Raw genomic sequence first — 72,089 nt, 5'->3', positions numbered from 1 at the left:
TATACTTCCATGGTCGCTAGCATCGTCTCCAGCGATTGCTATTGTTCTTCTTGAATATGATTTAATGTTTGTATACAAATTTGGATGTGTAGGTTGCGTTTAGTTAGCATTCATTTTGGGATTAAAAGTTATATTTGGGTGAATTTTGTTTGTGAAATGTATTCATAGATGTTGTTGTGGATTTGAATGGTATGATTGAGTTGAATGAAGAGTGTGAAGACATGATGTTGGGTATGTGGTGCGCTTAAAATTCCATTGTTTTGGTTAGTATGTTGAATCTAATACTATGTGAGTGTAATTTTCTAAAACTAATAATAATGCAATACAACTAGATTTACTAATTGATTTCCTAATATCCATACAAACATGATTCCATGTGGTTACTACCACAAAATACCAGCTAGCCTATTGAGAATATCAACCATCCATATTGTAATCGCAAGATCCTACGGTCCAAAATACTTTCGCACCATGTTGGACCTATCTACCTTGCACACATTAGAAGGCATCTAAGAACATAATTATTTTATGGAGAGTACTAAGGTCATATTTTTCTAAACATATTCCTACAAATATATTCTTTTTTATTGGTTGACAAGACGAGAGAGAAATGATCAATTTAATTAAATACAAATTATTATAATATCCTTAAATTGAAGTTACTTAAAATAGAGTGTGAGTACACTAGCAATTTTTTATTTACGCATAATTTTAAAAATGTTATTAATTAAAATATTAATAATATATAATTATTATTCGAATAATTATTTTAACAAAATATTTGAATAATAATTAGAATTTTTAAAACCTTATATATTTCTTTTAGATAAGTAGATACATAAATAAAATGTAATTTTATATATTATAGTTAAAAATATATTTTTTAAATAAATTTTGATAATTCATAAAAATTAAAATATAAAATTAAAAGATACTTTTATATGTAATAAAAAAATTATCATTTGAGAACAACTTACATCTTATCATATTATTATCCAGTTTTTATCAAATAAAAAACAAGATAATACAATAATGTTATTTGATGATCATATGTACTCCTAATATTAAATAAATTAAAATGTATATTACTCTTATCTCTTCATTCATGTTCTTATTTTGTTATTATATGTCTTATCTTATCATATACAAACTATCAAAGAGGCTCTCGAGCTTATGAGACAAAAATTTAAAAAAATGCAATTAATATTTTAGGTTTAATAAAAATAATTATGTAATTTGCTTTTTAAAAATTATGTAATTATTAATATATCTCATGTTTTTCATGTTAATTACATTCTCTCGTGTATACTTCTATTTTATTTTCTTGCTAATAAATTATTAAGGGATATAAAAAAATTAATTAATACTGTTTAATTGGTATTACAAAGTGAAATTTGGGCTTTTTAGCCCAATCTTTTTATGGCACGGGTTAAGCCCACAAAATTGAGCTTTTACAAGGCTTAGGTTTTTTATTTTTTTAGGCTTCAATTAAATTTAGACATTTTTTACCTGACCAATTATAACTCGCGAACCGCATTGGGCCAACCCACAATGGGCCAACTAGCCCGATTTGCCACCTTTACAAAATAAGAATAAAAAAAGGGGTATTTTTCCCTTGCTAAAACATCAAACAAAATTGGAGTTAGGAAATATGCATTCTAGTGTTGAAGTTAATGTGTAAAAAGTAATAGAAATTTTCATTTTTATATTTTCCTCTTCCCCCAACATTACTCTTACATGGTATGAAACAAATCAACTTTGTGAATCTTGAATGAATTACACAACAATTACTTGTTGATATGAAAAGAATGAGAAAGGAAGATCATCACATTGACATCAACGAATGGATACTAGCCATTTATACATAAATTATTTCTCAAAATATACATATTTAGCTATGAATGGCATAAAAAATATCAACTATAGGAATTCTTTATCTTAGGAAACAAGTAGGCAATCCTATAAAAAAAACCATTACCCATCTCAAAGAAACCCAAAACAAACTAATAAAGGAATTGAAGTAAAAATATGACAAAATTAATGAAAAATACAATCAAGTAATGAAGAATCTTGAGACATGAATGGTATTCAAGAAACTATATAAGTGCAAGAAACAACACTAAAAATTAGACAAATCAAGGAGCTTTCCTTGACTCATGACGATTGGCCCAACGAAGGAACTTCAGAACACTCTCATGAAACGAAACCCATGGTTGTTTTTGTATCCTTCTTTGGTTATTCTCTTCTTCAAAGACATTTTTTCTTCCTTCTTCTCGAAGGTTCTTAAGGGGTTATACATCACTAGGCATCTTTGTCGGTACAATGCATATTCTTGATGTCGATCCACTGATGAAGATTGAAGAGGACCAACATCACTAGCATCGTTGTCTTGTTTCATGAATGTTAGGTTTCTCAAGAAAGTTGTGTCTTTTGTCACTTGTAGATAAAGTTTTGCATGTTGAGATTCTTGGTGAACAACTTCTAAGCCTTTGAAGTCTTCATTGATGGAAGAGTGAGCCATCTTTCTGATTAATTGTAAGTTTAAACCTTGTTTTGGATTCATTGTGTTGGAATTGGACACACTCTCCTATTTATAGTGGGAGAGACAACATAGGAAGTTAGAAACCACTCATTATTAATTGATTTTGATAATAGTAAATCTAATTTTGAATCGAATAACATTATATCTTTTCACAATATTTTAAAAATGTATAAAATATTTAACACTTCAATCTTTTTTTAATGGGTAGCACTTCAATCTTAAGTGGAAAAGATGACAGAAAGATATTATATGATTATTGAGAATAACTTTTTAAGTATATTAAACCTACTGTTCATTCAAACTCGAATATTTATCATTATCCAATCCTTTTAATGATAATATTGATAATTATACCTAGTGAAATCCATTGATCTCGATAAATACATTAATGTTTATTTTTTAAGTCGAAGCAAAAGTGATGTAGTTGAGTTAGAGCTACAATTTTGATAGTTCATGATAGCATGACTACTCCCCTTAACAAATAAGAAAAAATGACAAATATATATTAATGTTTGTTTTTAAGTCAAACCATGACAAATGTTGGGGATAAATATAATGACTTATGGAAAATAACTAAGAGGAGTGAATGGTTTTCATTTTTTTTTCAAAAAATGCAATCACACTTTTTGCAAGATTCTCTTCAATCTTAATCCCTTGTTGATTTAGAAACTAAAATGCTTTTTAAAATCACCTTATGTGCTCAAATTCAATCTTAAGGTTCAATTATAAGATTAAAAAACAAATTACTCTTTTAAACACAAAGAACCATATGCAAGAAAGTAAAAAGATGAAGGACTTATAGAAATTTACTAAAGAATTTATATTGATTCGATTTCCAATGAAACATACATCCAATTTGATCCAAAGCAACACAAACTTGGATCTTTCACTAACAATTTAGAATTTTACATACGAACTCATATGCATACGAAACTACATATCTAACCCCTCTTGAAAACTTATCAAGAAGAAACTAATCACATGTAGAAATCTACTACATGCGTCTAATCCTAAGAAACCTACTCAAGATCCAACTATAATGCAAAGTTTATGGAAAAAAGTCACTTGATTGTGAAAGATGTAACAATGATTAACTTCCTAATGCAATTTTATCTTTTCTTCATAATTCCATGATAAAGATCCAATGATTCTTAAGATAGAAAAAGGTTTTGTGACAATGAATCAAAAGGGTGATGACACTCAAGATTTTGGGATGCTCTTTCAGTGAAAACTTGAAGTGAGATATGAAATATGTGTCACACACAAGAGCCTTTGAAAAGTTTGTTTATTTAGACTTAGGACAAAAATAATTGATTATATGTTAGAGATAATCAATTAAAAATTGTTCTTGCCATTACTTGGATTTCTTGAAGAATAGATAATCGATTATATACGCACATAATCAATTAAATGTGCAACAATATTTTTCTTCAAATCAAAATAATCGATTAAATGCTTACGATGCTCGATTATCTGTGAGCCTTTGTCATTCCTAAGAAACAGAGACTTCGAGATAATCAATTGTATTGTTATATAATCATTTAATTTGATCTAGGATTGAAAACTTAAGAATTTTTAAAGCATGTCTCGAACAAATTCAATCCGCAAATAAACCCAACCATGGATCTTCACTATGATATCAATATGAGATGACTAAAATTCATATACTAGCCTAAGATGCATGAGTCACACACATTCAAGCATATATAAAGCTATAACAGACACATCCTAAGATAGACTAGCGTTCATACAAATAAGGAGCATATTACATGATATTACTAAATAACTCATCATCAAAATATAAAAGATATGGTACATGGGGTCTTCACAAGTCTTCACATTCAACAAAAAATATACCCTTGATATTTACACCCTTATTTTTGCTAAGTACATCCCTAATCCCCCTTTTATATTTTAATTATTCGTTATACCCTTTTTTCCTTATAGTGATACATCCCTTGGAACCCCCTTTTTCTCTTTCAGAAATTTATTTATGTAATAATATATACCTATTCTTGAAATGTATTTTTGAAACTATGATACATAGTTCCGAAAATACATTTTTGGAATTAGTATACATGATTTTGGAAAGACATTTCCACTAGTAATAAAACATACCTTAATCAACTCACTTAAGAGTCACTATAGCCTACAATCATTAAAGTTGTAAACCTATATTAGAAAATGAACGCTTACTTGAAACATAATTTCACATGAAGGAAAACACCCCATGTTTGTTAGTATTATTTTCATCCTATCATTGTTGTTCTTTAAACTTTATCTAAAATTTTATTTTAATTTTGTCTTTATTGTTCTTTATACCTAATTTTGAACCTTATCTTCACCCATATTCATTATATTATACTACATACATTACATGTAACATTTTGTGTTTTCCTTCATGTGGTTCATGTGGTACTGTGTTTCAAGGTACATACATCACTAATTTCACCTATTATACACCTTTTTGACAATGGGCTTTCTCTTTTAGGTGCATTCAAATAAGCATGCATTTTTTAATCTAGGTTTACAATGTCAATGATTATAGGCCAAAGTGGCTCTTAAGTGAGTTGATTAAGGTATGTTTTATTACCACTAGAAATATCTTTCTAGAATAACATATACCAATTCCAGAAATATATTTTTGGAACTATGTGTCATAGTTTTAGAAAAATATTTCTGGAATAGGCATATGTTATTTTGGAAAAATATTTCTAGAAGAGAAAAAGGGGTTCCAAAGGGTGTAACCTTTAAGGAAATAGGGTATAATAAGTAATTAAAGGGGGATGGAGTGTACTTGGCAAAAAATGAGGGTGTAAATAGAAACAACCAAAATATATATGTTGAAGGCACATTCATGTTATCAATTTTAGTTTTAAAAATATTATTTTTTTATTTTATTATCATATTTATTAATTTGACAATGTTCTTGATTAAAATTTATTACATGCTATCATGATAGAAATTATGATAATGAAACATTTTTTTTATATTTTTAATATAAATTGTTCTTGATCATATATAGGATTATTAAGAATATGACATTAATATTTTGAATAAATCAATATGTGTGTGTGTATGTGTAGAAGATGCACATATGTAGATGTGATCATTGAACCAACTAAAATTAAAATTTTTAAAAGTTAACATTACCTTAAATTGTTAATAAAAAATTGTAAAAAATAAATATAATAGTTTCCTTTACTCTTAATAATGAGTCTCTAATAAAATTAAGACCTGAATCATGGTAATTAAATGAATAAAGAAAAAAATTTCTTAAATTATTCACTGAATAAATATAATTTAGGTTAACTTAATTAGAGTTGATGGAGATTGTGAGTTGAACTGGTAGAAGGTGAGGAGGATAAATGGGTGTTAAAGAAAGAAACATATGTCCAATACACTGTTAAACCAGTTTACCAAGAAATTATTGCAAAAAGAAGAGGAGTTAAACATAATTTCTTTGAGAAAATATGAAAAAAGACATACGCCTAAAAGTTAAATTCTTTTTTGGGACTATATCTCAAGATAGAATATCTTTTCTTCAAAATCTAGTTCATAGGAAGAGAGTTGATACAAATGAGATGCATTGTAAGATATGTGTGGATTGAAGGTAAAAAATACAAAACATATAACTTTTGGATGAAAAAACTTATGTTATGTATGGAATATAAACTTGTGTTGGTTGGAAATTAGAGCACAATTTTGCACAATGAGATTTGACAGGATTTTCTTTACTTCAAAAGGCTTTTGAATCTAGGAGGAGCAAAACAATATGAGATGGATTACAACGTGGCTTGCAGTGGTCTAGGTAATTTGGTTGGTCCAAATTACTTTCAAGTTCTCATAAATAAGAAAATATATTTTAAATTAGTTGCTTGAAAAGGTACAAATATTCTCTTAGGAGTGGAACAAAGCTATCAAGTTATATGTTAAATCCCAAGGGTTGCCTAAAAAAATTGTAATAGGAGAAGGGGATGAGTTGACATGAAGCGAATAGAGGAAATATAAGGATGTTTGGGTGGGAAGCTGGAGAAACTTTATGCTTATGGCACTTGTGTAGGGAGTAGTCAACAAGACAACAAAGGAAGTTTAATATTCTTGGAGTTCTTGGAGAAAGTGTTCGAACAAAACACCTTCTAAAGTAAAAGATTTGATGACAAAATAAAAATAAAAATAAAAAAGTAAATTCTAAGTCTTCTAGAATTGAGTAATTAATGATTTACTTTGTGCGACACTCGAAAATCATTTTCCTTGTATTTATGTACATATGCTATTAACTAAATATTATATTTTAACTTTTTAAAAATAAAATAAGTGTTGTGAAAATGTTTAGTTAAATAAGTGATATTTTGAGTAATCAAAATGGGATTTATGTAGTGGACAAGAAATAAAGAGTTATATGAGCCAAGAGTTGGGCCATAGTTGTAGCCCATGAGCATTTTATTTATAACTTTTAATTCTATCATATGCCCACAAAAGAAAAGTGTCTCCTTTTTTTAAAGTTTAAATTCTAAATCTCTTTCTCCTCTCTTTTCTCCTCTCTTTTTGGTTTGTTCATGTAATTTGGGTCAAATTTAGTTGTAGTATTTGTAGTTTAAATTAATCAATTTGGTAATTATACTTTAAATAATAGGCGAATTTAGTCCTTAGTCTTTAATTTAAAACTATTTGAACAAAAGTCAAATTTAATAGTGTATAAAAATTAAAAATATATTTTATCTTCATTTTTAAAATAAATAGAACACTCTTTATTCCTTATCGTTGAATAGTAACAATAAGAAGCCTATTTGATATCATATTTAGCACGTCCGAGCGATCTTCAACGCATTTCATTAGCCTTTGTTCAATTTCAGTATTTGACATTTTTTTTGAATGACTAAGTTTTTATTGCCACGAATGTTTCAATTCATGCCTTAGCCTTTATTCAATCAGAACTTGGCATTCTTTTTTCGAGTCTTATCAAAATTTCTCCCAACAGCTATACATAAATGTAATATGATGTAGATGACGTTGAAGTATATCAAAGAGAAGCTATACGGTAGAAGACAAAAAATCAAAGAGAAGCTATACGGTAGAAGACAAAAGTCAAAGAGAAAACCACAAACTCATTGCGTAGGGTCCACTCGTTGAGGTCCGATGCTTGTGGGCACCCCATTTACTAGGCATGTTACATGTAGAACCTTAACTATTTTAAAAATAATGAGATTAACCAAGGTTTAGCATAACTGAATTTTTAAACATGCTATCAAAAATTTGATTATTTCTTGATCATATGTATTAAAAAGACTTTGTTGCAAGAAATAAAATCCACTTTAGCAATCTCTATGCTTCAAGCATTAATCTCATGGCTTCCGAATATGAAAATATTTTATTTTCAGAAAAAAAAGATAAGTTTGAATGATATAATTTTTGTAAAAAAAAAATAATGCTATATTACAATACTAAAGTAAAATATAAACGCAACAAACTTATATTAATTTCATATTAAATATAATATAATATTAGTCTTATTAATTATAAAAAAAGAAAGAAATTCATAGTAAAAATTAAGAAGTTCGTTTTGACAGCACAACCTTGGAGAAACAATTAAACAAGACATATGTCATTGACTCATTGTCGTGTTGGATTCCTAGCTAGTGGACAAACTTAAAATAGTGCAGCAGGTTTAGCGTCTGGTAAATGATTGGTGTTTTCCTCGAAATGGATTTTGGCAGAAGGTATATGAATATAATATGTGGCAATGGAGTTTTTGTTTTACTTTTTAATTAAAATTAACTTCTTCTTTTTTAATTGCTCTTGGTAACGGTAATACGTAAGTTTTCAAAGTCCAATTTCAGTAATATGCATGCGCATAATTCGGGTCACTAGAGACAAATGCATTAACATCAACGTATATATACTTCATTTTCATGGGATCTGTAAGATTTGATTTTTACTTTTAACAGATGAAGAAGGTGACATGGCAGTGACAGTTTTGTTGGTATTCTATGTGTGACGATTAAGCAGCTAACTAAAGCCATGGCCATCCACTAGATAAAAGGCCCAATGTCAAAAGTCTAAAGATCTTTAATTTCCGTTGATTACACCGGAAAGTAATCAAATTTGTTTGAAAATGAGTTATATTATTTATAATATTGCAATACTCTTTTTAGCATTATCTGTTCTTTTGTCATATTAATTATTTTATTTAACATTAGTTACTTTTATTTTTATTCTTGAGACTAGATTAAGGGTGTTTAAAATCGAATTAAATCATTTGTAAACTATTAGATTGAATAAAAAAAATTAAAAAAATCGCTTAAACCAAAAATATCAAAAATCACATATTTTTTTAGTTTGGTTCGATTTTTGGATTTTATTATATAAAACCAAACCAAAGCAACAAATTATATATTATAATTATATTAATTTTTGTTGTGGTAATTAATAATAAGTATTAAATAATTTATTATTTTTTCTTTGTTTATAACTAAGATGTATATTTTACTTTCATATGTTGAAAATATATATTAATATTATTAAAAAAATAGTATTAGATATCAAGTAATACACAAATTACTATTATGTTAAAAAAATTGATAATATCATTTTATTTTAATGCTAAACAGAAGTAAAAATAATAGTTTTAAACTGAAGTATGTTAAACACAATTTAATAAAAGTAAACTTTATTTTTAAAATAATATAGTATAAGAATAATGAAAGTTTAGTTCATGTATTTTAAATTATGATAATGAATTAAAAATTAAAAAAAACCACTAAATTGACTCAAATCAAACCAAAGAAATACTGATTTGATTTAGTTTGAATTTAATGTTATATTTAAATCAAATCAAACTAAGTAGTATCTTTAGTCTATGTTTAATTCCAATAACTTTTATCTAAAAATTAAAAGAAGATAAAAGATACATTTCAAAAGCATTTAGTGTGAAGCTAATCTAATAATCTATCCTCCTCTAATTCAATGTCCACCGTCTAGTTCATATAGTATTCTAATGGAAATTGGTTTTTCTACTGTTTTTTTTTGAAGTTATCCCCATCATTTTGAAGTTCATCGTTTTAAAAAGGACAACACAGATGTAATTTAAAGAAGGATAACAGAAAAGTTAGGTCTAACAATTGGAGTTAAAAATTGTGTTTTAAGATCATTGAAATGTTTAGTGGATTACTTCTGTCGAGCTTACGGCCCCCTCTCAAAGTGAACATCCGACCAAGCCTGTTCCAAAGTATATATAATTTTGTGATTTCGAGTGCATATGTACCAAGAAATTAAAATAATAGCGTCGGTTGTCTTAAGTCCGATGACAAGAGCCGATGGGATACAATTTCTGTTTATAGTTTTTTATTGTAAAGAATTAAATAAAAGCAATTTTTCTTTACGAATTATTGCACTTTATCCCCACTTGTATATTCGCTCTCAGATGGGTTTATTGGCTACAACGTCATCAAAACTCAAATGCAAATCAATTTGCAGAATGTACGCTTTAATTTCTGTATAAAAACAAATATAATATAACCGACATCAGAAGCAAACACGTACCCGCCATCTTTTGGCCATTGTGGATCAAAACAATTGCATAATCTAGTATAACGGGGTGCTCAATCTCTCTCTCTCTCTTTTTTTTTTCCTTTCAAATTCAATGAATCTATGCCATTTTTCTTTTATTTTCTGTTGTTGAATATCATGAAATCCATTGAAGCACGAGACACGTAAGAATAAAGTTGATAATATAAGATAAATTGGATGATTAAAAAAAAAGAAAAAAGAAAAAGAGCGAATTTAATTCCTCTTACTAATAAAACTAACATATGACAATCAAAAGAAAAAAGTAAAAAGAAAGTTGTGCAATCAAGAAAATCCAACGTATACAATCAGCAAATACTCACTTGGTCCTTATTATAAAATGCTTTGGACATCTATCGCACATACTAATAAAGTAATTGATTCAGTTGAGTTTATTGATTTTTTTAAAAAAATATTAGTAATATACCAATTACGTTCTTATTAATAATCATTAATTTATTAGTTATAAAAAATAATTATTAATTTTTTATGAATGATATAAAAACATTAAAATTTAAGAATATTATGTATCACTATTAATAAAAAAAACATATAAATACTTAGAGTATTTAATAAGTACAACTAATGGAAAAAAAATAAATATTTTATCGGAAATAATTTTTTTTCCTAAATAATGTTTTATAATAAGGACCATAGAGTAGATGATATCAAAATTTTTTTATTAAGATAAATCAAATTGACTTAAACAATCTTTATACTACAGAGTCGATTATAGGATATATCTATAATTAATGCATAAAAAAGATTGAATTCATGGAATAGAACATGGCATTGAATACGTTAGTAAATGGTCGGTCTAGAATGTTTCGGTTTCTTTGAAAAAAATGACGCGTGTTCCTTTCCTTCTCTCTCTGCGTTGCACCCACGAGAGAAAGTAACAGCTTTGCGCTTAACACCAAAATTTGTAAAATAGACTAGTCACCTTCCAATAACTAGCAGAAGTGACTGATCACCTGCCAGAGTAGCTTAACCCACAACTGAAACCAGAGCAGCTTGTTAATAAGGAGCCCTCTCTTTCCAGTCACAGTGTCACTCAATTTAATTTCCAACATAGTCATAAATTTTGGGTGGATTATTGATATCGATGATCATTATTGTTTGTTTGATGGTTCAGAAAAAAAAGAGAATAATAAAACTTGAATAGATGACAAATCAACCATATTAATTGAAAATGGATCAGGTTTTATCAAATTCAAAACACTAATGAGTGCCTTAAAAAAACAGTGTTTGATGTTAAGTTTTACAGTTTCTAAAAACTAAAGTAATTTTCAATTTTATAATTTTAATTTAACTTTAATTTTTTTTTAATTTTTAACAAAAAAATTGATTTTAAATCATATAAACTATGATTTGTTTGAAAGCTATAACGCCTTAAAAATTACAACTCAAATTATAAAATATAATTGATGTTAAAATTAATTACAATAAAAATTATCTCAATTAACATATCAATTATATACATGTTATTTTATGTGGTTTGGTGCGGAAGTTTTAAAAAGTGAAACGCATTTTTATGTGTTTTGAAGAATTTTTTTGAAAACACAGAAATTTTAAATAATATTAAAAAGTCCTTAATAGAAAATTGAGGTGTTACAAAGGTGATAGGGTTGATTTGAGTGGCAAACCTATATGTGAGTTAGGATGTGTACTTGCAACCCCTCATTTTTTAAAATTCATCAAATTTGTAAATAAAATATTATATTTTTATATTTTATTTCATTTATATTTATATAATTGAACTCACTAATTTTATTTTTTTATAATTTGCACCCACTGATTTTGGATCTTAGATCCGCTACTGGTTGATTTGCAACATAGTGGATTATTAGTAATGATCCTGATGATTATAAGGTCGATTGGATAGATCGGGTGACAACAAGGTGGTGGTAATTGATTAATAGTGGATGTGATAATAACAATAACAATAATGATTGTCAGTGACAATTGAGGGCTGATAATGGTTAGAGTTGAGTCTGTTTGTGCCCAACTCGCATTGACCTACAAATTTAACAAGTTAGATTAACTTAGTTTGCATTGAAAATGGACTTTGTTATTCTTTTTTCTTTCACATTCACTTTGCATAAACCACAATCAAATTGGTAAGACTATATAGACAACAATAATAAAAATATAAAATATAAATTTAACTAATAACCAAAAAAACTTGGGCCTACATTTCATGGGACGGGATAATGCAAGACTTGATACTAGTTATACTAAAAAGTCTAGATTTAATTTGGGCTTTTAAAATGAAACTCAAGCCCAATGAATGCATGAATAGATCAATATGAATCGGGTCACTCTAGTTGCAAGCTCAATGTAAATTGTAAAAAAAACTTAAATAGATCAATTTGAGACTCTAAAATGAGGTTCCCAGTTTGTGAATTTAGTTTGCACAAACTTTTTTTACAGGCTATGATCTAGCCTAGATCAGGCTAAAAAAAAGGCCCAAACTTAATTTATGATCAAAATTTAAAATTTAAGTCTAATATTTCTTCAAACGAAGTCGAGTAATATTATTTATGGACTCAACGTGGTGAGTTGCAAGCTACAACAAACCAAGCAAAAACAATAGCCTAGATTTTATTCAAGGTTCTAAAATGTGGCCCAAGCTCATTGAAAGCTTGATTTGTACAAGCTTATTCAAGCTAAGACCAAATTGGTGCATGATTAGATTGGACTAAAAAAGACTAAATATAATTTGTGCTCAAATCTAAAGCAAAATTATTACATTTAATTGATGTATAGGTTGGGCTGGACTGGTCGCAAGCTTGATGTTGGTCATGAGCTATAGTAGGTTGAGTTAAAATATCTAAATTCAATGTGTACCTTTAAAATGATGTTTGAGCCTAAAGAAGGTCCATTTTGTAGGGATTAATTGTGTGGGATATATGTCTACTATAAGTCCAAAATTACTTGGTGCTCAATTTAAAATTTAAACCCTATATTTCATTGAGTAGGTTTTGGTTCCAACCCATTTTGCCTACTCAAAGAAGAATGATAAAAAGGTAAAGAAGATTTGATAGGAAGTAAAGAAAGATGAATAAAGGTGTCAAAAGGGACAAAAACAACTTCTATAAACTTAAAACTAAAACTAGAAAAATCATTTCAAAAGTTAAAATAATTTTAAATTTATTTAGAAACCATTTCAACCTCTTTTTATCTAAACATGTTTTTTTTTTTCAAATTTAAGTTTGGAAATAAAAAAAATTAAAACTTACAACCACCTAAAACAAAACCCGTCAAATTAAATAATTGATATTTAAATGGTTGACACAAATTGATTAAACATAGTTATAAAACTATAAGTTACAAAAAAAATCATCTTGGATGATAAATTATTGATTTATCATTAATTATAATAATTAACAATTAAAGAGTGATGTGTTAACTTAATAGGATTGGTCTATTGGTAGGGAGTTTGAGAAATTTGTACAAGATTCTAGATGCAAACTTTGTTATCGCCATTATACACAAAAAAATAGTGATATGTTAGTATATAATTTATTATTCACCCAACTCCTAATATATATACCTCCAAACATAAAGTTGGCTAGTTTAACTAGCGGTCAGTTTAAATTTTGGATATACAATTGTCTTAAAGAGTGCTGCTATTTAGCACAAACATCCTATGCACCAATCGCACAAAAGTAGCATTCAACAGTTGGATTTTAAAAAAATATATTAATTGAATAATAAATAAAATGAAAAAACAGGATTTCACATGATGCACAGTACGTGTGTGTTTTGACGAAAAATATTTTCCTAACATTTTCCTTGTCTTAAATACTTGAAGGAAGAACATAATTTGTTGTCCAAGTGATCATATGAAGAATACTAGCGGTAATTTAAAAAGAATCTCATATATACATTGTCTATGTCAAATAAGTAATAACCAATAATTACAAGGAGAAAGTGTGAAATTGTTTTGATTTTAATTATAATTTTTATTTAGCTTTCTTCCTTTTTTTTAGTTTAATTTCTATGCACAATATATAAAAGTTTTATAATATCAAGTGTCAATCAATTAAAAATTATGTTGGGCATATTACTTGTAAGGCAGTTAATATACTCTCTTTTTCTTTTCCTTTTGGTCTAAACTTAAATTTATGGATCATGATACAAAAATACATCCTTATCATAAAATACTCATTTAACGCTTCCTATGTCTCTATTTCTTTTTTTTTTTTTTACGAATCCTATTTATCCATCAATTGGAAATTAAGGACTAATCCCTTAAGGTGTCGAGGTTTATTAATTAAATGAGTTGACATTTTTCAATAGATATTTTTTCATACGCATAAATCTGAAATTGAATCATTTGTCACATGTTTAATACTTATTATATCTTTATTTCTTTCTTTTTATTGCTTCATTTTTTATTATACTTATAATTTTTTCTTCTATTTCTTTATCTCTCTGGATATTAATAGGCACATAAAGGTCCCCAAACATTATCCGAAAATTATCTACTCTTACAATGAGCACATCTAACCCAATCATATAAACATGCAAAGTGTGTGAGAGAGAATCTTGTTTTCTTTTATTTGTTAATTTTAAACTAATAACTAAATTTTAGCCACACATTTTTAACCAGAATTAGCTAAATATTTGAATTTATATGTATATATATATATATATTCAGCGACATATAATATGTGACTGATATATTTTTCCCTCAAAATTTGTTATACATATGAAATTTTGATTTTAGTATATTTAATATAAAAATATCAATTAAACAATTTCTCAATGAGATGTCTAATTTTGTGTAAGATGTTCCGCATTTTATAACGGACCAACTGACAAATGTTATAATTAAACATCTGTAGTCTGTTACCTCATGATGTATGGTTGTATCTGCATAAATTATTGTTGCGGGGACAAGCAAATCAAAATTCAGTCATTTGACGTGGTTATCTTTCATTCAGCACTTTAAAGTTTAGATGTCACTTTCATTTATACAGGAAGTTGCATCGTGCATGTGCATTGCAAAGTTCAATAGCTGTCTAAATTAGATAAACAAAAAGTAGTCAACCCCAAAATCAATTATAGATTAATTAGGTTCCAAAAATATGCGAATTAAGTATTCATTTCTTTTGTCGTCCTTCTCAAATTAATTAATGGTAATATCATAATTTTAAAACTTCCGAATGTCTGATGTAACTCATTTACAACTAGTTTTTTCTTCATTATTTTTCAATTTAAGAAACAATAAGGAAAAAAAAGAAATTTATGTATTCAAGTTCTACAAATTAGACACGATATATTTTAATGACAAACTCAATTTACACTTCAAATCATCCTTAACCGATCTAGTCCCTTAAATATATTTCTTAAATTTGAATTTTCTTTTGATAGTTGAGTACTAATTAATAATAATAATAATATATTATATTGATATTATTTGTTTCAAAATATATATTATAAAACATAGGTACAAATTGTTCCTTTAGTCTTCTTTATCTTCTCTTCCAATTTTAATTTATTCTCTTATCTTTATTTTGTACTGAGTAATTTATGTTTACAATGTTTGCGAAATTACCAACTCCATCTTACATGCTAACGTGTCCATTAAATGCCTTCTTTGATTTCGTGGCACATACATGTCACATATTAATAATGAGCTATTTTTAATTCATTTTGTCACTTTGTAAATGTCATAATTTATCTTTAAAACACGTCTTATTAAGTTAAGGAAAGAAAGTATTTATAAAATACTATTAGTATTAACTTCACTCTTTAGAGATATGAGATTTTTTGACATATCAAAATAATACATAATAAATATAAAATATCAAATAAAAGTTTAAAAATAAGATAAGAAATCAAAGAAATAATTTCACCAAAAATATAAATTATTTTTAGTTTCACAACTTCATTAATTATATGATATAGTTATTCATTATGTAAAACTTTGTATATTATCATAATGTATTGAATTGAGTGATGTTATCTCGTACATGGTTTCAATTTCCTTTTCTTCAAAGAGTTTCGGGACTTGGTGAAAAATGACATCTTGAGATTCTTGAAGGAATTTCCCAAGTATGGGGTTCTTCCTAGAGATACTAATTCTTCCTTTATTGTGTTGATTGCAAAATGTGCTAATCCTCAAAGTTTAGACCTAGATCTCTTGTTGGGTGCAGGTATAAAATTTTAGCTAAATTACTAGCCAATAGAATGAGAAGAGTATTAGGAAAGGTAATTAATTCTAGTCAAAGTGTTTTTCTTGGTGGAAGACAATTATTACATAATATGTTAGTTGCCAATGAGGTTGTGGAGGAAGCAAAAAGGAGGAAGAAGTGTCTCTTATTCGAGGTGTATTTTGATAAAGCGTATGACTGGGTGTCTTGGGAGTTTTTACTTTATATGTTGCAAAGGTTGGGTTTTGATGCCAAGTGGTCTAAGTAAATTTATGGATGTTTAGATTCTAGTTGGACTTTCGTACTTGTTAATGGAACTCTATCACTTGAACTAAGTGTCAAAGAAACTCTGTCAAGGTGATCTTTTGGCTCCATTCCTTTTCATATTGGTGGCAGAAGGGATGAGCGGACTTATGAGGTAAGCTAAGAAGTTGAATTTGTTTAAAGGGTACAATGTTGGGAATAAAGGGTGTGAGGTGAGTCTTCTACAATACATTGATGATACAATTTTTGTGGGGGAGGCTAGTGTGAGAAATGTCATGATTATCAAGACCATTTTGAGGATCTTTGAATTGGCTTATGGTCTAAGAGTTAATTTTTTCAAAAGTTGCTTCAGGGCTACTGGAGTGGAAAGTTGTGTGATTGAAATATATGTGGAACTTTTGAATTGTAGATTGCTTACCTTCCCATTTGTATACCTTAATTGGTATCCCCATTGGGGAAAATCCAAGGAAGGAGCACATGTGAGAACCAATTATTCAAAAGTTCTCTAAGAAGTTGGCCCTTTGGAAGCACAGTTTATCTCCTTTGCCGGGAGGTTTGCTTGATAAACTCGATACTCTCTTCTTTACCTTTATTCTTTCTATCTTTTTTCAAAATTTCAGAAGTGGTTTGTAAAAAACTTATTGCTATCCGAAGAAGGTTCTTGTGGGGGGAAGGGGGGGATCAAGAACATAATAAGGTAGTTTGGGTTAGTTGGGAGGACATTTGTTCTAGTAAGGAGAGTGATGGCTTAGGAGTGAAAATATTGCTTTGTTTAATGAGGCATTTTTGGAAAAATGGAGGTGGAAACTTTTCCACCAAGACAAAAGGGTTGTGGGTTAAGGTATTAGAATCAAAGTATGATGGGTGCGTAGAGAGGGCTTTTGGGAGGAGGCAATTCTTCAAGGGAGTCTTTTTGGTGGAAGGACTTAAAGAGAGTGTGTGGAAGCCTAAATGGTGAGAGGTGGTTCGATAAGGATAGTGAGTGGAAGCTCGATGATGGAGGGAAGATGAAATTTTGGGTAGATGATTGGGTGAATGGACAAAACTTGGCATCTTTGTTTCATAGGTTATTCCTTTTGTCGGATAATAAATATGCTAGTGTTAGGCATATGGGACGATGGTGTAATGATGTTCGGCTTTGGGAGATTACTTGAGGAGAGAAGGGTTTAAGTGGGAGAAGGAGCTAATCCAACATTTACTTCACTTGTTGGACACTTTTTGGATTCACAAAGTTATAACAGACTCTTGGTTGTGGAAAGCTAGCCCTTGTGGAAGCTACACGTCAAAGTCAGCTTATTTGCTTCTCTCGGGTTGATCTATTTTCAGGTTGTGAATGATATTTTTTCCTTGGCTTTGGCAGTTGAAGATACCTTATAAAGTTTCTTTTCTTCTTTGGAATCTTTTGAGAAACCGCCTCCCAACAAAGGATAATCTACACAAAAGGAACATCATACCTTAAGCGGATTTACTAGTTCTTTGGGGAATGGATCAGCACAACACCTATTCTCTTAGTGCATGGTGGTATCTCTGATTTGGAAAAAGGTGTATGCTTGGAATGCCCCAGATTTTGCCACTGCTCCCTCTCCCTACTGAGGCTCTTTTTAGGCAAAATGGTGTTATGGGGTACACAAAAGCTCAAAAGGAATTTTGGAATGTGATATGGTATGCGATTATCTCATTGTATGGAGGAAGAGAAATAACATCATTTTCAACCAAGACTTAATGATAACCTGCTGGAACAATAGTTAATGGCAAACCGAAAAAATTACTGGCTGAGTCGCGGACAATGTCGCTTTCTTTAAGACGTTTCGTGGCACTGCCAAAAAATGTGCAAGCAGACTATCAACCACGAAGTCCCCAGGATAAAACAGCCCAGATCACTGTATAAGATTTCCACTGCACTGAAGGAATCTTTTCTAGAATTACACCCTCTTGTATGACTTGAAAAGTCACTATTATAGCCAACCGAAAATATGACTTGAAAAGTCACTATTATAGTCAACCAAAAATATGACTTAAAAAGTCACTCTTATAGCCAACCGAAATTATGACTTAAAAAGTCGCTCTTATAGCCAACCGAAATTTTTAGAGCGACAGAAAGAAAGAGGGAGAAGTTTGCCGGAAATGCATCGGCTGAAATATGAGAGGGAGAAAGAAAAGTTGAGGAAATGCTTCTCAACTGGGGCAAAGAAAAATGAAGAAATGAGCTCTCTATATATAGGGAGTGAAACACTATTCAAGTGTTTATCCTGAGCGATGTGGGACTCGAAGCCTTTTTTTTCTTTCTTTTTTTTTTCAAACTTTCATCCACATTCTCCTTTGTTCTAACAATCCCCCACTTGAAATTTGAAAAGAAAATTTTCGAGGATTTCATAAAATTGTGCATAAACAAAGGTGTCATACAACTTGAACCTTTGCATAGTGAGTAAGATTTAGATTTTACTAGAGTGACTCGAAGTCTTGAACTCTATCTCCGACATCAAACCACACACAACCTTTTCATAGGTGTATTCTATAAAGCCCGTGCGTTAAAGGTCATGCACGTCTATCCCGGTATAGTGAACGCTCTAGAAATTTTTGCCCAAAATTTCATATGAAGCGGCCCCCACTTCAACATTCACATAGGTGAGTCTATCAAGAGTACTCCTGTAGCCTAGGTACTCCACTCAACATAGAGTATAGATCTCATTAAGAATTACGATTTTTTTTTTCATAACTCATCCTCTTGTTACTTCAGGAATCATGCTGCTTTCACTTATAATAGCATGTTCATCTCATATCACTTCATAACTTGTTATTACCCATTGAACCTAGTTCCTGGGATCTCCAGTCATTTAGGTCGGGTTACCATCATGAATGATCATTGCAGTAAGGGCAATAGTCCCATTCTTTTAGAAGTGTAATGGACTTTCTCTCTAGCTAATCCTTTCGTCAAAGTATCTGCTAAATTATCATCAGTGCGTACGTGATCCACTCTAACAGCTCCTGTTGAGAGTAATTCTCTAATAGTGTTGTGCTTACGATGTATCTGTCGTTTCTTACCATTGTAATAATGGTTCTCAATTTTTTTTTCAATAGCCGCGGTACTATCGCAATGGATCAACACAACTGATATCGGTCTTTCCCATAACAGAATCTCTGCAAGTAAGCTTCTCAGCCAACTTGTTTCCTCACTAGCAGTTGCTAGTGCTATCATCTCAAATTCCATAGTGGACTAAGCTAAGATAGTCTGTTTCTTTGACTTCCAAGAAACAGCCCCACCAGCTATGCTAAATATATAGCTGCTGGTTGCTTTGGAATCATCTGAAAGAGTGTTCCAATCTGCATTGCTGTATCCTTCAAGTACAGCGGGAAACCTTTTATAATGTAATCCAAGGTTTATGGTTCTTTTAAGGCACCTCATTACCCTTTCAATAGCGTGCCAATACTCCTTACTAGGTCTACTGGTAAACCTGCATAATAATCCCACAACATAGGCTATGTCGGGTCTAGTACAATCAGTGGCATACCTAAGGCTACCAATGATACTTGCGTACTCAGTTTGTCGTATACCTTCACCAGTGTTCTTAAACAGTTTTACACTTGGATCATATGTTGTACTAGCAGGTTTACAATCAAAGTAGTCATATTTCTTTAAGATCTTCTCAATGTAGTGAGATTGATCCAGAGAAATTCTCTCTTTTGACCTAGTAATCTTAATACCAAGAATTACACTTGCTTCTCCAAGGTCTTTCATATCAAAGTTGTTACACAACAATGATTTCACATCTAATAGGTTTGCAGCCAGGAGGCAAGTCTACTAAATGCCAGGTCTTGTTAGATTCTAAAGAATCCATCTAATTATTAATGGCTTCTTGCCACAAGTCAGCATCCAAAGAAGACAAAGCTTCTTGGAGGTTTGATGGATCCTTCTCTAATGTATAAGTCATATAATCGGGCCCATACTCTTTAGCAATTCTTGCTCTCTTACCTCTTCGAGGCTCTATATCTGGTTCTGGTTGTGCATGATTTTCACTACTAATAGCAGAAAGATGACTAGATGAAGTAGCCCCACTATTCCTTAATTTAAAAGAAAATCAGAGACCAGATTCTTTCTCACCTCTGGAGTATGCATCACATCTTTGAGAATCAAAGTCTTTCCAGAGGTAAACTTCATTTCAACATCTCCAGTTCCAGCAACAGTAGTGGTGTGGGAATCTCCCAGCAACACTTTCTTATTTTCAACATTCGTGTATGTTTTAATCATAACACGATCATAGTAGACATGACGAGAGGCGTCAGTGTCTACCCACCATCCATCTGATCCTTCAATCATATTAATCTTAGTTATCACAACTATGTATGACTCTTGAGCAATTTTATGTATCTCATAGGATTGAGACTCTACTGATTTATCATCAGTCATTTGATACTTGAGGTAGCGGCTAATAGCATACTTTTTAGTCCCAGCTTCCTTAGTATCATACTTCTCTTCCAAAGCCAGCCAAACTAATTTGGCAGACTTATATGGACTATAATAATCATAGAGATCATCAGCTAACCCATTCAGAATGAAATTATTGCATAGGCAATCATTTTCATTCCAAAGAGCTAATTCCATAGTCATTTTATCCTTTATTTCCTTCTCAGCATCTTTAGGAATCACTGGAATATCAGTGTTCAAAACATAGGCAACTTTTTTCATAGAAAACATCATCTTTTGTTTCCAACGTTTGAAATGATACCCTTCAAACCTAAAAGGTTTGTTGAGGTCATTGTTGTTCGAGCCAGTAATATCTACGGTAGCCATAGCAGAGCCGAAAACGTCTTAAAATTGTTGGAATAATAGTTTATGGCAAACCGAAAAAATTACTGGTTGAGTCGCGGACAATTTCGCTTTCTTTAAGACGTTTCGTGGCACTGCCAAAAAATGTGCAAGCAGACTATCAACCACGAAGTCCCCAGGATAAAACAGCCCAGATCACTGTATAAGATTCCCACTGCATTGAGGGAATCTTTTCTAGAATTACACCCTCTTGTATGACTTGAAAAGTCACTCTAATAGCCGACCGAAAAATATGACTTGAAAAGTCACTCTAATAGCCGACCGAAAAATATGACTTGAAAAGTCACTATTATAGCCAACCGAAAATATGACTTGAAAAGTCACTATTATAGCCAACCAAAAATATGACTTAAAAAGTCACTCTTATAGCCAACCGAAATTATGACTTAAAAAGTCGCTCTTATAGCCAACCAAAAATATGACTTAAAAAGTCACTCTTATAGCCAACCGAAAATATGACTTGAAAAGTCACTCTAATAGCCAACCGAAATTTTTAGAGCGACAGAAAGAAAGAGAGAGAAGTTTGTCGGAAATGCATCGGCTGAAATATGAGAGGGAAAAAGAAAAGTTGAGGAAATGATGTGGGACTTGAAATCTTTTTTTTCTTTCTTTTTTTTCAAACTTTCATCCACATTCTCCTTTGTTCTAACCTAACCAACATGCATTAAGGGAGGAGCTGCATATTTCAATTGGTGATGCTACAACCGAAGGCTTTGTTGGGTGGTTTTGTTTTGTTTGCATTGTATTGCAATATGCTTTTGCTATTTGGATCTTTGTGGCGCCTTGGGTGCAGTAACTTAACCGGGTTTTCCAATATCTAATCTACATGTTCTATATACTGCATAACCCGATATATTAACTTACTTTCGTGCCTTTTGTAATTTTTGGTACCTCTAGTATCCTTTTATTATTTATATTATTATGTTTGCCGATTTTTTTTAAAAAAATCTCATGCATTATTAAGTGTTAATCAAATTAATTAATTCAAATTCAAATAAATAACCTTGTTATCCAGCATGAAAGATCAATACCAAAAAAAAAATAAAAATCCAACATGAAAGATAGACAGTGTCTCTTTGATCACTCAGTGGATTGAACATGAGTTATTTTTATGAGTAAAAAAACAATACATGTACATAAATACATATTTACATATGTGTTATTTGACATCTTAAGAGAAAAAGAGAAAAATAAAGTGTAAGTGATATGAATTAATAGAAAGAGAAATATAAAAAGAAAACAAAAATATCAACTAAGTATTTATAATTTGTGGATATTTAAATATAAGTACTCTAAAAAAAAGATAGTGACTTTAAAAAAATAACCTTGTTAAAATTTCATGGAATAAGAATCGAGCTGTAATTAATCTAACACAACGCATGAACACCCAAAACTGGCAGTAACATTTGCCAGGCTTTGTCACCAAGATAAAACAAAAACTCTATCTTTCACCCTCCCCACTCTCCCATGTGAAAGAAGCTACCGAAAAGTTTTATATACTTCACGTTGCTATTGACATTTGGTGGAATGTAGCAGAAAAAAATGATAGAGGACCCCACATGCCAGAGTAAACAGTGACATTGAATTTGAACCTCAACTGCTTCTTCTGATTCTCCATATCTACCTTCCAATCCGTCTTTTCTGGTGTGTGTGTGTGTTTAAAAAAAAAGGAATGTAAATAAAATACATTCACTCATCGCCTTCTTAAAAGATTCCACTATTGGAGTTTTTATTTATCCCTTTTGGCCTCCCTGTATTTGCGTGTGATCCAAGTACTCCCCTTTTCACTCTTTTCACTCAAAAAGCTATTCCCAGAATCACATAACAGAGAGAGAGAGAGAGAGAGCTATTACTGTGTGGTTGACTATGTGTGTAAATGAGAATCAGAATTCAGAAAAAAAAGTGTACTTGAACTGGGATTCATCTGATTCCTTAACTTGTCTCTCTGCTGATTCATAATCTCTTTAAGGTATCTTATCTTCTCTGTCTTTCTGACATAAAGTCTCTTTCTTTTCGTCCTTTTGTTCCTGTCTGGTCTAGAATATTGATATTATCTTTCTGGGTTGGGGGCTTTTATGCTTGCGGTGTTTTCAATTTACAATCAACAATATGGGCGGTGGGGTTGGTGGAAGGTGTTTCTTTTTATGCATGTGATATAATTTGAATTTCTCTTGGAGCAAATTCAATTTGAGTCCATTCATTATCAAGCCCTATAGGGCGTTGCTTCAAGGGAAAAAAAATGACACAAAAGAAAGAGCATATTGGGTGCTGCAGAACTGAAGATATTTGAGCTAACTCGTATGTTTGATGTGAAATTCAATGTTTTTCTTATTTCCTTACTTTCAGAATTGGTTGATTGATTCTGCTAATGAAAGAAACTTTAACATTATTTTATCATTGGCACAAATATCCCGCTGATTGGATTATAATCTTTCTTGAGTTTTCAAATTGTCTTCAGAAGAACATCATGGCAATTCTTCCTTGTGAATTAGAGATATAGCAAAGCTTTTTTACAAGTTATACCTTATGAGTCATGCATATTCTTTCTCTTCATTTAATCTTTTATATACTATCCTCTACCGTCTCTTTTTTTATTCATTTTCCCAAGTTTATCTGACTGTTGAGGACCTGTGAAACTGGGTAACATGTGATTCCCAAAATAAGAGGTGATATGGTTTTTATATTCCATGATCCATCTGTTGTTCATGTTGCCTATTTCTTGCCTTGCAATGCTAATAAGTAGTACCACAAATAGCACTGGATTGTAACACTTTTGGGATCACAGCATGTTTTTCTAGTACATATGTTTGTGTATTATGCTTTAATTTTATATAATTCTAGAGAGAGGATCATGCTACTTATGATGATTGAACTTGAGGTCTTACTTGTAGTGTTTTGACATGCTTAATTAATCTGTGGAATTTCCTTCTGTGTAATTTGTAGTATATTTGCTTACCTACTTGGGGTTTTAATTCAGGAAGAGGTTTTGCCAACCTGCCACAAATAGTATTGCATGGGTTGGTTTACTAAGTTGCTTAAGGGATCCAACCGTAAATCTTCAGGAGGAAGATATCATGGGAAATATGAAGATGACAGAATATCAGAAAATCATGATTGTTCAGCGGTAATCACACTTTCTGCTTCTAGTAAAAAATTGACCAGTGTTACAGCTTATTATGTCATTTTCTAGCATGATAATAGCGTGAACACAACATAGTACTAGTTCCTTTCAGAATTGGTCTGAAGTTGTGAATTGTAATAGTTCTAAACTGAGTGCAGGATGATTTGATGGATATTGAGAAAGAAGAAATTGATCGGGCCATAGCACTCTCTCTTTCAGAGGCAGATCAGAAAGGGAAAAAAGTTATTGGTGAGATTTGTGCCTTTTCTAATGGGTAGTTAAAGTTCATTTGCTGCTTTATGCAACTTTTTGGTACAATCAGGATTTCAGTGTATGTGGTACTAAAATGTATATTCTAAGAAAAATGCATATTTATTTATTAAGTTCTTACATACAGGCCTTTCTTTTTATGTCCATCTTAGTGTCTTCTTCATTCTTAAATAATGTTTTACTATGGTGTCATTGATCAAGTCTCTCGAATAAACTGTAATCTGAATCTGTTCACCAGAATTATCAGAATTTGTTGATTCTGGTGCTTTGCATTAGTTGAAAATCGAAGTACTAAATATATTTTTCACATGGTTAGTGTACATTAAAGAAATTCTGAAATTCCATTTGGTAAACATGTGTTTGGTAATTGATTCTTGGTTTTTCCCCTGCTAAAGTATTTAAAAAGGCCTTATGTTTTGCCTCACAAAACCCCAGAGGACGACTCTGAATCTGAAGATGATGAACTGTGTCCACTTAGTGACGAGGAAGCTGAATGTGTTGAAGTTCAGCAAGATGAAGATGACCATCATGCTAAAATTCAACAGGATGAAGACAAACATCTTGATGAAGTTCAACTTGAGGAAGATGAACAACTTGCCAGGGCAATTCAAGAAAGTTTGAGCATTAGTTCTCCTCCTCGATCTGACAGTGATTCTTTATTTCAACCTTTTGCACACTTATTCCCACCTGTATACAGGTACCTGTGGGAAAGTTGACATCTTATCTGTAGAATATTAGTTCTCCTCCTCAATCTGACACTGATGCTAAACTTCACTAGTTGTTATAAATAAAGGGAGACAAATGATTGCCCTCATATGTAAAATTGCTTTAATGGAATGCTTGCAGGTAAAAAAGTCTGTCCAAATTGATAATGTTTCAAAACTTCTTTATGAATTCTGAATTATGCTTAGTTAATATCAGAAATTTAGATATGTAGACTAAAGATTGTTGACCTTTTGCCTTCATTCAATTAAATGAAAATGATGCAAGGAGAGCCCTTTAAAACATTTGATATCGGGGTCAATTAGTGTCATATTTATGGTAACTTGCTAGCACTTGTGAATATAATAAATATCTAGCCATCTTGGGAGTTTTTATGTGCTCACCATAAGAAAATTGAACTATTCACCTTAGTGACAAAAGCACGGATCAAGATAGAAGACATTTATAATGTTTCCTTTTCATAAATTCTTGAATTTTACTTATAAAACAGAGGCTAAAACTGGTTCTTGGGAAATGTGCTTGCAGAATCTGTGCTGGCTGCAATTCCGAGATTGGCCATGGAAGATTTTTGAGTTGCATGGGAGGTTATTGGCATCCAGAATGTTTTTGTTGCCATGCTTGCAAACTTCCAATCACTGATTATGAGGTTAGAGTCTTGTGTTGGTTGCTACATGCTTCATGAAACTCAATTTTATAACACGTTTAAACATTCTTCTGGAATTTATAGATGAAGATCTTTAACTTTCTTTACCTTAATTTTTTGAGGTCAATACGAATGAAAATAATGCTTAAATCCTTATTCATTTACAGTTTTCCATGTCTGGAAATCGCCGTTATCATAAATCCTGCTATAAGGAGTTGCATCATCCGAGATGTGATGTCTGCAAGAAATTTGTAAGTACTAGCAGCCAGTTTTTGCTTACAGATTTTTAGTCAGTTCAATGTGCTTGACTTTGATCAATGGTTTCTATAAAATTTTGATGTGCATTACAAATTTCACTACGACATATATTTTCAAGGAAGACCATTGATATTGAGCTGTTCTCAAATATACTTAATAAGTCCAGAAATCAGAATAGTACTTGAGAATGTTCTGCAGAGGTATATCATGTCATGCATGCCTTTGATGGCTCAGATAAGTTTGAATGTTTGATTACTTCTTAAATTTTAATAATTGGCCTAGATCCCTTCATGGGCCAAATATAGGTTTGTTAGGTTTCTTATATTTTAATAATTGGCTTATGATTTTCAAGAAATTGTGGAACAGCTACTCCAAGTTAAAATCATTTTACACTTTGTTCAAAATTGCTCTGAGATCTACGACTTTTTGGCTATGCATGTTTAAGTTTATATCAATATGTTGCATGGCTAAAATAAGCCTGTTCTTGAGCTATGACATATACTCATTCATTCAACATAATTGGAGAAACTAGAGAGACGTTAAAATGTCATATTTCAAGAAAATTGCAAATGAAACCATTCTGTTTTCTAATCTAGATCAAAAAAATTTCATTTCCTACGAATGCTACTATTAATAGGTGGGACAATGCTACTTTGGAATTCCTTGAAATGTTGATTGAAGAAGTTTGGCTAGTATTTCATTGATGAAATTATATTTTGCCCAGAGCTTTTAATCACAAGGAGTGTAAGGGAAATAAAATAAAATAAAAATTCAGAAAAGTACAAGTCAAACCCCTCTAATTCATCAGGGTGAACATGTTGTCGTTCCCTTCCCTCCTTTTTGAATTACAAATTGTCCGCTTTATTTTGTTCTTTCAATTTTGCTAGTTATAGATATACAGCGCAATTGAATGATCAATTTTTGTTCAATTCAGATCCCACCAAATTCAGCTGGCCTCATTGAGTATAGAGCACATCCTTTCTGGCGACAAAAATATTGTCCATCGCATGAGGGTGATGGTACTCCTCGTTGTTGTAGCTGTCAAAGAATGGAGGTCAGTTATATCAGCTAGCAAAACATTTCATCGTTTGTTGTTACCAACAATATCTCACTCCTTTCTTTGTTTTTGTTTGTTTCCTTTTCATATGAAACTTTCCAATCAGTGCAGTCAGTGGATACCAAGTATCTGTTGCTTGATGATGGTCGAAAGCTGTGTCTGGAGTGTCTTGACTCAGCTATCATGGATACTCATGAATGCCAACCTCTCTATGTGGAAATACAAGAGTTTTATGAAGGTTTACATATGAAGATAGAGCAGCAAGTTCCAATGCTTTTGGTTGAGAGACAAGCACTGAACGAGGCTATGGAGGGAGAGAAGAATGTAAGTGTTAATGTTTTCAACTTCCATTCTTGAATTTTGCCTTTTATTTCTCTTCTTTACATCATATCCCTTCTATTGTTCTAATTATGCATTGCTTTGAATGTAGGGTCATCACCACTTACCTGAAACGAGAGGACTTTGCTTGTCTGAAGAGCAAACTATTCCCACTGTAGGGATCTCTTGTGAATTTCAGTCTTATGATGATTTTAATTCTCATATAAAATATATCGGTTGATCAAGCAGTGGCTTTTATTTGTTTCTTTGTAATTCCAGATTTTAAGGAGACCAAGGATAGGAGCAGGATACCAGCTCATAGATATGATAACTGAGCCTTTTAGGCTGGTCCGTCGTTGTGAAGTGACAGCCATACTTGTTTTGTATGGCCTTCCTAGGTATCCTTCTGATACCATCTATTTTCATAATCTATAGTGTTTGCATATGGAATTCAATGGATATAATTCAAGATTTTATATTCATAGGTTATTGACTGGATCAATCCTGGCCCACGAAATGATGCATGCATGGCTTAGACTTAAAGGTACTATACTACTATCAGCTTTCCTGTTATCAATACCATGTAGAAACTTTGTATTTTCATTTCATAGTGTTAAGTTGGACAAATTTGTGGGGTTATGGCAGGCTATGGCAATCTGAGGCCAGAAGTTGAAGAGGGAATTTGCCAAGTCTTGGCTCATATGTGGTTAGAATCAGAGATTATTCCTGGCACTGGGGATGAAGGTGCATCATCGTCATCATCATCTTCATCTTCCTCATCCTCTTCATCACCTTCGTCCTCTTCATCATCAAAGAAGGGTAAACGTTCCGACTTTGAGAAGAAACTTGGTAAGTATTTCAAACACCAGATTGAGTCAGATAGCTCAGCAGCTTATGGAGATGGATTCAGAGAGGGTAACCAGGCTGTGGCTAAGTATGGACTTAGAAGGACCCTTGACCATATCCGATTGACTGGAAGTTTTCCATATTGAAAAAAATGATATTTGACCCTTATAGAGTGAGTAATTCACTTTATAGAGCAAAGTAAGGGACCTCAACTGTTGATGAGAAAATTAAGGAGTTGTTAAACTTTAACAAATCCATGATTTATTATGCACGAGTGATACCAACTGTTCATTTTTCATCAATGGTTGAGACTTACTTTTCTCTGTAAAGTAAAGATTCACTTTAGAGAAACCAAATCCAGAAATATGATACAATTTTCTTTCCTCTACATCAACCAATATATCAGCTTTGTCAGTTAAATTATATAGGATCCAAAGGCTCCAAAATTATATAATTTTCCACTACTCTGGACTAAATAGGGAATTAAAAATGCTCCTGTTAGTCTGCAGTGGTCAAAATCTTTCTTTTCTTTTCTTTTTTCTTCTAGGGGGTGCGAGTGGGGAGGGGATGAAATGAAATGTGCAGTTGTTGCAATTTCGAGATAAATGTAGGCACCTCATATTCTACATGTATTACAAAATACCTTGCAGCAGTTGGAAATGATAAAACAGTTGAAGTAATTATAGTAAAAGTTTGTATATTTTGTATTTTGCTGATATTCTTTTCTTAAATTTTTCTCCCCACTAGTTTGAAGTTGCAATTGAGAAAGGTGGTATCTCAGTATGTTTGTGGTGACTGTTCAACCGTGTAATGTAAGTAATACTTGTCAATTGTCATAAACAGTGTCTTCTTTATCGTTCATATCCTTCTTTTCCAAACTACAAGGAAACCTCTTTCCTGGCACGGTTTGTAAGCCACTGAATATCTGGCCAGGAGAAATCATCTTCCCCTATGACATTTATAAGCTTATATATTTCTTAACTCTTTTAGAATGGGGAAGAGGATGGATATATAGGGACAAACGGTTAAGTTCGTATCTTTTTCAAATGTTGTTTAATGATTTATCTGTTGTATTAACGACTTTTGTTGAATATGATGCAGTTTCACACTTTTAGATAAATGTGATTGCGATGTTCTAATAAACTAACCACATCCAAAATCTTGATAGATATATAAGTAGATGGAGATAGATAGATAGATAGATAATCCCTAGAAAATCACAGCACGATGCCTGAGATTGCTATGCTTTTGGACATTGATCGTTTTTGTTTGATCATGGAGGAATGTTCAACAAGATGAAATAATCTTCAAACATAATGTCAGATAGTCGTCATAGTACGATAAAGTGTTCCAAATGTAGTTGCATTAATATAGTCTTAGGATGATCCTTATGAGATTGTACTTCTTCCGGTCAAATGGATTCTCATCCTTTAAGGTAAAATAAGAAAAAATAAAAGAAGCTTACCCATAGATTAAAATTAGCTTATGTATATATTAAAAATTAGCTTTTTGAAGAAGTTAATGATAGGACTTTTATAAATTAGTTTATGCATATGTTGTCTCGTACACCCATCTATACCTAAAACTTGATAATAAATTCAGGTAATACTAGTCACCGCACCACAACTATGTGTTGGTCATAATATTCTTGACAGCACAATTAAAATAGATGGTTTGACTTAAATTTAAATAAAACATTATTGATTGTCTATGGTTGTATAGTTAATATTAACTCCTCTCAGTGGGTATTCTAATTGAGTCAATGACAAAATAAAGTTTAATAGTAATGGATGTTGAGGGTGTCAACTGGGAGGGAAAAGTCCCGCATTAGATAAGAAGAATTGACAAATTGAGCTATAAGTGGCAAGGATACCTAATGCCTTAAAAGTGTTGGTTTTGATGTGGTGCTTAATTTACTTCTATGTTTTTTACTCTTGTCTTCTTAATCCTCATGATCCAACACTAATGTAAAGACAAGAAGTAAGAAGAAGGTTCAATTGTGTTCTACAATATCTTTTTGCAAATTTTCCGAAAACAAGATGGAGACAAGCAAGCAGTTTGAAACTTAAAAACCAAAGTTATATCAGGAGATAGAACGAAGCAACGATCTATGAACCTTGCGAAGGGTATATAATTGTATTCCTTTTTAAGAAAAACCTTTTAGTAAAAAGAAAATCTTTTATCACAAAGTCAATTTCATTTCTTGTAACATTCCAATTTTGGTAAGCCAATTTAAAAAGAGTTTTTATTTCTAAATAAATAGAGTTTTAGAAAAAATGATCAGATTTTCATAAATAAATAAATAATGAGAAATAATGATTTGAAGGGAAAAAAAAAAGACATTTGATTTATTCATTTGATAGGGAATAAAATAGAGTTCTTTTTTATAAAATATTAAAAAAAAAAAATAGAGTAATAATAAGTTATGTGTATCTTAGGTATAAATAACGATGTTAGGTCAGATTGATGTTTCCTTTTTCCTTCAGTTTTTTTCTCTTCTTCCCCCAAAACCCTCTTTTTCCCGCATGCCATCAAACATGACTCAGAAAAATGACGATGTCGGACTCATTCACCGTTAGATTGTCGTGAAATTTAAACAGTATGTTCGCAACCCAATTCTGAGCATTCTCACCGTTGGGAATTTCGATATTGCGTCTGAACTAAGATAAATACCCTTCACATTGTACCATTTTCCTTTCCCGCAGAAACCTAGAGCTTTCTCGGTAAAACTACAATCCTGGTTTCGTTAACCGTTGGATTGTCATGAAATTTTGATATGTTGTTCGAAATTCAATTGCTCAAACTTTCACCGTTGTGATTTGCGAAAGAATATTGATGTAGGGAGAAAAAGGAATCGCACGAGGACAGTACAAATGGAGACTTCAATCTCTTCTCATTTTCTCTAACGTTTGGAAACCCTATTAGAGCAACTAGAGGAAAAAATTGAGAAATCTTAAGAACTTGCTAGAGATGCCGCTATCGCTTTCAAAAGACACGTGAGTCCGCTTAGAGGTAAGGGATGAATTATTCACAATTGGGATTAGTGAGAACATATGTAGGGATCCTTAGAGTATCAATTGGAATGGATTTTGGGGTGTTCCCGTCATTTTTTATTCTATCCTTATAATTATAATTGTGAATTATATATGTTTGACAAACCAATTGTTGTGAAATTGATATGCTATTGTGTTGAGTGTGAATCCTATAAATCGAGCATTTTCTAATTAGCATGAATTGATAAAATAAAGTAAGGAGAAATTTAGAGTGAGATATTGATTTTGTATTTTCTCTTTTTCATGCTTTTTTAGATTTTTTTATATTTTAAAATTAATATCATAATTGAAATTGACCAAAGTGTTCATATAATTATTTAGAATTTGTGCATTGAAAGCTTACTCTGAAATTCGTGATCCAATATGATGTATGCTAGTTTATATATATAGAATTAGTTATATATTTAATTATATTAATATTTTATGTAAATAATATTGTAGAGTTGTTATAGTATGATTCCAAAAATTATTAAGTGTTGGAGTTTGAGAATATTATGGTTAGATTTGATGAACATGTATATGTTGTATCTTATGAATATCATTAAGAATGTTATGAGATGTTAAATTGTGGGTGTGATATTTGGTTGTGAATAAGTGGATGTGTTTAACACTTGATGTTACAATAATAGTATTGTGAGCTGTGAGGTCGCCGAGTTTGAGTGCTTCTTTAAGCCTATGCTGATTTCATATGGTTAGAGCATTCTCGCAAAACATCGTGACCCTGACTGGTCTCCCTATGATCTTGCTTAGCGAGAGTGACCTGACAAACCCATTGTGTGGTGTGTCTTGTTATGTACTCCTAAGCGTCCCATGGTGGTTTTTCACTGACATGGTACCACATTGCATATAGGATTAAGTCTTAGCATAACTGTTGCATATGCTTGCTAATTGTTTATTATGAAATTGATATGTTATTATGTCTTGATCGGAGTGTGTGATTCTTGTGTAATGTGATTGATGATTGAAAAATGTGATTGATGATTGAAAGGTGAATTTTGAATGACAAAGTGGTGAAATTATGTGAGTTATATTTAAGTTTTATTTTGTTTATATGATATGTATATCTAGTCATCTTGTTTCTCTCTAGTAGTTAGGAATGTGATAACTCACTCCCGGTTTGCTGTTTGTGTTTGAATCCTGTGATGATCTTGAACTTTGTGTTCGGGGGAGCAGATGACTAGGTGAACTGCTTTAAGAAATATTGTGCTGAAAGACGTCGAAACACAACGCTCTGATAAGATGTGACCTTGGGACATAAGTTTTTATATTAATTTTATGATGTTAGTCTATTTTATTTTACCTTACTGATTTAACAAAATATTTTTGTAAATTTTGACGACCTTATTTTGAGCCGAATATGTTTTTAATAAGTTTTATTTGGTAATTGAAATGAATGTGAATCTTTTACTCATGTGATTTTATTTACTAGTGTATATATATATATATATAGGTCGGGGTAGAGAGTGTCACACTTCTCATTCTCTCTCTAATTTGGCCATGACCTCTGCCTCTACCTTCTCCGTTTCTACTCCATTGAACCCTTTCAGCCTCTTTTTCTCCCACCTCCACAACAACCTTCGATGGAGACTTCCTCCTCATCAAGGTTGCTTGCTCAACCTTGACACTCAACGATATCATCCTCACCCATTTGGTCTCAGTTAACCATATCGTGTAAAAGTCCAACTCGACTTGTGTCCTTTGAAAGTTGTATACCCACCCAACTTGGCTCCTTCGTGGCGATATGGGAGAACACAAAGGGGTTCGACGAATGTCACCAAAAAGCCTCCTTCTCCATGTGACACTCCACAATCATTTTCTGATTGTAGTTGATTTGGGGGTTGGAGATGGTGGCTATTTGGTTGAGGTGTGGTGATGATGGTGAACTAGTGGTTGAGGTGCAATTCAGGTTCATGGTTTTGATGTTGGTGTTTAGTGATGAAGGTGAGCTTGTGCATTCGAAAAGAAATGGATTTTCGTCCAAAAAAAAAATTCCTATAATTTGTGACGATTTTTAACCCCAAAAATTATGATTTGAATTTTTTAAATTTTTTCTATAACTTATAAGATTTTTAACTTCCAACAAATTACATTTTGAAATTTAAATTAAAATAATGTCACATAGGTTAGATTCAACCCAGCTCTAGGCCAATAAATAACATATTTCAATTTAGGGAGCACAGAAAACATAAAGAAAATTTTAGAAGAAACTTTAAACATTTATTTTTCAGATTTATAATGACGAAAAATATATTTAAATCTTAAAAAAAAAACATATTAGCAGCCACGTGTCCAAGGGATGAACATGATTGCAGAGTGGTCGTGGAGCGAGCGAGTGATGCTCATCACATCATGTGCTTCCAAAACTGATCTATTTCCCTTCTCCTTCTTACTTCTGTCGTTCTCTCTGCTGCAAATCCAAAAACCACCAAATCGCGGGTAAAAATAAACCTCCTCTCTTTGATCCGTCATAACTCTCACCTTTTCTCATTCCGATTTCACTTGCATTCATTTCACTTGATTTCACTTCTTCCATTCGCAGTTCCAAATTGCAATTTCTCGAGCGAACTTTGCGAGTTCTAGGGTTCCCCCACTGCCATGGACCAGGCCGAATTAACCTCCGAACAGGTACTTCCCGATCCGTTTTTCACTCCCTTTGTTTCTTCATCCATCGATCTGATTGCAAATTGCCGATCGTGTTCGATTCCGTTTCGATTTAGTTTTCGTGCATTTTAATTGTCGATGTAGATTGAAAACTTTTACGCTGACATTGTGTCCGTGTTTTCGCGAAGGTTCTGAGGAGGGACATCCCATGGGAGACCTACATGTCCACCAAGCTCATCTCAGGCACCAGCCTTCAGCTCTTAAGGCGCTACGATCACCGGCCAGAGAGTCACAGAGCACAGTTGCTCGATGATGTAATAGTTTTTATTTTTATTTTAAATGTTAAATTATTGTTATTATTTTTTAAATTAATATATTATCGTTATGTTAATTGTTTGAGTTTGATTACTATTTGAATTTGAAGTGGATTTAATTTGTGATTCCCAAGTTTGCTGTCTATTGTCAAATGTATTGAAAATTAGACATCGTCGTGTGGCAGGATGGTCCCTCTTATGTTCGCGTGTTTGTTCGTGTTTTGCGTGACATTTTCAAGGAAGATACCGTGGAGTATGTTTTGGCACTGATAGATGAAATGCTTGCTGGTAATTTGTTGAAATTGGCCATTTTTTTTTTCTTTCCATTTGTTTGTTAACAGTGGCATAACCTTTAAATTATAATCTTGCAGCAAACCCGAAGAGAGCAAGACTGTTTCATGACAGTGCCCTTGCTGATGAAGATACTTATGAGCCTTTCCTAAGTTATGTATTTACTCAAATATGCTTTTGATTTGCGATTTTTGCATATTAATTATTCACTTTCTTTGCTTTGGAGATGAGGCGAGCTCAAATATACTGTAATTGTTTATCTATTATATTGCACATTTTTTTTTAAATCTCATATTATATTAAAATTCAGCATTTGTTTCAAATAGAATGTGCTAGTAACGACAGCCATTACTTTAGGCAGACTTTTTAAAGAATTTTCTTTTGCTGGGGGTTCACATCCTGCTCTAACCATTGATGATCATATCTTTGTGTATGTAAAATATGTGCTATGTATATATGTAGTTTATTGTAGGCTTAAATAAGTTTTTGGTCCCGTAAGTTTGCACATTTAAAATTTTGGTCTCTGTAAATTTTTTTGTTCATCTTTAGTCCATATAAGTTTATGTTTTTTCAATTTTGGTCCCTGGAAGATATTTTGCTCATTTTTAGTCCCTATAAGTTTGCATTTTCTCAATTTTGGTCCTTGTAAGTGCAAACTTATGGGGACTATAAATGAAAAAATTGGAATCTTAAAGGGACTAAAATTGAAAAAGCACAAACTTACAAGGACCTAAAATTAGAAAAAATGAACTTACAAGGACCAAAAATGAAAAATCGCTAACTTATAGGAACGAAAAACATATTTAAGCCTTTATAATATTTTTTCTTTCCCTTGGACAGAAACTGTACTGAATCCCTTAATTACATTTTCTTACCATTTTTACAACTTGAGGATAAAAAGCTATGTATGATTGTCATCTAGATAATGACATATGTTTGTTATGCATTTTGACTATTTTCTTTGTACTTCAAAGTTATGATATACAAAAAAAAACTAACAATATTTTCCATCTTTCAGATTGCTCTGGAAAGGAAATTGGTTCATACAAGAGAAAAGTTGTAAGATCCTCGCTTTAATTGTTAGGTAATACAAACACAAGAATTTTCACATTTTAATACAAAAAAAATTCTCGGATTTGAATCAAATAACAGATCTGTTGTATACTTGTACAAGTTAACCTTCCCAGTTATTGCAAAATTTCACCGTTTACTGATTATAGTGTCAGGCCAAAAAATCAGAATGGCATTGTGTCAAATGGAGAAGCATCAAATGGAAAGAAGCCATTTACCACTATTGATGATGTTTTGATAGGATTGGTAAAATGGCTTTGTGATCAGGTATGTGATACAGGAAATTGTTTCTTTCTCACTGGATCAACTGCTAAGAGTAATTCACAGACATGTCAACAATCAACCTAATCACATCAACTTATGGAGGAAGATGCCAAACTCTTGACATATATGGGAGTTAGTAAGATTTGCAAGGACACATTATTTGCTTGAACTTGAACAACTAGGTTATAAATTGGACCATGGAATCAATTAAACCAGATGGCATAAAAATATGCACTCAGATCTATAGGAAGTTTATGAAATGTTTTATGTGAATAAAAAACTTGCATGTTATATCCTAAGATGTGAGTAGATTCAGTTCTATGTAATATGCATGCATTTTTACTTTTGTCTACTTATTATATCTGTAGTTGAAGAAACCTTCTCATCCTATTCGTGGAGTCCCGACTGCTATCAATTGCCTAGCAACACTACTTAAGGAACCTGTGGTTAGGTCTTCCTTTGTTCGGGCTGATGGGGTCAAGTTACTTGTACCCTTGATTTCGCCAGCATCCACTCAACAGTCTATTCAGGTAAGTTTGTTGGACTCTATCTCTGAGAATCCGAAATCTGAGTAACTGGATTTTCCTTCAGTTGGCCTATATAAATTATACCAATAGGATAGGTGCTTGAGGAAGCATGATATATCTAGTTACGCCTGTAATACTTGCTGGAACTGGAAATCTAATAGCCTGTATTGAATTTAGAAATGGTTAACTTAAACATGCTTGGTGCATCTGACCAAATGATAAATTTTTGGAAAAACAATGACAGAGTGGTATCTGGGGGATTCTTGATTTGTTGGCCTCTAAATTGATTTATCAATAAAATAATAAATATTACTAATGAAATTTGTAGATTTCACGCTGCTTTTTTAGGGAACAAAAATTAATTGATAAATTCCTCTGTGACAGCTTCTTTATGAAACATGTCTCTGCATATGGCTCTTATCCTATTATGAGCCAGCAATTGAATATTTGGCTACTTCTAGAACCCTTCCGCGACTTATTGATGTTGTCAAGAGTTCTACAAAAGAGAAGGTATGGCTGACTAGTTGAACTTATGTTCATCTCATTTTTCTCTTGCAAACAAAATGTTGTTCACATTTTTTTTATTTCTTGCAATATCATTATTAGTTATAGCTATAGTTATTTGATAGCTTTTAACTGAATTTGTATTAACTTTCTGTTAGATTTATGTCTATGTATTGGTCGCAAGTATATATGTTTATAACTTCTCTGGCATAGCAGTCTAATGTTGGCACACTTGTTTTTATAAATTTGTTAGGTGGTTAGAGTAGTTGTCTTGACTCTTAAGAACTTGATGTCAAAAGGGACATTGGGTGCTCAGATGGTTGACCTTCAGCTGGCACAAGTTGTCCAGAGTTTAAAAGCACAGGCGTGGAGTGATGAGGTGAGATAATTAGAACCTACATTAACTTCTGAAAAATTATTTGTGCAAATTGTGTAAAATTATAATTGGTCTTGAAGAGAAAATATTTTTGATATACATTTTGCCACTTACGGTTGCTGTCTTGTAACCTGGCAATCATAGGTTCAAATACTGGAAAGTGTCTTCTTGCAGAGCTTAGGTTGCATAGTGCGACTGGAAGTCTTGAGCATTTGGTTGCCCCTTTTTTTACATCTTGCCACAATTTATTTATTTGCATTCAGAACTTATATATATTTTTTCCTGTAATCATAATATAATAGTTTGATATAGTTGGGATCTTTGCAATTTGATAAGCACCCAAGGACTTGGGGAACCCTCCCTTAAAAGCTAGCTATTAAGGAGGGAGAACCGAGTACTTAAATACTCCACCAAACATTCCATAGTACTCAATGTGTGACTTACACTCCATGATACTCAAGTCCTAAGAGCCGACATCTTGGTGGTTGACACTCTACAATGCTTCACTCAGCCTTTTTGGTCAGCCTTTTTGGTCAGCCCTTTTGTGCATTGCACTTTTCGAGACACATAAGCACCCAAGCACTTGGGGAACCTCCCTTAAAAGCTTGCATTTAGGGGGGGGGGGTACTCCACCTAGCATTCCATTCTACTTCAATGTGGGAATTAGGCACCCATCCCAAGTCCCTATTACAATAAATATAAAATTATATTTGTTGTCATACAGTGCATTGTACTGTATTGTTAGATATGGTTTCCGTTTTCCAAGATGCATGCTTTCCATGATACTCTTAGATACTGTTTCTGTTTCCCAATATTTAGATCATACATTTCTTGAACTTTACCACTCTATCATAAATAGAGGGGTATTTTTAACATCTGTTACCACATTTCCTTTTCAAATAATCTATTTCCTGCTATTTGCTCGACACTTCTATTAATTAGAAAAGTTTGTCATAGGACTTGTTGGAGGCCCTAAATTCCCTGGAAGAAGGGCTTAAGGATAATATCAAGAGACTAAGTTCTTTTGATATGTACAAGCAAGAAGTTCTCCTTGGCCATCTGGATTGGTCTCCCATGCACAAAGATCCCATATTCTGGCGAGAAAATATAAACAACTTTGAAGAAAATGATTTCCAGGTATCTGTGCATTATCTCTTCCTTACTCTTTTCTTTGTTATTTCATGTAATATAAAATTGGCATCTCTGGGGATGATATTGGGTTTCACCTGGATAGAAACGGTTGGTACTGAATACCAACTGGCTGGCTAGCTAGAGTGCTTTTGTGTTTTTTGATACTTTTCTTTGTAAGTTAGACAGTATGGAACTACTTGATGAATATGCCCTCCCATATCTGAGGCTGAGTCTTAGCATTACAAAGTTGATTTTGCAAGCTATTTAAGTTTCTCTCTTGTAGTGATAGAGACAGTATCAACATGGATTGTGTTTTTCAAGCAATGATCATGTGATAAGAATTTTCAGCTGATAATTAATGTTGTCTTTTGACACTTTTGGTTGGCATACAATACGTCATCAGGATGAATTGTAAATGTAATGAAATTAAACAGTAAATGGACAGCTTTACATTTTATGGAATCTTTTGTGATTGCAGCCAACTGAATTTACACTTTCTCATTGCCGTCAAAAGTTCAACCAATGGCTTAAGAGAAAATATGTTTGATTACTTTATTTATAATTGTTAGGAAATAAATAAAGTAATCAAACATATTTTGTAAAGTAGATTTGATATTCATCTAAAAGTAGTAAATACATTGTACTGTGCCGATTTTGATCAGAAACACAGTATATGGATTTTAAAATATTTTGTTCCTAGTAAGATATGCTTAATACAAAATACGATTTTTTCTTTGCCATAAATAGCAATTAGAGGCATTTTTAAAGCAAGAACAGATGATTATGCTATATGAAGTGCCATTTGTTGTAATGCAAAAAAAAAAAAAAAGAAGATAATGATGATAGTGTGTGATCTTGTTGTGTACTCTATCTTATCTCAAACATTCATCTATTATTTATTAATACTATCCTCATCTGTTGCAGATCCTAAGGGTCCTAATAACAATTTTGGACACGTCCAATGATCCAAGGACTCTGGCTGTTGCTTGCTATGACCTTTCACAGTTTATCCAGTGCCATTCTGCTGGACGGATCATTGTGTCAGACCTTAAGGCAAAAGAACGAGTGATGAAACTAATGAATCATGAAAATGCTGAAGTTACTAAAAATGCACTGCTCTGCATCCAGCGGCTTTTCTTAGGTGCAAAGTATGCAAGCTTCTTGCAGGTTTAATTCTGTTTCTGTGGGGTGGCCTAGTGTATGCACTAGATTCCATCAACTTCTCTGCTATCTCACAAATTGGATCGGCTCTCGTGTACAAGTCTTATTCATTGTTTTAATGATTAATTTATTGTGTATGGCTACTCAGATTTCGGTTCCAACAGTAGCAGAAATTTTATGTGAGGAATAAGTATGCATGATGTTCTGCTGCCGAATAAATCAAGTTTTGTAATATACTCGAAGTCGTGCTTGTAGGTATGTTGTCTTTGTTAGAAAACAAAATTTATCGTTACTATATGTAATTTCTTGAAAAATGAGCTACTTGAATATGAGCTAGTTTCAGAAGAATAATGACTTGGGGGATGAGTAAGTTATTGTCCTATTGACCTATTTCTTGCCGGAGAACAAATTTTTTAACTTGTTATTTAGCAAATTGTGCAAGCACATTTTTTTTATAAAAAAAATCCTAATAGTTTCTCATTGTTGTTGTCCACCGAGGATTAACGTGTGATTGGATACAAGACGTTCGACTGGAAAACTAAGGGTGAGTTTGTTTAGGCTGAAAATAAGTGATTTAAAAAAATGATTTATTTATAAGTGATTCTTATATAAGCAAAAAGCCAAAAACTATTTTAGTTTGGTTAAGATTATAAAAAACACTTATTAACTTGTTTGGATATGACAATTGTAGAAGTATTTTATTTATTTTAAAATTACATATAAGACCTTATAAGCAATTAAGATATATGCATTTCCAAAATTTCATAACAGCATTGCCACTTATGCCAATTTTATAGAAGCACCAGATGTGCAGTATTACAGAAACAGAAGTGTGCCACCAAAGAGTTTTACTAAGAAGTCCATGAACCCCATATCGTGTACATGAAGCTGTTAGCATATACATAACCCACAAGGTCAAACTATATACAAAAGGGTGCACTTAGTCTATACCGAAGCAAGAAATCACGTGATACACAGACACTCAATCTAATAAAAAACAAGAATTAACTTGGCAGATGACAAGCCACTCCCAATTCAAAACTAGAATATATAACATTTGATAACATAAATGCAACAAACCAGAAAATTAAGTAGCTGACCCCAAAGGCTCAAACCCCAAAAATAACATTTGATAACATAGATGCAAAAAAGAAAAATAAAACAAAATATTAGTGTTACTCGCCCCACTCAACAATAAATTGTGATTTGCATTCGATCATCCCAACTCCCAAAATCATCAGAAAATCAAATCTCCAAAGACCAGCTTAAGAATGGATCAAAACGTTGAAATACCAAAGCTAGATATTCAGACAATTATAAAAAAGATGAAGAAAAGCCTTTGCTTGAACCACATCCACGAAGGATTTGGTGTGCAAATTACCCCCACCAGCCAACAATTGAAACCACACACTACATACACAACACTGCAGCAGAAAATTCACACTTGTTCCCTATAAAACATAATCTTGACCAAGAACCCCCAATTTTAAAACAGCAATCACAGAAACAAAATAAGGGATTTCGTTCTATGTTAATATGAATTCGGCTGAATTGGGAAGGAGACTGCAGCGGAGGGAACCAGGAGACTGTTGCGGAGTGACACCAGTTGCTAGGTCTCTCGAAACAAAGCTTGGAAGAGGAAGAGTGCGTTAAAAACAGAAATCATATTTAGCCGGCTGATTTCAGAATATGTCACTTACATGCCATGAATAATCAATTTTTTTCATAGATCAAGATTTTTGTTGACTCCTTAATTTTAAAAGAGTATCTATAATTTTAAAAGAGTATCTATAAGATGTACAGATAACAATAATGAAAAATAAATGAGATAGAGTTATATACTCAAATAATGAAACTATTGAATAATGACAACTTCTCAGGAACATGCCTCTAGTGGACTAATGTTATTTCAAACATCTTTCAGGAAGATAAGTTTGGGAAAACTTAAAGATGAAATAAATTATTATTCATCCATCTTTCTATCTTACATTACACAGCAACATTTACATACAGAAGAAAGAAAATAGAGGGAAGTGATTAACAAAACAGCATAATGACTAATTGAGGTACTCTTTGTTGAATCAAAACTTCCTTTCCATAGACGTTTCCCATCTCAATGAAGAGTCCAAGGCTTTGGACAAAGATGACACAATCTCATGCATATCAGGGCGATTTGCTGGATCTTTCTTTATGCAAGTTCTTATCATTCTAGACACAAACACAGCAAGTTCCATAGGATAATTTCCTTGCAAAGAGGGATCAATGGACTCACTCAATCTCAAATCTTCACCTTCCTCATCAAGCATCGCGCTTAAAACATCTACCAAATTCACAATATTCCCTTCTGCATAAACATCAGCAACATCTTTTCCATTGAGCATTTCCAACATCAGAACCCCAAATGCATAAACATCAAGCTTTGTAGACACAAGACCATATATTCCAAATACTCTGGAGCCATGTACCCTCTTGTCCCAACAATGTGCCTTGTCATCACATATTGCTCACCCTCACTACCCTCTCTTTCCACTGACCTTGCAAGCCCAAAGTTTGCAATCTTTGCCCTGAAATCACTGTCCATTCAGATCCTTGTGTACATGGGGTGGAGAAGTGAAACTATGAAGATAGTCAAGTCCTGTGGCCACATCCAATGCAATCTGAATTCTTTGTGTCCAACTTATAAACTTTCCCTTGATGTTGATCCAATCACTCAAGTTTCCATTAGCAGCATACTCATAATAAAGATACCAATAGCCCTCGTTGAAGCAAACCCCAGAAAGGCGTATAACATTAGAACGGTTCACTTTGGTCAAAAGCTCTATCTCCTTTGACACATCACCATCTATCTTTCTAATTGCAGCCAAATCCCCGTTGATGAAACCGCGATAAACCGACCCTTTGATGCAGCAGGTGGGACTAAAACCATTTGTTGCACTTCGTAGTTCCTTATATCTGTACACCTTGAACGATTGACCTATGCCAGATATGATCTCTGCCAAATTCTCAGATTCTTCTTCCAACTTTTTTTCTTGTGGTTTCTCAATAGCCACAGCCACAAAACTATCAGACACAATCACAGAATCATCTTTCTTTTTATTAACCTTGAGATAGAGCCTCCTGAAAATGATAGCACAAAGGACTAATGATATTAATGCAATACCTCCAACAACTCCTACAACTGCATGCACCCATGTTTTGCTTGAGCTTCCACTTGAAGAAGATGAAGAAGATGGTGGTGGTGGTGGTGGAGATGGCTCAGAAGTTTGATTACTCGAAGGCTCTTCATGAAGAGGTATTAGAAGTGTGGTAAAAGGATGGATTACTGGTTGTTGAGAAGAAAGAGTATTAGCTTCAACAATTGCTCACTGCTGACACCAAATCTTTCACCAATGAGCCAAACAATGTCATTAGAAGCCACAGGGTAACTCAACAAGTACTTGACACCTTGCTCAGTTTGATTCTTCGAGGGACAAGCGCATCGAAGAGGAACATTGAGGTCATTTCCGGGCATTAAATCTCCTTCGGGAATGTTGTTTTGGTCCTGCAATGCTTGACATGTTGAGAGGCCTTCAAAAGTGTTGTTAGCGATCACAAAATATGAGTCTCCTCTTTCAACCTCATAGGACGTGTTGAACTGGTAATACTGGTTGTTACCTGAACAAGAGCAATTGATTGGAACAATTTATTAGGACGTGTTGCTTTCAAAAAATAAGAACGTGTTGCTTTCAAAAAATAAAAGTGTTGAACAATTTATTAGGACACCGAGCTTAGGTCAATCGGTTTGGACACTCTCATAAGATATCCCGATCAAGTGCCATGTTAATACCACTTAAAAAAAATGAAAAATTGGATCTATGTCCAATGGTTCACAAGTACACAAAAAAGTATTTTATTTTGGCTTGACCGATAATTTTATATGAAATAGTGGATAAGATCAATTAAGTAAAAAAAAATTTCCAAGATATGTTTCAAGAAAGATATAATTTGGAACTTAAAATTATTAATTATTTTTTTTTTGGAAATAAAAAAGTCAAATCGTTTGATAGGAGCTTATAATCTAGTCTATACTAGGCCTAAGCTAGGTCAAACCTTTTAAAAAAATAAGTCAGATCAAGACTTTTAGTAAAATCTATTTGATTAAATAATAAAGTCCCGAGCTATTCAAAAAATATTGACTTAAATATGTTTTTGATCCCTAATGAATATCTAATTTTGCATTTTGTTAACTAATAATTTTTTGTTTAACGACGAGTAGCAAGTTTAATCCCCACCCTTGTACTTGTTGGGTATCTCCGTATCTATATGCCCATACCCACACTTGTGACCCACACTTTACTTGTGTATAAGGTTAATAATAATAAATAGATAAAAAAAATTTAATTAAAACATAACATCCGTCCAAACTCAAGTCATAAATAAACAAAATTACATAGATAATCATTCAACATAACAATTGTAAAAATTAATGTTCTAATCACTTAACAAAAACTCTAATTAAAGGATTAGGATTTTCCAATCTCTAATAATCATCCAACATAACGATTTAGGATTTTTCAATAATCTCTGATAGTGATATTGTTAGAGATTAAAGATTTGGAGTATTAGTCATAAAAATATAATTATTTTTCACATAAAATTATATATATAAATAATGTGTGTATATATAGGATCTGTTTACACCAAGAGTAAGTCTTTAGACTTGTCCCAAATCATGTCCGTTCATTTTATGAAATTTGATGGTTCAGATTATTTCAATTCCAAAATTAAAAAAAGGGAGTCAGGTTATCGATCATTTTGTTTCATATCCTTGTTCAACTTCTTGTTAACCTTTTTCTTGTTTTATGTTTTATGTTCCTATTAAAACCTATTGCCTATCCAATTAAAGTTGATCAATGTTTCATCTCAGCAAGTTTTGAAACTAATGGAAAAGCCAATCAAACTAATCTCCAGATTTTTCTTCTTATAAGATCAAGTTCAAATAATAAAGAGGATAAAAACTTTCTCTCTAACATTCCAATTTTCATACTTTCAACAATGTCTAATAAAAATAGCTAATATTTGAATGATAGTTAATGTTATAACATTTTAAGTTGTAAAATAATTGTTTTTTTTTTGCGCGTGATACCTTGAATGGATATTTGCTCTAGAATTTTAATTTTAGGCTTAAGAAGATGTGTTTTAAGCCTAAAAAGCCTCAACAAATAGTCAATCAGTCAAAGAAAAATCAAAGGGAATCTCCTCATTAAGGACAATTTTATAATTATGCAATTTTTTAAGCTAAAAATTATTTTGAGCCTTGATAAAATTAGTTTAATTATAATTAAGAAATATCATGTCTTTAGTTCAAGAAAATATTTTATTATTCATCAATAATTAATTTATTGAACATAATTAATGTTTTAATCATAGAAAATTCATTTAAAACCGGATATGAGTGATTCCAAAGGAATTGAGATCATAAAATTATTTATGATAATATGATTTATTTATTTATTTAGAGTTAAATTAATTAAAATGGGATGATTAGAGATGTCAAAAATGTTTTTTAAATCACATTTTGGGAATGGCCATAGATCCGTATACCTAATTTTGGAGCCTCTATGTAAACTAAGAGAGACCTATCACCCTAAGAGTTGGTGGCTGAGTTTTCAAAAAAAGAAAGAAAGGGAGGCTTGGTGCTTGGTTTGTGAGAGGTAGGTCTCTATCTCTCATTTCTCTTGGATTTTTCATCTTCTCTCTTTCTTTTTCCCCTTCTAATCTTTTCCTTTTCCCTTGAATTTTTTTATATGTGGTAGAGTTTCTCAAGAGCTACAAGTGAATGGTCCATTTTCCCATTTTGAGCATGTAGAGCTATGGAACCAAGGTAAGGGGGAGTTTTTCCAAATCCTTGGGATCTATGTGTAGTTGCAATGGATATAGCTTAATTAATTTTTATATTTGTGTATTTTTCGTATTTGCCTCTATCAATACCATTGGGGCTGATTTGTTTCTTATTTTCTGTTTTGGTTGCCAAAATTGGGTTCCTTGACCCCAAAAACCTAGGAAAACAAATAAAGTTTGTTGAATTTGGATCTGTGTAGCAAAAGTTATGTATAAATCAAGTTTTGAACCTTTTTAGGATGATTTTGCACTATTTCAGGAAAAATGAAATTGGGGATGGAATTGGGATATTTGGACTCCAAAAATGGATTTAGAATGTTTGAAAACTTAAAAAATATAGAAACTTGGACTTCTATGTCAATGGGAAAAGTTGTTTCTAAATTATGCTTCTATCATGAAATTGTGATTTTCTAGACTAAAAGTGCATGGTAGAATTTTAATATTTCAATCATGAATGATATGAATAACAAGACGAATTGTGGTTTATATGGAATCAAAACAAAGATAACAAGAGATGATTTAGAGTCATTGAATATATATATATATATTATGAATGCTATGTTGTTTAACATTAAAAATTATGCATGCAAGGTGTTTGTGAAAATTCCTCCTGTGACATGTTTGATGATATTGAATGTTGGGACTGACTTAGACTTCATATGGCTAAAATTAAAATTATATTATGAAATTATACATTTGATGCATATGAATCCATATAAAATATGTTCAATTTTAGTTAGAAATGAATTTTTTGTAGTTCCTACAAAATGACCCTTTTGCTGGATGTTCTGTTTTGACCTTTATTGTTTGTTTTATGAACTAAGAAAGTTTTGGAAATGATATGTCATTTTGATGAATGTCCTTAAAAAGTAGACATGATAAGATTTAAATGTTGGGGTCACTCATAACTTAATTCATTGTTTTGACTAAGAATTTAATTAAAATGGTGAGAAACATGTGTATGGGATTCTAATTGTTGTCATGTTCATACGTATGATAGTTAAAAGGATTAGTTCTTAGTGTGTAGTGATCCTATTATGATGTGTGATAACATTTTCAAAACTAGACACACAAGGCTTTTTATAGTGATAACTTTTATGAAATTCAATAAAGAAATGATTGAGATATTGATTCTATAAGATAATGGTATTTCACTATGATAAAACAGAGTATGTGTTACTTTTGATTTAATATGAATTGTGTGGATTTTTACTTGGACTTTGGGATACCATTTCATGAACTAGATTCCTAATGTTCACTGGATGATGTTACATGATAATCTATTATGAGATTGCTTCTATAATGAGATTGTTTTTATTATGAAATTGTTTCTATTATGATATTGTTTCCATTATGAAATTGTTTCTATGATGAGATTGCTTCTATTATATGATATTGAGTTATAATTCTCTCTTTGTTTGGGGTGTTTGACCCTCGACATTGTAGCAAATTAATGTCATAAATTGGTTGTGTTTATGATGATGATATTGGTTGATTTGCTTGTATGAAGAGTGGGCTTACCCATTTGAGGAGCCATATTAATGGTGACCTTAGAGGGGGAAAATAGTTAATTTCTTTCCTCTCTTGTTGTTGTGTGTGTGTGCATGACAAAAAGGGTTTTACGGTCAAAAGCTTCATGTGGATCGACATGCATTACAACGAAAATGAAAGGAATGGACAAATGTGGTAGTGAAAATGTGTTAGAGTTAGAGAGATGGTAATGTCAGGAGTTGCGAGTATGACCCTATACTCAATGGGAAAACATCCTTTAATGTATATTCAAATGTATCAACACAATCGTCGTTCAGGGATCAATACTTCTCATCATGAAGAATGACTAAGGAATCTTTAGAAGAGAGATGAATGACATATAATAGTTACACTAGGGAATGGTTCAAAGGAACCTGGGGGAATGTTGAGTTGTGTTAACCCCACTAAGGGCATTTTTGGTTAGTTCAGAGGACTCACGGGCTTCACTTGGAATTCCTAACTAGAACAGAGTTGTATCCATGGTTGATGAGAGCATGATGTCATTTATTGACATGAGACGTGTCCTCCCAATTGTCATTCATATGTTGCATAAGACCATTAAGGGTTGGGAGGCTTAGTGATAGTGTTTGCAAAGACCATTGACGATAGTGGGGCTTAATGGCAGTGTGGGCCCAATATGTGATAATGCCTGAGATAGATGAACAAAGTAGGATACCATGAGCGTCATTTTTTAGTGAACCACACGTGGTGGTTGTGTAGGTTAGTGTGTGACATTTCTTTGTTTGTGGCTTCTGAGGGAGCAAAGGATGAGCATCAAGACAGATCTCCTCTTGTGGGGTAGCATCCTTGAGTGTAGAAGGATCTCCTCGCAGGGCTTTGATAGATGACTGTTCTGAGACTTAGGTTTTTTTCACTTTTGTGTATTGATATGAGTAGACCTAGGTTTCAAAAACTTTTATATGTGTTGAATCATCTTATTTACTTAGTATTTACCTTTGATACTTATTTACTTATGTTTGGAGGCCATGGAGGCTCATCTCAGATCTTTGTATATATATATATATATATATTATTTTCTTTTTTTATTTCTTCTCTTTTTCTTTTCTTTATTTTTTTTGGGCCCAGACAAAAGTAGGCTTTGACAGTTGTCCATCTTAACTTATATTTTATTGAAAGTAAAACATAAGTAAAGACAAATACACTAATTTTGTTCAAATGATTCTTTGAAAGATCACAACATGAAATGAAGAATCTTTGGAAAAAAAGAATTTGGTGTACCAACAAAATAAAGAACTTTGAGTTCGATGAAAAGGTAGGGAAACGAGTCTCATGAAACAAAAAAACATAGGACTTTGAGTTCTATGAAACACAAAGACAGATGACATTGAGTCCTATGAAAACATAAAACAGAAAATGTTGGGTCCTATGAAAACATAAAGACAAAGGACGTTGAGTTCTATAAAATATAAAGACAGAGGACGTTAAGTCCTATTAAACATAAAGGCGAGGACGTTGAGTCCTATGAAAACATAAAGACAAAGGACATTGAGTCCTATGAAACATAAAGGCAGAGGACATTGAGTAATATGAAACATAAAGACAAAGGACGTTAAGTCCTGTGAAACATGAAACAAAGGATATTGAGTCCTCTGAAATATAAAGGTGAGGATGTTGAGTCCTATGAAAATATAAAGATAAAGGACTTTGAGTCCTATGAAACATAACAGCAAAGGAAGTTGAGTCTTATGAAACATAAAGGCGAGGACTTTGAGTCCTATGAAACTTAAAGGCAAGGACGTTAAGTCCTATGAAAACATGAAGATAGAGGACGTTGAGTCCTATGAAACATAAAGGCAGAGGATGTTGATTCCTATGAAACATAAAGACAGAAAACATTCAGTCCTATGAAATATAAAAACAGAGGACATTAAGTCCTATGAAACATAAAGGTGAGGATGTTGAGTCCTATGAAACTTAAAGGCGAGGACATTAAGTCCTATGAAGACATAAAGATGGAGGATATTGAGTCCTATAAAACATAAAGGCGGAGGACGTTGAGTCCTATGAAACATAAAACAAAGGACGTTGAGTCTTGTAAAATATAAAGGCAAGGATGTTGAGTCCTATGAAAACATAAAGCAAAGGACATTGAATCCTGGGAAACATAAAAGCAAGGACGTTGAATCCTATGACAACATAAATACAAAGGACGTTGAGTCCTATGAAACATAAAGACAGAAGACGTTGAATCCTATGAAACTAAAAAGCAAAGAACGTTAAGTCCTGTGAAACTTAAAGGTGAGGATGTTGAGTCCTATGAAAACATAAAGCAAAGGACGTTGAGTCCTGGGAAACATAAAAGAGAGGACGTTGAGTCCTATGAAACTAAAAAGCAAAGAACATTGAGTCCTGTGAAACATAAAGATAGAAGATATTGAGTCCTATTAAACATGTCGATAGGTACTAGTACCCAAGGGCTCAACCTTATAAGAAATCAAGATGTTGACTCTTTAAAAGGGCCATTCAAAAGATAGGACATTGGATTATGGAAAATGAAATATAAAGAGAAATCTATGCACTTATAACCTGATATAAAGCATGAGTTTCTAAATGCATTTTGATGAATGAAAAGAGGCTTGCCAACTTCTCCTTGAAATGTTGTAAATGTAGGCTTTGTATCTAACAATGCAATACAAAAGGTTTTGAACCATGAAAACTGTGCAATGCTCATGACATTCCTTCTCTCTAATTATATGCTGTTATTTTATTTTTTATTTTTATGTTTATTTTTTATTTTTTGAAAAACACAAATTGACTGTCTCTTTCTAAAAGATGTGATAATTCATACAACCTAATTCTATCTTTTTCTGATATCTTCGGAGACTCCCTTAAAGTGTATGTTTTGTTTGATTTAATCACTTGACAATTTTGTATGACGACAAAGGAGCCATTTTACATTTAATCAATCAACTGAAATATTGATCCTAGGATTCGTCCTTTTTTGTTTAAAAAACTTCAATTATTTTGCACAACAAGGAAATATAAGGCTTTGGGACCGACTGCGTGCACCATTAAAGGAAAACAATGAATTTTTACACTTTAGTATATGATCAAGTGAAACTTTACTGATTTAAGATCATAGAGGGGTGCCATGGGTCTGTCAATCCCGCCGAAACTTGATAGCATGGGCTGATCCTGAAAGAATTTATATAGCAAAGTCTACCCTTGGATTCGAAAAGAACCCTAAGGAGTTTGTGTGAGTAACTAATGTCAGATGTACCCTACTATCACAATTGTCTTTAGACATTTTCCACGAGCTCCTGGTCGAATGTGTTTTCTTCTTAAATGTGGAAGTGCAAACCTCGAGGCTTTTTTTAACAATCACAAGCATGTGCAGGTTCCATTCCAGAATCCAAACTCAAAAGCAAAATTATTCATTCCTTGATCCACATGGGTTTTATTGGGTCTGTAACGTGGTTAGGGGTAACAGGGTTATGAAAGAAAGGATCAGAGAGGCTCAAAGAGTGTTTAAGGGTGATATTGAGTAAGAACCTTGAGATCCTTACTTGTACTTTTATTCATTTCAACTTTTTGGGTTGGGCTCTGCTTCATTTTTCTTATACATTAATCCTTATTGTATTTTTGTGCCTTCCTTGTAAAATTTGGAGGGCTTTTGTCTCCTTTTGCTTTACTCGCCTTTGACAAATTTGCTATTTTGTTTTTTCCTTCTTTGATTGTTATTGTTTTTTTCATTATTGCCCAACCTAGAGCTTAGTAAACCTCATGTATGTGTTGTTTGCATTGTTCTTCCCGCCAGTTTAGCGGTGGTTCCTACTTAGGGTTTTTTATTTTGTTTTTTTTAAGAAAAATAATATGCTTTGGCTTGAAGGGGGTTAATGTTTAGGATGAAAAAACACGACCATGTGTCATTTCAAATCTTGACTAGAGACTCGTACAGTTTGGGTTTTGGGACAAAACCTCTGATAACACGCTTCTGATTGTTTTTTTTTTCTTTTTTTTATTATTATTAACCTAAATTTTGCTCAGGCTTCCCTTTCGATTTTTCAACCTATCGAGTGAGAACTTCTTATCTGCCCCTTAGGTTCACTTATAGCTCATGCATGGTGCCTGCCATTTCCCGAGTGTAGGGTTCAAAGGTATCCGTTGTTGTCATTTGTCATGTTCTGGTAGCAAGAAGAAATGAAAGAAAAGAAGAAATGAAAAAAACTGTGCAGGTTCTCGAAAGAGAATTTTCAAGGACAAGAAATATTTAAAGGATTTTCAATTAACAGATTAAGCCAAATGACTCTTGCTCACAAAACTTTTAAGAAAGATAAAAAGAGGTCACATGAATGTATGTACTTATTATTTATTGATTTGAAACACATTCAATTAAATGTTTATTCAATTTTACTTGTCGCTTATGGTACCCCCACCAAACGTGTAGAACGCACCATTTTTGATTGGGCAGATTTGGAGATGAACTCTAGAGTGCACGTCACTTAAGCAAATAAGCTAGCGACATACATTCATATATCAGTGAAGGCTAACTAAATATGCAAAGATGTAATTATGAGAGAATGGGAGACAATGACATCAAATTCATCCATATTATTAGCATTGTGACTGTTGTTTACAGTAATAACATAAACCTGAAAATCCTAATAAGTCCTTGAAGACATCCAACAACAACCTTCAAATTGCCATAAGCATCATGCATAGTATTGCTTGACAACGCCAAAATTCACAAGTGATTGTCCTCCTAAAATCTCATCCAGCCTGCACCAATCAAACTTTGTACCTTATGCTTTAGGGTCATACAATGCTCAATGGAATGCCCTGGAACTCCCCATGATAAGCACATGTAACATTCGAGTTGTATCCTTGGAGAAATGGAGGTTGAGAAATCTTTGTTGGGCTTATAGTTGCCATTGCATTATTGAACAAATATGGGAGTAAGTCAGCATTTGATATCAGGATTGGGGTAAATTCTGCAGGCTTTTTTTTTGGGAAATTCTTTCCTTGGTTGGTGTTTTGGTTGGTATTAGGGGTGGTGTTTGGTCTTAGATATGTAGTGGGTGGATTTTGTGGCCAATTTAGGGGTGGCCTTTGTAGCTGATTGGATGTTCTTGGTTGGTAGGGTGGTGGGTAATGGGCAGGATTGATATTGGCTGAGTAGTGATATTGTTAGGGAGGATATTGGTACATGGGATTATAAGGGGCTAGTGGAAGTTTGGCCACGCGAGAACTGGAGCCACAACATGAGGTTCTCCCTCATTCTTCCTCTTGTCATTCCTCCCAAGTCCCCCATTACTAGGATTCATAGAAGCAACATAATTAAATTTTCCTTTCCTCAGACCTGCTTCAATTCTCTCGCCAACAACCTTTAGATCTGGAAAACTCGAAGGCATGTAACCTACCATTTTCTCATAGTAGAACGCCGACAATGTGTTCATTATCATGGTTATCATTTCTCTCTCTCCATCAGGGGGAATACTACCTGAGTCGCCAGATCTCTCTACTTTTGAGCATATTCTTTGAATAATTCATTATCTCTTTTGCAGATGTGTTGTAGTTGCATTCTATTTGGAGCCATGTCAGAATTTTATTGATACTGCTTAATGAAGGCATCCATAAGATCTTTCTAAGAAGGTTCCAAGTTAGTATACCAAATAATAGTTGCCCCAGCTAGGCTCTCCTAGGAAAAATGCATCAACAGCTTTTCATCTTTCGCATATACCCCCATCTTCGTACAATGCATCTTCAAGTGATTCTTTGGGCAAGTGGTCCCCTTGTATTTATCAAAGTCCGGTCCCTTGAACTTTGGAGGAATAGCCACGTTGGGTACCAAGCATAATTCTAACATGTCAGCAAAGCCATAGTTTCCTCCTCTTTTAATGACCCTCAACCTCTCTTTTATATGACCAAATTTTTCCTTCTCAACTATAGCAGGAGGTCCTCCTCCTATCATAAAATGTAAAGGTTATGATGGTGGTCAATATTGAGGGGACCTCGGAGCATTTAGCATGGGGACACTAGAAAACATAGGCCCTTTAGTGGTATATTCTGGATAAACCCTAAAACCGGTCAGAGTGTGGTCTTGGGAAGCTTCATGTATTTCACCCATGGGTTGAGAGACAAGGCATGAGTATGATCAGGTTGGGGTTGTTGATTCTCAATGAATACGGGTGCAGAATTACTAATATTCTCACCAGGAGCGTATACAACAATGAACGGTGTATAATTGGGAGGCAAATGTTAGACAAGTGGTCTCAGATATCTTAAGAAGGGGGGGTTGAATTAAGATATCAAAGACTATTCCCCAATTAAAAATTTCACTCTCTTTTTGGATTAACAATGCACCCTTAATATGAATTACTCAAAAGATAATTCAAAATAAACTTCTTTAAAGAAAAAGATAAATACGAACAAATAAAATAAGTTTAAGGGAAGAGAAAGTGCAAAGTCAGTTTATACTGGTTCGGCAACACCCTGTGCCTACGTCCAGTCTCCAAGCAACCCGCTTGAGATTTCCACTATCTTGTAAAATTCTTTTACAATCTCTGAACCACACAAGGACAACCCTTCCTTTGTGTTCAGATCACTTTACAACAAGAGACCCTCTGTCCCTTAATCACTTTTCTTGAGTAAGAAGAAAAAGAATAAGAATTCTCTCTTGTAAGAGAAAGATAGTACAATGAGACACTCAAGTAATTCCTTATTGAATTGCAAGTATTTAGGCCAAGGAATTTTTAGAAGATAAGACAATTTTATCTTTTGAGAGGATAAGACTTTTCGGTTTGTGAAAAACTTTGAAGAAATTTGTGTCTCATGTCACCAATTTATAGGCCTTTGATGGCCATTCAAAAGTTAAATGAAAAGATGTGACTCTTGGGATATATTTTTGAAAATTACTCATTCATAATCGATTACCATAATGGTGTAATCGATTACACAGTTATTTCTGAAGAGTTATGACTCTTCTCATTTGAAATTTGAATTTTTAAACACCGGTAATCGATTACCAACTCACTGTAATCGATAACATAATTTGAAATTTAAATTCAAATTTCTTAAGGCTATTTTAAAACGTTCAAAACCTTTAGTAATCGATTACAAGCCTTGTGTAATTGATTACATGCTTTCGAAAGTATTTAAAACCATTTAAAACCTTTTTCAAAAAGCATATTGGTTACTGGTAATCGATTGCAGTCTCTGGTAATCGATTACCAGAGAGTAAATCTCAATTTAAAATGATTTAGATAAAATTCTTTAACCAAACCTTTTGCTTTTTCAATTTGGAAACTTCATCCTAAGACTCTAGAGATCAACTTGATCATTTATCTTGAATTTACTTGAAGTCTTGTCATGAATTAAACTTGAGAAGCACCTTTCTTTGACATCATCAAAACATCATGATATCTTGCTTCTACAGCAAACCATATGGTGAAAAAGAAGACTTGCTCTGGACCTGGGCATAATAAGGCCTATATGCATTTTTCGCCGCCTTGCCTCCTTGACCTACTACATCTAAGATTGGACGACCCTCTTGATTGAAATCAGGAAGGTGAATTAGGTCCCTCCCAGTAGTAGTACTGGCAGCAACAATTGTAGCAACGTTGACCTCCATCATTTTCCTCATGCTCATCATCGCTTCCAACATCGTTGTCATCTGCTCCTTCATGGCCTCCATATCAGCCTTCATTTGCTCCTGTACTTGTTCTATGTCACTCATTATCCTTTTCTTGGCACACATTTGGTAAGGGTGTCGTAAAGCACAGTCTTTCTTTCTTAGCACAATGATTACTCTTTTTCTGATTTCAAGGAAAGAATGTAATGGACAATGCATAACAATACGACAAAAAAAATAAGCATAAATGCATGTGAATGATAAGTTGTTGAAGTATTACGAATTTTACACCGAACACTCAATAGATCATAGGGTCGAATTAATTCTAATTTTATTAAAACAACATTATTGTTCATTACATCCTGTCATAGTCAAAGTACAACTGGAAATAAAACATGGGCACATCAGTGGTTCCTAATTATGTAATTCATTAGCTCAATCATGTGTTGGTCGTAGTCAAAGAGGCTATGTAAACTTGATCCATCTTCTGCCCCAACTTTCGCAAGCTAGATACTTCCATACTTTGACCTTGACTTGATAAAACCCTTTCTTAAAAGACTACGCTTGGTTTGACCCCATTTTCCAAGGAATAGAAACTTTGATCGTCAATACTTTGACAACTTATCATAGAGGAGATATGATGAATGAGCAAGACATACTTATACTATGAATGACAAATGTATTTATGAGATCAACACGAGACGCCAGAAAAACACCTTTTCTTGCTAACAATGCATTAGATACCATGTTCGCGTGATTTTTTATCATTTTCAAGAAAAAGGAATGTATAACCCCAAAATGGTTTGTTTATAGCTATCACCATGGTACCCAACACATGTAACAAAGAACGCGGTGTAAAGTTTCACGCTTCATTATGACTTTTTTTGGTGATGCAAAGGAAAATGCAAGGCATGAAGACTATATGATAGGATCATGCATGAGTGAACATAACTTGTGAATGATGACAACAGAATGTATGTAATTGTCTGAACAAAAAAAGCATGCTAAATGAATATGTATGGAAATGCAATGACTTATGCAAATGCGGTGTATGAATATGATAAATGATGAATGCATAAATAATATGCCTATCATGATGCCAAGAAATACATGATGCGATCATGAAACAAGACAGGGTGAGTCTACTCCATGTCCCTAATTCAAGAACCTAATAGAAAGGGTCTAAAAGTCCACTATCTAGTGACAACTTCCTAGGGTAGTTTCATGTAACCTCACCGGCCTCTAGAGATAAAATAAATAAAATAAAGAGTTATTCACTAATATTCATAATTTTTTTATTTTCTTTTATTTATATATTATTATTATTATTATTTGTCAAGGCCAAAGGATTGACTTTGACTTAATTAACACTGACGAAGTGCTGACATGGCAGACCTAGTCACCATCCTAAGTGGTAAGGTGTATATACAAAGGAACGGGTTATAACCATCAATAATTTTATTTCACTTCCCAAGGAAATAGACTAGGCCCAAAATGAAAGCAAGCGCATGTGTTAAGAAACAAGGTGTAAATAACATTTTTTATTTTGTTTCATATTTTGCAAAATTGAACTATGCTTAAAACAAAAAAAAGGGTGAATGGGTTAACAAATGGGGTGTAAATAATTTTTTCTATTTTATTATAGATTTTACAAAATTGGACTAGGCCCAAAACGAAAAAAGGGGTGCATGTGTTAAAAAATGGGGTATAAACAACAATTGTTTTTTTAGGGGGGTTGGGTTGGAACCGGGTCAGGGCGACCCAACCCAACCTGTGATTATACAACAAGGTTTGAAACCCTAGTTGCCTCACCCAAGAAACAATGCAGTCAAGGAGGAACCACCATGGAGGGTGGCAGGCCGCCCCTAGCACCATTGGTGCAGGGCCCAATGATGCGAGACCACCACGGGGGTGGCGGCAGCATGACGACGGCGATGGTGCAAACAAAAAAAGGGAAAAAAATGCATCAAAGAAGATGCCACTGAAGGGCCATCGACAAAGGGCCTAAGGGCAAATGGTGATGGTAGCGCTCCTACATTACCACGGGATAACGACAAATGGTGGTGGCAGCATGGACAGAGGCACCGTGACCTCACCAGAGTTGGCAAAAGAAAAAAAAATGAAAAACACATAAAAAAAGAAGCATTTGAACAACCAAACAAAACAAAGGAATAAGAAAATAACAAGGTTAGATTGTGTAGGCCTCTCCGACGGCCAAGGTGGAGTCACCATGGAGGGTGACATGGTGATACGAAAAAAAAAAAAGGAACAAAAAGAACGAGAGAAGAAGAAAAGGAAAAGGGAGAGCAAAGGGAAAAAAGAAAATAACGAGAAAGAGAGATAATGAAGGGAATGAAGGATACCTGGATACCCTTCTCCCTTCTCTGACGACAATGCCTAGTGTCGCCCTTCTGTTGGTCAATGCATCGTCGAGATTGGTGTTGCTCTATGCATTAATTGCACAAACCTTCTTCTTTTATGCACTCTTCCCCCTCTTGACCTAATGGGCTCTCCTTAAGAGCCCAATATATATATATATATATATATATATATATATTATGTTTTCTTTTTTTTATTTCTTTTCTTTATTTTTTTGAGGGGTCCAAGTATAGCTAAAAGGAGGTAGATAGTTATTTACTTGTTTGACAATGAGGCTAACATCAAAATGGTGAGTAGTTTTACATAGTCTTGTTGAGGGAAGAGAATTCGATATCTAATTGCTACAAAACAACCTAACTGGAGGCGAGAGATTCTCCACAATGTTGCATAAGAACTTCTATATTTATTTCATATAGATTATGTAACATCCTAGGTGTTAACGAGGACAGGGAGTTATTGTCGGTGCGAAAGAGATGAGGTACAAACAAGGAGTGATTCTTAATAGGCTTCCCGTAGGAGGGATACATGAATGAATTGAATACACACCCGAATGAGAGTGATCCAAAGATTGTGCATGTAAGAGACTATACAGTTAATGATAACTTAAAGAAATTAATTGATACTACTTATACCAACAAGAAGCATTTACTTTTTAATGGTCCTTCACTTAAGAACTTCATAGTTTAGTGTGTTTGACTTGGATCAATTACGGGATGCGTGACCTTCTAAAAAGTTTTCCGAAAAGCATGTGAGGTTAATACACGTTAAAAAGTCTCATGTTGATTTATGGAGACATTCATCTATCTTGGGACAGATAAGCGTTACAAGAGTTTACTTATTTACATAGTCACAATTTTGAACCATAGAAAGTTTGACAAGTATTATGGCACATGATACTAGGGTGTATATGAGTGACACATAATAAGTTGATATTTAAATGTAAGACTATAATTTCTTTTGAAGTTGTGGAGTTAATCAAACATATATATGCATTATATAGGAAATATAATTTAAGGTAGGAAACAAACAAAACTAAAAAGAAAAACATACCTTTTAATTATATTTTATAAACCATAACCTCTTGCACGCTCATTTTCAGAATCCGTAATAAACAATGTGTCCATTTTCAATTCGTAATATACTACATATAGTGTATTATCATGAATCTATGCATGATTGCATTTTTAGGACTATAGAATAGAATAATATAGAAGTATTGTAAATACTTTGTTGTTGCTGATGTCAAGCGTTTTAAAATTGATTTCAGACCAAATGTCAATCAGGATTTATGAGTATTGCCCACTTGTTCTCATGTGACTTAAGATTGAAAATTAAGAAAATATTAGGATTTAATTTTGTTTAATTTATTTATCTTTAATATAAGTTAACTAAGAAAAAGTCACACTTCCCACAGAAAGATCCACAACAATCAACCGAACTCAAGAAAGTCCAAAAGCATAGAAACTTATTATTCAGAAACTAAAAGTTTTACAAAATCTAACACTTAATAACCAAAAACTATAAATATTTGTATAATTTTAAAAAAATCAGGGGCCCCCCAAGCAAACAAATGACTCCGTCCCTGTACATAATAAAAGTATAATGAGAAGCATATACTTATTTTTTTGTTGAATTAGTATATATTTTTTTTTCTTCTAAAAGTCAATGACTAATTTCCTGGGATAATAAAATTCATTTAAGAGGTTATTTTTTTTAATAGATATTTTTTTATACCCACTAATAAGAAATAAAACACATGATCAAATGCTTAACATAAGCATACTTAAGATCTTGATTTTCAACTTGAATACATCTCTATAAAGACTTAATAATATATGAGACAGGATTGAGTCATGCTTTATTTGTTAATATAATATATTATTAACTATTAATGAATTATTTTTGGCTGCATGAAAAGAAAGTTGTTATTTGTTGGCTCAAGTGCAGGCTAGTTTTGGGCCAAAATTGCATCTGGTGTCCCTATCTTCATAACGCTTCTTTTTAGGATCAAAAGGAATCATGTTATTTTTTTGTTTAATATTATGTAATATATTCTATTAAAAATGAAAGTATAATATTTAATGAGGAATAAAATCAAACTTTTAATTATATGAGGACTAAAATTAAACCTTTAATTATTTTAGGAATGAAAAATTCACTTACCACATGACAGCCATGTGGGTAACGTGAACAGGTAACTCAAAATGTCTATGTGTGCAATATTGATGTCATATTTTATTAGTCTCGTTAACATTTCGCTATCAGAGATAAACGTTTAAACCAAAACTAACACATCTTGAACTTCGAGGGAGCAAAATCAAATAATAAATTTTGAAGGGAGAAAATCAATTTTTGATTATTTTAGATGCATGAAAAACATGTTTTACGCTAAAAGAATATAAGAAACTTAAATTAAGAGAGATTTTTTATAAAAATAGAAAAAATAATTTTAGAATATTATAAATAATTAATATTTCAGATAAAAATTAATATTATAAAATTAATTAATGTTAAGATTTGATTAAAAAATAACTATTAACCTAAAAGAAATGTTATAGTTAATAACTTGATAATACTAAAAACATAAAAAAAAATATTAAATAATAGTGAAATGATGTGTGATAAAAAAAAAGTTAAATAAAAGAAGTCTTCTTATTAAAGAAGAATCAATTTTTCAAAAAAAAAAAGGACTAAACAATTCTGTTAATTTAAGTCAATAATTAAAACACTACAAGAAAATCATGATTTAGCGAGGGAATTATTTCCTCTCAAATTCCCCAACTAATTAACTTAGAATATTTGTATTATGGTGTATACTTTGAGTATGTTTATTATGTTGAAAGTTAAAGTGTTTTGATTAATTGTTTGGCAAGATTTTTTTAAGTTATATTTCATTGATGCAAAATATATTAATGCATTTGAAATGAAAATATTTTTTAATATAAAACCTCAATCTTAAAAAGAAAATCATTGTGACAAAATAGTGAGGTAACAACAAGGCATCATAGCGAGAATTTTGGTAGGGAATAGCAAGGGAATTTTGCAAAGAGTTAGCTACGAATTAGCAAATGAACATTTGTGAGAAAATATTGAGACATACATGCACTACTAGCGACACAACTGTGAAGAAACGATGAGAAAATATATGTTCATAATAGCGAAGGGATAGCGATCAATTGGAAAAGAAAGGTTGGCGAGGGAATAGAAATCAAATTGCTATATATTTGAGAGTGAATTGCGAAGGAATAGCGATAGAATATTAACTAGGGATTGGAGAGGAAATTGTGACACATAATTGTAACTATTTAGTAAGGGCATTTTCTAACTTCTTTCATGTAATTAGCGAGGAATCCGTTACGGAAGGTGTGAGAGAATGGCAAGGAATGACGTCCCTCACTAATTAGCTACTTGGATTGACAAAATTTTTCCTTACTAATAGTTTTGTGAGGGAATAGCAAAGGATTAGCGAGGGAAAGTTTCGTCGCTAATATGCATTTTTCTTGTAGTGAAAAATGTTTAAAATAATATATTAGAAAGCTTATTAATAACATTTATCCTTAAAAGTTAGTAGTAGGAAATTGTTGTGTAAATTTTTCTATTCAAGTTCTACCCTATCAATATTTAATCACATAATATTTTTTTTACTAAAATATATTTTTCGTCTTCATAAATATATAAAAATGTTTAAAATCCGTCATTGTAAAATTTTTAGTATGTTTTTCGTGCTCATAAAATTGAAATGTTTTATTTTTTGACTTGGAGGAAGGCTTGAACATATGAACCTACGTGCATAGCTTTTTTAACATCAGTTATATGTGCAACCGATTTTAAAAATATCACATTTTACATCAGTTGTGTGCATAGGTTTGATAAATCCAATGTACAAAATCATCATCATAGGTTTAGTAAAACCAAACCTACATCAAGACCAAAAAAAGATACATTATAATTTTGTGAAGACAAAGAACGTACTAAAATTTTTACATAAATAAATTCTAAATATTTTCATATTTATAAGAATGAATAACTTATTTTAGCCTATTTTTTTACATAAAAAAAATTAAGGTTAAGAAAGATTATGAATACTCAACTAGGTTGTCACCCCAAAGAGATCCTCAAAATCAGAATAACTCTAAATAACATTAAACTTGGAAAAATCGCATTATATTTGACTTTTGTGACTTTTCAACTTTTACATCTCAATGACTACATTATATATTTTGTGTTATCTAATTTTATATGATCTAATCATATGTTTAAAGGTAAATTGAAAGTATTTATCAGTAAATAAATAAAAATTAATGAAGAAATGTTACCACAGTAAGCCGGTAACTTTTAAGATTAAATTGTATAAAATATGCATGATCAAATGAAGAGACTTAACTTTTTAAATTAAATTTTAAATTAAATTTCATAAAAAGATTGTTCTTCTTTTTAGGGGTTATTTTCGTGGCATTTCTCGACAAGTAAATCAGAAGACAAATGTAAAATTAAGGAGTTGAAGAAGAACAAATATAAAGAGGGTTGAGAAGGAAAAAACTAATAATTATTCCACCAGTGTTTTTTATTTTTTGTCATTTTCATCCTTAGGATGTGATAATCATGTATGTGTTTAGTTAGATGGCATTCAGTACTTAATATGTCAATTTCACTATTTTAAATGATGTTAGATAACATCAACTAATAACAAGGATTAAAATAAACGATTGTTGATTTATAATTTTAGGAATCATTTTGTCATTTTTTTTAATTTCAAGGATTACTTTGATCAATCATTAAAATTTGAAAGGCTATATTTATATTTACAATTTTAGAGACTATTTAACTATTATATTAATTTTAAGGATCAATATAACCCACCAAGATTAAATTAGTTATTGACTCTACCAACCTCTAACAAATAATAGTTGATAGATTTAAATTAGTACAATTAATTACTACTAGCTAGGTTTTCTCTAAAAAAAAGTAACTACTAGCTAGGTTAATCTAGCTAGATTAATCTAGCGGTGAGGGAATTCGAGTAATATGCAAGAGATCATATATTAAAAACTCAGTAAAAAAATAGTGCAATGAGTATTAATTGATTTAATACTGAATAATTAATTCACATTTTTTGTTTCGGTTAGCTTTAAAAAATAAGTAAATTATTTTATTTTAGAAAAAAAATAAAAAAGACATAACAATTGTAATGTTAATGCCTCATGTTGACAATTTTTATATGATATAATAGTTTGTTTCTTCATATTTCAATTTATATACCCATATTCATTTTATTAATGAGAATTTCTTTCCCTCGCTTATAGTGTTGTGGTTTCTTTATTCTTTCTCATGTAACCAAAAAAATATGTTGGACATTTTAGTGTAATTGATCTCTTTATTGTGTTAAAATAAGAGTGCACGCTTGTTTTAATGTAATAACGAGATGTTCGGTTTAGGCAAAGGTTGGAAGTTACATGGAAGTTACTAAAACTTCCATCAACGGTTGGAAGTTACATGGAAGTTACTAAAACTTCCATCAACGACAATTTTTAAAAATAAATAACTTCCTTCAACCGCCAAAAACCACCTGTTCTTTGATTATAAATAATCATCCTGGTTCAGAAAGCATAACATGTGAAAAACTCACAAGACCAAAACAAAACTCTTGAATTATAATCTTCTGATTTTATCCGATTGAACAATTTTGGTTGAACCCCGAAATTTGATTCAATCTGAAAGTGTTTATACACGACTTCAGATTTATCCAGGATTATCTCGATTTTCAAAATTAACCAACAAAAGATTGAATCAAATCTTTCGAGATGACGAACGATAGTTCGAAGATGACAAGCAAGTTTGCGAAGTTGGACAAGTTTGAAGGGCAGGATTTCAGAAGATGGCAGAAGAAGATGCACTTTCTCTTGACAACATTGAATGTGGTGTATGTGCTGAGTACACCGATGCCGGTGTATATGGAAGGCGAAACTCTGGATCAAACAAGGAAGCGTTCGAAATGGGAGAACGACGATTACATTTGTCGTGGACACATTCTGAACGGTATGTCTGACTCTCTCTTTGATATTTATCAAAATGTTGAGTCTGCTAAGGAATTATGGGACTCTCTTGAATCCAAGTATATGGCAGAAGATGCCTCAAGTAACAAATTCTTAGTTAGTAATTTCTTTAATTACAAAATGATTGATTCGAGGCCTGTTATGGAGCAATATAATGAACTGCTGCGGATTTTGGGTCAGTTTACTCAACATGATTTGAAAATGGATGAATCCATTGCAGTTTCATCTATAATTGATAAACTGCCTTCTTCTTGGAAAGACTTCAAGCATACCTTGAAACATAAGAAGGAAAAGTTGACTCTGGTTCAACTCGGTAGTCATTTCATGATTGAGGAGTCGCTGAGGGCTCAGGAAATTGACAAAGTCAATGATAAAACCGTAGCAGGTTCCTCTTCTGTTAATATGGTAGAGGAAAGTGGAACAGTTAAGCAAAATTACAATGCTAAAGGTAACAAACGAAAATTTCAAGGAAATAAGAACAAAGGTCCAAACAAACAGACAAAATTGTCATGTTGGAAGTGTGGGAAACCTGGTCATTTAAAGAGGGATTGTCGGGTGTTCAAAGGAAAGAACAAGGCTGGTCCAAGTGGGTCTAATGATCCTGAAAAGCAACAAGGTCAGATTGTAGTGAATAATTTTAATTCGAATACGAATTCAAATTATGTATCACTAATATCTGATGCATTCTATGTGCAGGATGATGACGTTGCTTGGTGGTTTGATTCGGGAGCAACAAGCCATGTGTGCAAAGATCGTCGTTGGTTCAAGGAATTTAGACCAATCGATGATGGCTCTATTGTGAAGATGGGCAATGTTGCAACTGAACCAATCCTAGGATTAGGTTGTGTTAATTTAGTTTTTACTTCCGGAAAAAGTTTGTATTTGGATAATGTCTTATTTGTACCTGGTATTCGTAAGAACTTATTGTCTGGTATGGTTTTAAATAATTGTGGTTTCAAGCAAGTACTTGAAAGTGACAAGTACATCTTGTCAAGACATGGTTCGTTTGTTGGATTTGGTTATCGTTGTAATGGAATGTTTAAATTAAACATTGATGTTCCTTTTGTTCATGAATCTGTTTGTATGGCCTCGTGTAGTTCTATAACTAATATGACAAAATCAGAAATTTGGCATGCTAGATTAGGACATGTTCATTACAAAAGATTAAAAGATATGTCAAAAACAAGTATGATTCCTCCTTTTGATATGAACATTGAAAAATGCAAAACTTGCATGTTGACCAAGATCACTAGGAAACCTTTTAAGGATGTTAAAAGTGAGACTAAAGTCTTAGACCTTATTCATAGTGATTTGTGTGATTTGCATGCTACTCCATCATTAGGTCATAAAAAATATCTTGTTACTTTTATTGATGATGCATCAAGGTATTGTTATGTATATTTATTAAATACAAAAGATGAAGCTCTTGATAAATTTAAAATTTATAAGAAAGAGGTAGAACTTCATCAAAATGGGCTAATCAAAACTCTTCGTACGGATAGGGGAGGTGAGTATTATGATCCGGTTTATTTTCAATCTACTGGAATAATACATCAAACTACAGCTCCCTATACACCACAACAAAATGGTGTAGCCGAAAGGAAGAATAGAACCTTGAAAGAAATGGTGAATTCCATGTTATCCTATTCGGGTTTAAGTGAAGGATTTTGGGGTGAGGCTATGTTGACAGCCTGTTACTTGTTGAACCGAATTCCTAACAAAAGGAATAAGGTTACCCCATATGAACTTTGGCACAAAAAGACACCAAATTTGAGTTATCTCAAAATTTGGGGATGTAGGGCTGTAGTCAGGCTTACAGAACCTAAAAGGAAAACCATAGGTGAAAGAGGTATAGATTGCATATTTATTGGATATGCTGAACATTCTAAAGCATATAGATTCTATGTGCTAGAATCTAATGATTCTGTTGCTGTGAACTCGGTTATAGAGTCACGGGATGCTATCTTTGATGAACAAAGGTTTACATCTATACCTAGGCCAAAGGACATGAATTCCATGTCGAAAGTCTCAGTTAATATTGAGGATATACCTTCAACTAGTACTGAAACTAGAAAGAGTACGAGAGTAAGAAAGGCTAAGTCATTTGGTGATGACTTTCAACTCTATTTGGTTGAAGGGTCAAGGAATCATATTCAATTTCAATATCAATATTGTCTTAATGTTGAGGAAGACCCAAAGACTTTTAGTGAAGCAATGGCTTCAAGGGATGCTGTATTCTGGAAAGAAGCAATCCAAAGTGAGATGGATTCCATCATGCAAAATAATACCTGGAAATTGGTTGACTTACCTCCTGGATGTAAGCCATTAGGATGTAAGATGATCTTTAGGAGAAAGATGAAAGTGGATGGTACTGTTGACAAGTACAAAGCCAGATTGGTTATCCAAGGCTTTAGGCAAAAGGAGGGTATTGATTTTTTCGATACATATGCTCCTGTTGCTAGGATATCCACTATTAGACTGTTGTTAGCACTTGCTGCTATCCACAATCTGGTGATTCACCAAATGGATGTGAAAACTGCATTCTTAAATGGTGAATTGGATGAAGAGATATACATGAAACAACCTGAAGGGTTTGTTATGCCAGGAAATGAAAATAAGGTGTGTAAACTGATGAAATCTCTTTATGGCTTGAAACAAGCGCCTAAGCAATGGCATCAAAAATTTGATGAGGTTGTGTTGTCTAGTGGTTTTGTTATAAACCAAGCAGATAAATGTCTATACAGCAAGTTTGATACTCATGGCAAAGGAGTTATCATTTGTCTGTATTTAGACGACATGTTGATCTTTGGTACCGACCAAGATCAAGTTGATGAAACTAAGGCATTTTTGTCTTCTAAGTTTGATATGAAAGATATGGGGGAGGCGGATGTGATCTTAGGAATAAAGATCAAACGTGGAAACAATGGTATTTCCATCTCTCAATCACATTATATTGAGAAGATATTGGAGAAATTTAATTTTAAAGATTGTTCTCCGGTAAGTACTCCCATTGATCCTAACCTGAAGCTATTACCTAATAAAGGTGTAGCAGTGTCTCAACTTGAATACTCAAGGGCGATAGGATCACTCATGTATGCAATGATTAGTACTAGGCCTGATATAGCTTATGTTGTTGCTAAACTCAGTAGGTTTACAAGTAATCCTAGTTCTCATCATTGGCAAGCTATGAATAGAGTATTCAAATACTTAAAGGGAACCATTGATTATGGTTTGACATATACTGGATTTCCTTCGGTTATTGAAGGTTACTCTGATGCAAGTTGGATAACCAATATGGAGGATTATTCATCCACAAGTGGTTGGGTATTCCTCCTTGGAGGAGGTGCTATCTCTTGGGCATCCAAGAAACAGACCTGCATTACAAATTCAACAATGGAATCTGAATTTGTAGCTTTAGCAGCAGCTGGTAAAGAAGCTGAGTGGCTAAGAAATCTGATCTATGAGATTCCATTGTGGCCCAAACCTATACCTCCCATGTCTATCAGGTGTGATAGTCAGGCAACTTTGGCTAAGGCATATAGTCAAGTGTATAATGGGAAGTCTAGACACTTGGGTGTTAGACACAACATGGTTCGGGAGTTAATCATGCATGGTGTGATATCAGTGGAGTTTGTGAGAACTCAGCATAATTTGGCCGATCATTTAACCAAAGGGTTAAGTAGAGATCTCGTAAAAAGGTCGGCTGTGGGATTAGGATTAAAGTCCATCTGAAATCTCTTATGTTAAGATACCCAATTCCCATCTAATATGACATTAGATGCTGAATTCAATGTGGAAAGCTTAACATGTAGAGATTGGAACACATCATCGAAAGTATCCCAAAAGGTATGTGTTCGGTTCTGCAAGTTAAGGAGGTTGAAGTATAACTTCTCAATGGTTTTTTTGAAAAATTGCATTTGCAGGTGCAAGAAAGAAAAGGACTACCTATATAAGCATGAAGTTTAGCCGCTTCAAGAAGCTGGGACTTGGCTTTGATATGCTTATGAAGGATAGGGACACAGGCTAGTAAAACTAGTGTCGAGCAAGAGTAATGTTATAAACTATTGTGCAGATTATCTTCATGTATTCATTATGAATAGAAAGGGTTCAATCCTTAGTGACACCCTGATATTCGAATATTTGAAACGTGTAATTTGCTAAGATGAAATTCAATCGTCACGATATTTCATCTATGCAGTAGTTTGTGGTATGTTATGACTTTGGTGATTTGATCGGTAATTACACTAAAATGGGGGAGGTTTGTTGGACATTTTAGTGTAATTGATCTCTTTATTGTGTTAAAATAAGAGTGCACGCTTGTTTTAATGTAATAACGAGATGTTCGGTTTAGGCAAAGGTTGGAAGTTACATGAAAGTTACTAAAACTTCCATCAACGGTTGGAAGTTACATGGAAGTTACTAAAACTTCCATCAACGACAATTTTTAAAAATAAATAACTTCCTTCAACCGCCAAAAACCACCTGTTCTTTGATTATAAATAATCATCCTGGTTCAGAAAGCATAACATGTGAAAAACTCACAAGACCAAAACAAAACTCTTGAATTATAATCTTCTGATTTTATCCGATTGAACAATTTTGGTTGAACCCCGAAATTTGATTCAATCTGAAAGTGTTTATACACGACTTCAGATTTATTCAGGATTATCTCGATTTTCAAAATTAACCAACAAAATATACTCATTTTATTAGACCTTTTCTTTTCTCTATGCTGTTTTATCATATCAAGAATAAAAAAAATTTCATTTATTTTTATTTTTATTTTTTCTATCACTCAAGATATACCGAAATGTGAAAATAACAATTCCTTTTACCTCTTCAAGTGAATACGATCATCCCATGTGTATTTACCTTAGCGTGGGACCATATAATTTAGTGGGCGTACAAACTTTGAGCGCAAAATTATTTTGAAAAGAAAGATTGGTATCCCTAAATCTACTCGGATAGAAATGAATTTTACCTGTACTTAATGATTGTCATTGGTCTAAAAAATACTTTATATATGGAGAAAATTAAACGTATATTTTCTTACTAAATAAATTATTTTATCACATGAATGAACGAAATTTTACATAATTGCATATGGATTATTTTCTTCCTCTCTTCCTTTTTTTGAGAAAGAAAACTATCTTATTGTTTTTTAAATTAAAGGTGTAGTCAAAATTTATAAGAGGTCTTGTTTACAAGTGATTTTTTGGAAAACTGGTTAAAAAATCAATAAATAAAAAGTTTTTATTAAAAATTACGTTGGAATTATATTAAAAATCACAAAAGAATAAAATGTTACACTTTCCATTTTTATCTAGGTTCCAATTTCTCGATAATGTTTGATGTAGGAAATTATTGGCAGATGGCTCACATATCAAGAACATGCTTTGGAGTTGTGGTCTACAATTGTAATTGGAGTTGTAATATTAAGATTGAGGATTTTAAAAACTTCACCGTAATTGCATTCGTGGATTAACTATATTTCTCGTAATATTATTAATATCAACTCAATTGCAATTGTAGTTTAAAATCATGAGGTAAAATATACTTAATGATAGAGTAGAATATATAAATTTTCTTAAATTACCCAAGAAACTCTTGTAATTAAGTATTTAGCTTATAAATTTTTAGGTACGAGTTATTTTTATAATTAAAAAATAAAGTAAAACTTTCTTCTTACAAATTGTTTTTATAAGATATTTGAAAAACTTATTGAAATAAATAAAAATGTCTTCCAAATATGTTGTAATTATTATTTTTAAAAATTTAAACTTTTTTTTTTCTTTTTCTCTAGATCACAAGTATCTTTTCCTAAAAATAATAATATTCGAGTCAGATAAAATTATTATAAATGCCAATTTTTTTCAAGTATTTAATACAACTACATAATCATAACTCAAGTCTGATATTACTGATTAAGTTGGAATAACTTCATATCAATTGATTCATGTGTTTGACGATTTAATTTAAGTTTTTTAAATGCTTGTACAAATACTATGATATAAAATAATTATAAACCCTTTCAAAAAAATAATTATAAATAAATTCCTTAAAAAACTAGAATAAATATGATTGAAAACTTCATTACCTAGGATATAACTCATTTGGTTGACTAAGATATATAAATTGTTTAAATCTCTTAGTATTGTTTTAGATTTCTATGGATAAAAAAATCTTCATTTGTTACCCATAATTATATATACCAGGTTTATTATACTTTCTCGTTCCATTATAATTATCATCTTAAATTATTTTACACACATAAAATAATTAATTAATAAATAGAAAAAATAATTTTATAAAATTAATCTTATTATTATTAATTTGTTTTTTATTTTTTAACTCATATTGTATAAATTAAAAAAATTAATATTACTTTAAAAAATTAACATAACAATTATTTTAAAATAATTTTCCTTCTTACAAGATGAATTTTATGAGACTGAGGAATTAACAATCTAAACTATTTTATGACTGAGAAATTAACAAACTAAACTATGAGATAGATATATATCTAACTTCTAGGACAACAGAAAGGTAATGAATTAAAGCCGACATTGCATGTTCTTTTCTTCACTTTTCCTGCCTGTTCTGATCACTTTTGCTTTAGCTTTAATGGTGAAAAGTACAATACAGCGGATGGCTTGAGAGAAAAATCTATTCCAATTTGTGGTGAATTACTTCCTCCACCTCCCTAATTGTTTTAGTATCTAATTTAGAATATAATTTTTACATTTTAAAAGACCTTTTTAGAATATAATTTTTCATTTTGAATGAAGTATTCCATAAGCTTAAATAGACGCAGGAAGCAAAAATAGAGTGCTGGAAGTAATTTTCCAACTTCTGAATGCTTCTTAAAAGTACAATTCTTAAGCCTAAGCGAGCAAATTATTTTCAATGGGCTTCAAATCCATTAGTGATTCATTGATTCAGCACAAGATACTTATTCGAGAGTGTTAACACACTCTTTAATATACTTTTCCTAATTAGATAAATATTTTTTTAAGAAAATCATAAGTATTCTTAACATATTTCTCTGTCCACTTAATTACATTATTAGAAAAATATAAAATTACAAGCAAGATTCATTAAATAAAAAAAATAAAACACAAAATTTTATAATTTTTAATAAATTTTGATTAATATCAACAATACGTTCAATAAACTGTGATAAAACATGTTAATTAGTAACATTTTTCATAATTAACCTTGTTTATTTGTAGAAATAATAAATCTTTGGGAGCTAGAACTTGAAAAACACCATTAACTTAAAACATATTGGTGAAAAAACAAAACAGTCTATTCGCATTTAGGAAACCTGAAACCTCAATTAAACCGTTCTTTATTTGAGAATACAATAAGCACTGGCTCCAGTGGCCTCCATGTAAATATTTACATAAAACTTCAAGTATTGAAGCATCCATATGAACCGTATACACAAGAAACATGCATATACTACATATGAAATAAGGGACCAATATTGATTAGGCCATCATTTGGTAAAACTCATCGAAATCAAGGACCCCGTTGTGATCAATGTCAAAGGCATCAATCATGGTCACACACTCATCATAGGATTTGTCATCACCAAGGCGATGCAACATCCTTTGCAACCCTTTCGGGGTGATGCAACCACTCCCTTCTTTCTCCCACACAAACATCTCAAAAGCCCTTCTTAGATCCCCCTCATCATCATGATCATCACCAACATCTCGCTTCATGAGCTTGGTGAAATCCTTGAAGTCCAACAAGTTGTCCCCATCGGAATCTAGGTCATGGATGACCCCTTCAGCCTCCTCATGAGACATGTGATCCCCAATGGACCCAAAATATGACCTTAGCTCATAGGCCGAGATTTTCCCATCTCCATCATTATCAAAGTGACGAAAAGCCTCCATTAGCCCAGTGATCTCTCCATTGTTTGACATGGGGGATCTTGGACTTGGAGAATTACTAGATAATGAGTTATTGGAGGAGGATCTTGATCTTCGGCGATGAAGACTAATTCTTAGAGTTTTGTTTGAGAACCACTTTGATGGCTTGAGAATTCTCTCGCTAGCCATTACAAATATCGAATTAATATGAAAATTGAAAAGGCAAATGGCCTCTCTTAACACATAAATAATATTGAGTGACGGGAACACTTTAAATAGCTTTTAATATAACGTAAGAGGCACACGAAAGGATTGAACGTGAGTGTATGATGATGTATTAATGAGGAGAACTATAGCTTTTGAGGGAGTTGCTATGAAACTGCCTGGGGGGCAGCAACAAATTAATCAATGTCAATAAAGGTTACGTAAGTCATGTTGGTGGGAAGGAAATTGCATGGTAGTTTCCTAGTGGGTCCCAAAAGTGGATGGAACAGAGTCATGAATTTATGTTTATTTTCATTTTCATCTCGACACTCTAAGTGGAAGGGGTGTTTGGTTTGAGTGTTTTCTATTTTTATTTTTACTAAAAACAAAAAATGATGATGAAAATATATTTGATTGGATTTTTGAAAATTTTCAGTACAAATGGAAACAAGAAATATGAAACAACTAGAAAATGAAAATAATAAAATTTTATTTTCAATGTTTTCAGTTGAAAACAAGAATATCATTTTGGCTAAAATGAAAATGCATTGGAAAGGAATGTAATTTTAAGTAAATCTAAAAATATATAAAAAAAAAACAAGAAGTCAATATATCATAAATTTTCAGTGTTTTTATTTCTTGAAAACAGAAAATAAGAAATCAAATCAAACATATTTTT

At 32.3% G+C, this 72,089-nt stretch overlaps 3 protein-coding genes and 1 pseudogene across 5 annotated transcripts; 2 read left to right on the top strand and 2 right to left on the bottom strand.

Annotated features, from left to right (window-relative positions):
- The first annotated feature begins 23,003 nt into the window (after positions 1-23,003).
- LOC114391023 (protein DA1-related 1-like) lies at positions 23,004-29,313 on the top strand. Of its 3 annotated transcripts, none has more exons than XM_028352012.1 (12): positions 23,004-23,330; positions 24,343-24,485; positions 24,641-24,731; positions 25,188-25,449; positions 26,001-26,121; positions 26,286-26,369; positions 27,311-27,430; positions 27,545-27,757; positions 27,864-27,926; positions 28,031-28,149; positions 28,237-28,295; positions 28,397-29,313. In XM_028352012.1, exons 2-12 carry the CDS (start codon positions 24,375-24,377, stop codon positions 28,741-28,743), a joined length of 1,590 nt encoding a protein of 529 aa, XP_028207813.1. In that variant the 5' UTR covers positions 23,004-23,330; positions 24,343-24,374; the 3' UTR covers positions 28,744-29,313. The 3 variants fall into 3 exon arrangements, with proteins under 3 accessions (XP_028207813.1, XP_028207812.1, XP_028207814.1); XM_028352011.1 differs by having other exon boundaries at positions 23,005-23,330; positions 24,339-24,485; XM_028352013.1 differs by lacking the exon at positions 23,004-23,330 and adding an exon at positions 23,535-23,659 and having other exon boundaries at positions 24,339-24,485.
- A 4,634-nt stretch (positions 29,314-33,947) lies between these two features.
- LOC114390639 (V-type proton ATPase subunit H-like) lies at positions 33,948-40,276 on the top strand. Its single transcript, XM_028351448.1, has 12 exons — positions 33,948-34,086; positions 34,190-34,275; positions 34,440-34,565; positions 34,751-34,853; positions 34,937-35,009; positions 35,875-35,940; positions 36,077-36,194; positions 36,560-36,721; positions 37,103-37,228; positions 37,476-37,601; positions 38,556-38,735; positions 39,654-40,276. Exons 2-12 carry the CDS (start codon positions 34,246-34,248, stop codon positions 39,900-39,902), a joined length of 1,359 nt encoding a protein of 452 aa, XP_028207249.1. The 5' UTR covers positions 33,948-34,086; positions 34,190-34,245; the 3' UTR covers positions 39,903-40,276.
- A 1,456-nt stretch (positions 40,277-41,732) lies between these two features.
- LOC114389956 lies at positions 41,733-43,572 on the bottom strand (annotated as a pseudogene).
- Positions 43,573-70,610: 27,038 nt separating this feature from the next.
- Positions 70,611-71,506, bottom strand: LOC114389446 (probable calcium-binding protein CML41). The gene has a single exon (XM_028350123.1). The coding sequence runs from the start codon at positions 71,393-71,395 to the stop codon at positions 70,817-70,819; it is 579 nt and encodes a 192-aa protein (XP_028205924.1). The 5' UTR covers positions 71,396-71,506; the 3' UTR covers positions 70,611-70,816.
- Positions 71,507-72,089: the final 583 nt, after the last annotated feature.

Source organism: Glycine soja, chromosome 16 (genome assembly GCF_004193775.1).
Source record: "Glycine soja cultivar W05 chromosome 16, ASM419377v2, whole genome shotgun sequence".
In the NCBI taxonomy this organism is placed as follows: Eukaryota; Viridiplantae; Streptophyta; class Magnoliopsida; order Fabales; family Fabaceae; genus Glycine; species Glycine soja.
Note: the sequence above shows the minus strand (reverse complement) of the source record. Positions and strands in the feature narration are given on the sequence as shown.

Coding starts and splice junctions, on each gene's coding strand:
- LOC114391023 (XM_028352012.1), top strand. CDS start 24,375: ATGGGTTGGTTTACTAAGTTGCTTAAGGGATCCAACCGTAAATCTTCA. Junction 24,732..25,187: donor GAAAGGGAAAAAAGTTATTG/GTGAGATTTGTG, acceptor ACAAAACCCCAG/AGGACGACTCTGAATCTGAA. Junction 28,296..28,396: donor TGCATGGCTTAGACTTAAAG/GTACTATACTAC, acceptor GGGTTATGGCAG/GCTATGGCAATCTGAGGCCA.
- LOC114390639 (XM_028351448.1), top strand. CDS start 34,246: ATGGACCAGGCCGAATTAACCTCCGAACAG. Junction 34,854..34,936: donor GATAGATGAAATGCTTGCTG/GTAATTTGTTGA, acceptor ATAATCTTGCAG/CAAACCCGAAGAGAGCAAGA. Junction 37,602..38,555: donor CACAGGCGTGGAGTGATGAG/GTGAGATAATTA, acceptor AGTTTGTCATAG/GACTTGTTGGAGGCCCTAAA.
- LOC114389446 (XM_028350123.1), bottom strand. CDS start 71,395: ATGGCTAGCGAGAGAATTCTCAAGCCATCAAAGTGGTTCTCAAACAAA.